Raw genomic sequence first — 72,089 nt, forward strand, 5'->3', positions numbered from 1 at the left:
CGCAGGGATGTGACACAGACCCCGCACATGGGGAACGGCAGTGGGATTCAAACTGGCAGCCCTGATGGTGTTCACTGCCAGCATCTCCCACTGAGCCAGCCAGCTTGAAATGCAATATTTATGAGCATAAGCATTTACATAAATACCGCACTGATCAAAGGTCTGGGCAAACAAAGGCTGTTCCCTTTTCATCAAAGGAGCATCAATCTGCTGGCCTCATCTTTACTGTTAGTGACACCGAAACCAAAAATAAAGTCGTGTTATCATTTAAAACACTAAAGCAGGCAGTGGTGTGTTCGGCGTGTATCCGCCGCACGTCGCCAGGTGTGATCGGAAAGACACTTTATTTAAGGTCCTCGCAAAAGAGGAAGATGCTCATTGTGTGAAGGGATTTCAGTAATATGCAGTACTGCCCTTCTCTGATTGGCTGAGGGCTGAGTCAGGGTCATCGTTGTCCTGATTGGTCCCGCCTCCCGCTGTCACTCATACGCCACACAGAAAGAAATCAGCACAGATCCCGTATCGCTACAGCAAAGATCTGCAGACTCAAATTCCACTGAGATGTTTTTTTCTTTTTTCTATTCGTATAAATGCAACCAAAGTGCAAAATAGTAGAATTTCACTGGAAACCCCAACTCTCAGAAGTGGCCTAGGAATATGGTCTGGAATTGCATCTAGAAGTTTCCAGAACTTCTGGAACACCTGAAGCACTATGCAGATCCACTTTACAGGCTATTAGCCATATCATGATATAACATGTTTATTTTTAATGCAGACAGGTGTGTGCAATCATTGAGTCGACCTGACCGATCACACAGTATGTTCTCTTAATGCAGAGATACATTTGAAAGAACATCGTCTTCATCTGGGATTGAAACTCTGTGAGTGCTTCACTCAATAAGGAAATAAGGAGCTTGAGTCAAGTTGATACCCATGCAGATAGAGTGCTGGTGGTTTGTAATCTTTTAAAAAACTGGAAAATTATGACTATGAAATGTAGTATCTTCAATCAGCCCTGACCTTCCAGATTCTTCTTCCTGCGTGTGAAAATGATGCAGAGCGATCACCTCTGTCTGAGGCTCACCACTATTTTAGTGCAATCCTTCTGAACCAGCTCCTTTTCTGCACTTGGGGGGTGGGGTCAAGTAGCAAACCGACTCCTCCGGGGGGGAATGGGTAAGGTTGTATAACCAGCTTACTAACCCACCAAAATAAATCCTAATGAATAATAATAACAATTCATGCAGAGAAGCTGGTCTTTATGACAGGAGTAAAGCTATTCATTGCAGGATTTACTGAGTAAGTGCTGAGTTATTTCCAGTGTCTAAAATGCTGTAATCTTGCCTGATGCTTTGATAAATTAAAACCCAATAATAAACAAAATCCCTCCCGTCTGTAACAGGAGTCCCCAGATTCTATCAACAACAGCAACACAAAGTCAAGGTCCACTCTCCCATGATGGCAAATTTTGGGGAGGGGCCCTGCCAATACAGTAAACCAAGTTGGGTGGGGACAGTTGGTCTATAATATCACTTTGAGAATTTGACAAACTGGCAAAAAGGAAAGAGGCGATCAGATTTTCAGTAAAATAATGTTCCTCTCAAAATAGTAGGATAATTGTAATGCAGTAACTGCGAGAATTAGTAGAGTGGCAGCTTCCTTTGTTGACGCGGCTCAGCCCTGACATCAGCTAGGAGAGGGGCAGTATTGCTTAGCATACTTAGGGCATGTCAGGCTGTTTTCAGAGCCCCGAAAGGGCAGCACCTCACCATGAACTCATCATGGTGATCTGAGAGCAGTGCCACAAGTGGTCCATGCCTTTCCATCCTGAAATCCCCCCCCCCATGCTTTGGACAAGTGGGCCAAAATAAACAGGAGGACCCTGGGTTTCAGCATGTGCACTGAACACATTACTGCAGGGAGGAAGGATTCCAACGTCTATTTCTAAGTGAAATGTTTAGTATTTTAGTCCGCTAATCTCATTCTCTTAGACACGAACTTTTCCATACTCTGACTGTCAGCTAAAGTGAGAAGATCGCTAGTTCTCATTCTGACTCAATGCCAAAGTTCTGTACCTGTATTTATTACTTTATTACCTTTGCACTGAAAGACCAACAAAAACAACATTTCAGCTCAGTGTATGATTCCATCCATCATATATCCGAAGCAAACAATAAAAGATATCTTGGCTTTTGATTAGCTTGGAACACAACACCCCCTGCTGGAATATTAATTATTGCTCCAAATGGTGCCAGAGAACACTACATCCCCTGCTGGAGTATTTACTGATGCTCCACATGGTGTATGAGATCCCTACACCTCCTTCTAAAGTATTAATTGTTACTCCACATAATCCAAGAGAACACTACATGCCCTGCTGGAGTATTAATAGTCACTCTACACTATATCCACACTACATCTCCTGCTGGAGTATTATTAATGATTACTTCACCTGGTGCAAGAGCATTTTACACAAGCTGAGCAGTCTTATTCTGTGTTAGTGTTGCAAACAGAAGTGACATTCACTTGACAATTCATCACAACAAAGTGTTTATATAACAAAGTGTATATATTGCAGTTACTATAATTTTAATATTCCATTTACTGTCTATCCATTTTATGCCTGCAAATACTCTGATGTGCTTGGTCTATGAAAATGGTTTGCATCCCATATCTCAATAAACAAACATAACTTAAGATAATCATTAAATTGCGATATGTTTTTAACTGCTATCAAATATAATAGATTATATTATGTGCCCTCAAACACAACATATATGTAAGTATGATTAATGTAGCCTAATATAAGGAGTGCCTATTTTAAATCATTCACTGTGGATGCTGATTAATAACATGACCCAAATCGTGATGAGCCAACCAGAGCCTGGCGTTTAGAAGGAGATCAGCCAATGAGAGAAGATCCCCACCCGCACCTTATAGTACATAAACTCTTAATTACCAGAAACCATTTTAACAGTGCAAAGCAAAATGTTAAAAATTAGGAAACTCTACTAACTTGACACACTTGCCGCTGTATGTACAAGATTTTTAATCAATGAAACTTAACTTTAGCTTAAAAGGTTGAAATCATATGGGAGAGGCTCATATGGAAATGAATGGGGGGGGGAGAATTTCAGCCGGTGAATCATGTTCAGTGTGGAAATGGGATCTACTTGTTAATGATGTCTGAGCGACTGCTTCATCGCCGGCGATATCCTGTCACTGCTTATCAGCACTGGTCCAGTTTTGGAAACACCCAGAAGTGTGTCTCTTTAAGTGGCTGAGTCGGTTTAGCGTTTCACTGGAGAGGTCTTTGCTGGAGCTGCTCACTGGCACAGAACTTATGTACCTAAAACAAAATGATAGCTTAAAAGGAGACTTTAGGTGACGTATTTTTCCACATCAAACGCGACAGTTTAGCTAGAATTCCAGCCCACAATATGTAGCTCTTTTAATTGATAATTAAACTAGTTTATACGGCAAACAAAAGAATTCACACTCATAGAAGTGTTCTTAAATGTGAAATATCTTAAATGTTTTTTATTCCCAAGTCTCTTCCCGGCACAAACGTCACACTGGCAACATTCCGAAGCAGCTGAATGGTGACTGGTGACCTCGCGCGATCGGCCCGCTCACACACCTGCTGCTGTTGCTGATGTGTTAAAGGGGCCGCGTTATTAGTCCTCTGTGATGCTCGACAGTGGGTAGGATTCTCAGGGTCAAGGCTGCGCCTCCTGTTACACTTATTCCAACTGATTTATAGCTGTCATTCATACACGTTGCAGTTCAGAGCTTTGCTTATGGGCGAAATTCAATTTCCTCAAAATACGTTCATGTCAGTTTGAGATATCTTCATATATTTCGGAGTATTGTTTCAGGGTTAGATCCTGCATGATCCACCTTCACTAGTTGATTATTGAGTACAGGGTCACGGTAAGCTGGAACATGTCCCAGAATGCACTGGGCAAGGGGCATGAAGTATCTGGATTTTATTTACAGATATATCTGAATCATTTACACATAACATGAGGTACAAACCTTCATAAACAAATTCTGTTTGTTGGCCACCGAGCAGCTGGAGAACAGTGGTCTCTGCTCAGTAAATGTCAAGCAGTGGTATTATACTCTAATTGCACCAGGATTGGTTCCCCTGGTAACAGGCCTGAGAGTCTTTTCCTGCCCTGCACTCATGAGCAGGGCGCCTTGTAAAGGGTCACAGGACCCTTCGTGTCGGACGTTTGACGTATTTTTCATAGCAGGGTCATGACCTGATAAAGCTTCTTAAAGCTTGTGGGTAACAGGGCCTCTCTAGCTGGGATTTAAGGAGAGAGAGGTACATTTTAAAGCACACTTAGACTCCCATCAAGATTAAATAATGCCTGTGATTAGACAGGAACTTCCCATGCGAAGGGTATTGAGGACTCTGCCCTGGACTTGGTGTATATTAATGGTTTCCTTTTAATCACTGACCTTAATGACATCTGATTTTCCAGTAAGGTGAGCTCACATAGCGTGACACCGATTTGCGTTTCGTTTGCGGTCCACTCCGGGCGAGACCGCAGTGGTATGAGGCGGCCTGCCCACTGCCTGCTGGTGATGTCATCAATCTGCTCAAAACCGGCACCGCAAATGTACTGCCGTGCTCTGCTACGGGTGCGGAGGAGAAAAACCACAGAGCTCAAGTTGCGACAAGTTTTTATTTTGCACGGAAGTCCGTCTCCAAGAACACGACAGAAGTTCTCTGGGCTTTGCGGGGTTCGAGGCTTGCGGTTTGCAGCTTGGCTCGACAGTGTCTCTGAGGTGCCGTCCGTGCGTCGGGCTCAGCGGCAAACCCCTGAAATGAGGCCGCGGACCGCCTCCGGCGTCCAGAAGGTGGTGATGTTCCATTGATGGCATCAGAAACCGGACACATCAAAACCACGTGGTGTGAATGTCACATTTATCCATTAAGAACAAGTTAGCATTATAGTCAAATGCAGCTGTGCACATCTTAAAAAAGACCAGCTAGTACCAGATTCTCGATTGTGCTCTGTAAAAATGCTTACAAATTGTATATAATCTATATATAAACAATCCCAGCATGCTTTGCTTTGTTGCTTTTTCCAAAAACATCCCTATGCTGTGTTAAAACCCCCTAACCTTACTATGCATTTTTGTGTTCAGACTGGAGGGGAGTGATATGTATGTCATGAAGTGAAATACGGGGTCAGACTCTGCATTGCCCCTGCAGTCACAGGGTCTGTCACCAGTTAGCAGTTAAAACATACATGCAGGACACCCTGACCACAGACACCTGCACACCTTCCCCAGCACCGACACATAGCACTTTACAGCAACCACACGCCATTCAAGCATGCACATTATTAGTTAAATTAAACCACATCGAAGCTACTTGCTTTTCCCCTGCTAGACCCTCATCATATCACCGGACATGCGTGCGCACATGCATCCTCCTCGTAAAGTAATCACGAGACGAAATGCTTCAGTAACACAGAGACACACGCTGCCACGGCGCTTACAGCGAAGAGGGACGTTACTAATGATTATGAACAGCCAGTCTGCTTGCAAACTTTAAACTTTAAGACACATCCCTTCATCTTAAGCATTCTTCTCCATTGTTTTTTTTCTTTTTTCGAGGTAAACAGCAGGACGGTTAAGGACTCTAAAGGCATCAGTTGCTCATCTCCAGTGCCGCTACCTGAATGTCTTGGGCAGAGGGATGCAGCAGAACGCGCTGTGTTTCCCGCCTCGCGGACATGCGCGTGAGCGCCACTCCTGAGCCAGCAAGCTACCTGGCTCCGGCGGCCCCCCGCCTCGTCAAAAGGGGCAAACAACTCTCTCTCTCTCTCAAAAAAAAAAAACCCAAAAACATAAGAATTCTCATGCACGATATGCGATGCTTATGTTACGACATCACAGCATAGTTTATTAGCATTAGTATTCTCAAAATTAATAAATAGGATAAGACTTTGTCAGCATTCAGTCTCGTCGTGTGCCGGCTGCATCCTGAATTGTCTGCTGAAGCTCCCTGTAAGCTCCTTAAGCGAGGCTCCACACACTCTGCGTAATATGATATTTCTAAATAAAGGAAATTAAATGTAATTCCTATGACAGTTATAATAACAACTAGAAACCCTTTAGTGTCAAAATATATCCCTCTTTTTTTAAAAAAATAAAACATATTGCACTTTTATTACAATCAGAATATGATTGGTTGTTATGGTGTTATGATACCAAAAAGGCTGAGGATTCAAAACTTCAACGTGAACTTGTAATGCTCCGAGAAAATGTTTAGATGTGTGTACAGTTGATAATCCAAACGTAGGGGAAAAAAAACAGCAAACAAAGAATAAAAATAGTAAAGTAGTGTACCATGCAAAGGGTGTGGCGAATCTGGGGCACGTTAGGGCGAGCTGGAGATGGAATAAGGCGGAACCGAGGGCTGTGGGGGGTGACGTGGTTTTCCTCAGCGGGAGAGGTGGGAGCTCCCCCCCACCTGCCCAATGCACGGTCATCTCAACAAATTCCTCTGGCAGGTGCAGCCCCACGTCTCCCCGCTAGAATGTCACATGGCAAAATAGTAAGGCAGCTGTCAGCCTCCGTCAGCTAAAAGTGCATTGCTGGATATTTCCAGGTAAGTCTCTCTCTCTCTCTCTCTCTCTGTTGCTGGAACGGGCCCTGTGCACTTCACACTGTTCACGGCTTCAATCAGCAGATTTCTGTGGGTTATTTTTGTTGTTGTTGATTTTAAATCAGGTAATTTTTTTATTTTTTTTTTTAATCAACACGGCCACTTGCTACACTTTTCACAGGACCCAAACTAGCCACAGATCACGGGCAAGGAGCTGGCCAGCCGCCGCCTGAATGCTCCACATCTCATCTTACTCCTGTGTTCCTCGCCAATTCCAGTCTTTCTTTGACCGTGTCTGAGGCTGACTGCCGCCATTTTGTTTCTTTAGGTGCAGAGCTTCAGGCCGCTTGCTGCTAGCTGTCATGACTCCACTGAAGGGCGAAAAAAGTTCAAAGGTTAAGTAATTATGTAGAGTCACAGTATATTAAGGCAGATGGAGGCATTTTTTTGTGTAAAAACTGCTAAAGGTTTCATACGGATATTTAAATTGTCGATAGGTGCTGCTCTGAGCAGCCATGCAGATAAAACTTACCCAGGATGCAACTTTGTCATGTCAGGAAGTGGACAAAAATAATTGCTAGGCCAATATTCAACAGCATTACAAGGGCAACCAAAATTGAGTTTGGTCCCTGCAGATACAAAAAAAAAAAACACACAAAATACAAACAGTTCAGCACGATGTTCTATTTCTAAAACTCGGCATGGAAACTTAACAGAGTATTTCTTCTGTCTGTCTGTCTATCTAATCACGTAAAATGGACCTTACTGAGTAGGCACCAGCACCCTCTAACAAATGGCTTCAGATGCACTTATTACTAACATTAATAATGGTTCTTCATGACTTTACCACAGTACAAACACAGACAACATGACCTCTAGTATTATTAATGCACCAGATACCTTTATCAAATGTCATGTACAATTGACAAAATTGTGTCTGTCCTTGAAATAATAGGGGGTTAGGGGCTTTGCTCAAGGGCCCAGTCGTGACATCACTTTGCCAACCTGGTTCCCATCTAAGACCCACATCCCTGCCTACTGGGCTAGGCACGTCATTCTATAAATCTGATAACACCTATTGGACTTTTAACTCTATATCTAATCCATTATCTACCTTACCTTATCCCTTACACAACCCATCTGTTTCAAATGTCTTGTCTAATTGCACTGTCGATTTGGGGAACTAATTGATTTGGGGAACAGTTCCTGTCATCTTGATGTTTTTTGTGCTGATGAAGTTTACATTCGTCGACGCTCCTACCCAGAGTGACATGCATTATGAGAATGCAGGCTCAGCGAGTCCCTAAAACACCTGCAAAGTTTAGGACCTCGTCGAGACACTCAGTGGTGAATCAGCAGCCCTGTTCTGCAGGTCAGAACTCATCTGCTTGGTCCACATGTTGTGTCGCCATCAGGTGACATAAAAAAGGAAGTGTTCTAGCTGGGATCTATGCCTACATGTCCTATAGCACTGAACCCCGATTCTGGATTTGCAACCCTGACTCTTATTGGCCGTTTCCTTACTCAGGGTCACATGGTAATGCATGTGACAGGTAAGGTCACTGCCTTGATAATGAGGCAAAGGGCACTTATCAAGCTGGCATCATAAAAGAGGTTAAGGAACCCTGGAGGAACCCGCTTAGATGAGCGTTGAAGAAGCCCCAACACAGCACTCACCATCTCCTCCTCCTCCTCCACGTCACTGCTGATCTCCATACTGCCTTTCTTCATTTCTACAAGACTCTTTGGCTTGAGAGATTCCTGTTTCCTGAGTTTCGCCTCAGGCACGCTTTCTTTGGAAGCCGGCAATGCCAGGATGGGTTTAGAGGCCGGCAGCCCGAACTGCTTCGGGGCCTGAGACACCTGCAGATCTTCCCGTGGCTCTTCCAGGGGCAGCGTCACCTCGGCCATCACGTGGTAGCTATGGTACTGCGAGGGCACCTGCCCGTTGCCGGGACTCACTGAGTTGGCTGTTGGCTCGTCCTTCTTGGGGGGTTTTTGGGGAATGGCCTCCTGCCTGAACGACGTCCGGGAGGCGGCCCTGGGGGGGCCGGCGGGGGGATTTGGGCCGAAGGAGTACGTCTCGTCTCTGCTCGGTTGTCTGCCCAAGCTGCTGTTGACTTGGGGCGGCTTCTTCTTGGTGGTGTGAGGCGAGGGGGCTGGGGAGGCCTCAGGGCTGTGGGCAGGGGAGTGAGTCGGGGTCGTGCCCTTCCGGTAGAAATGGGGGCTCCCCGAGGGACACTTCTCCTTCTTCTCCTCAGTGACCTCCTTGATCTCCATGGGGTCGGCAAACCGCTGTTTGATGTAATCGGGGCCTGGAGAGACACAGTGAATGAAGAGACTCATTGTAGACAGTGCTTATCATGTAAGTTAATGTTAATCCAGTTTAACAAATGAATTTGCAGCGACTGAACTGCTGATTGAACAAAGCTGGAATGGTGATATAACACAAGAAATGTGCCACGTGGTAGAATGTGACATTTTTCGTGAAATAACTTTAAAATTTCATATTGCGTGTTGTGTTTGTATTTCCATGCAATATATTAAATGTGGCAAGAGTTCAAATGAATTGTGATTTACTTTTCAGACACCTGGCATGATAGCTGACAAATATGCCCCTTAAAATCCAACAAGAACCTCATTACAGTCACCATTCACACACTTCTAACCCACAGTAATCCACGGCAGTTATGTAACTTGTTTCATTTTTTTTCCCTCTATTTTTATCTTTCCACACTAAAAACATTCAAGTAACGCAAAAATCTATGAATTTGGACTCAAAAGCTGTCAGTAGACAGCTTATGCAGAGCTGGAGATGACGGGGGACAGAGGCGCATGCTATCGGAGTGCGGAGTTGCGGATTAGAGACTCGGCTGCTGTCAGCGGCCACTGCTGTAGCAAGAGGCGGCTTTTTTGCTCGCTTACCTCGCAGTCTTACCGGGCGTGTACCTCTCTGAATGTCGCCTATTGCCACTCTAAATATAGCTCCTCCTTTCACCCTTAAAATAAACAGAATGCAATGCAATGCAAGATCTGACTTCTGCCTGAAATCTCAGCCTTAGTGTCACCAGGCCAACAGTCACCGCTGTTAAGCGGCAGACTTCCTCTTCCTACTGTCGGCGTGGACGTGAGAGATTAACAAGACAGCGATACAGATTTTCAATACCAAAAGTTCTGGAACCGTCCTTGACCTTCGCTTAAAGTGTGGATAGAACATGGCATTCTTCAGTCTCGGGTAATTAATTCTGAGCACTACATGCCCAGGTCAAGAAGTCACAAAGCGTTCAGTACACAGAGTGCAGCTTTCGCAGGCTGCGTCTGACTCCATGTCCTGTCCGTACCACATGCCTAATCCCTCGCAATGCGACTGCTGCTAGGAATGAAAAATTCCCTGAGGAAGGAGAGCAACAAATGGAGGCCACTTCAAAGGGGGGACAACTGGATTTTAATATCCGAAAGGCTTAAAGCGTCTGCTGATTATAACTGCATGCTATAACTCAATAAGTGCTCGTGCATCATGGGAAGTTTGTATGAAGTTTGGTATGTGTTTATGTGATGACTCCTGGGGATGCTTCCAAGCATTTTCCGGATTCTTCTCTGAGGAGAGGAGGCGAATTCTGCGTCCACCTGGTAAAGCAGGTTTTTTTTAAAGCTGCATGTGAATTTGCGCCTTAAGTCACTTATCATCTGTGAAAATCATCTTGGTTTTTACACATGAACAGTACACTGGTTCATGTGCCTGCCCACATTCATATTTTTACTATTAGCTACAAAATTATTAAAGGTAAAACATTATGTCACATTAAAAACAACATTTTAACTACATGCTTAGGGAGCTTCTCAATTTTTTTTTCTATTCCTTATTGCATTTATGTATCTGAGGGATCAGCAGGTCACATATACTTTCAGCTTACATCCTAGGAGCTGTGCAATTAATCGAATTTGAATCACGATTACAATTATGGCTTCCCAAGATTATGAAAAAATGATAATCGAGAAAAACGATATTTGTTTGCATCTCATATTGAAACGATGCCCTACTTTATCTTGCGCAATAAATCCAGAACAAATTTTTCAGCGGTGCGCTTTGCCCCTCCCAAAACGCTGTTAGCGAATTCCCTGCAGCACAGCAGGCATAACACTTTCACGGCCGAAAAGTACCTTAATTTGTAGAATATGTTTCAAAGCCGTGTCTGCACCACAAGGCAACAAGACCAGTTTATTTAACCACTTACAGTAAAGCTTAATCATAAAGTGGTCTATTACCAAACAGTATGTGAACAAAAAGCAACTCATTCTGCAACGCAGTTGTCCGTTAAGTTATCCTCTATAATGCAACCACGTATCTGCCAAGTTCTCAAAAACACCGAGATATAACGGACGCCATGACATATTATTTATTTAGCACAGCTGGAAATATTGTCTCGTGCCATCGTGCATCACTGAAGCCTGATCCTGTAAACAAATTAGTTTTTCTTGCTAAAAATCTTTAATTTGCACTTTTTATATCTGTGGACTAAGCGGTGGACTTTAATATGTATAGCTGGGAATAAAAATCAAGTTTAGTGTTTTTACACCTCAGAGAACAGTTCAATTCAGTATAATTAATTTATTCATTTAAAAAATACATACAAGTTCAACATATGTTATATCATTAAAATTATAATTTTGTTTCAATTCAATTTCAATGTAAGTGCATAAGTTTCATTATTAAGATTCAATAAATACAATGTTTCTGCAGTCAAGAGTAATTGTGGGAAATAATCGTGGTAGATAATCATGATGTCAATATTGGTCAAAATCATCGTGATTATGATTATTATCATAATCCAGCAGCTCTGGTGCAGGATACACATCAACTGGCAAACTTTTAGGTAGCAAACCATCTGCTGGACTGTGTGAGTTAGACGAAATAAAATCAGTAGGGCCCAGAGTAATCGATCTATTGACACCCGAAGATCTGACTTCCCCCACGGTGAGAAGAATTCTTACGCATATCACTGGTCTAGGTGCCACCAGACCGCTGAGAACAGGAGTAATGACCTGAGTGAATTGCCTTCGTCCAAAGTGGAAGAGTAATCCGTATATATAGGGTTACCAATAAGATAGAAATTGATTCCAGCTGACCCAATATTACCAATCCAATAAATGTCCAGTGCAAAGAATGGCTTTCATAACACAGTCTCCAGACAATACACAGTCCATCCATCCATCCATCCATCCATCCATCCATCCATCCATCCATCCATCCATCCATCCATCCATCCATCTTTTAGCAGGATCAGGGGGCCTGGAGCCTATCCCAGGCAGAATAGAGTACAAAGCAGAGTTACACCCCGGAGAAGATGTCAGAACACAGACTCCAGTGCCCTGTGCCAGACTAGCATCCTGTCCAACATACCCCATGCCTCGTGCCTGATGATGGACTGACAGGGTTCCCTGTCAGGGTGTTCCCAGCCTTGTGTCCTGTGGTAGGCTGGCAAATTGACCAAGGAATCCCCTGCCTGGTGCCCTGTCCTTCCTCTAAACGGCTCCAGGCTCAGTGTGACCTTTTTCTGGATGAATGGTTATGGAAGAATGGAGGATGGATGGATGGATGGATGGATGGATCAGTATTACTTCCTCATGCTGCCCTTCACTAATGACACAAAGAGCCACAGACAGAAAAAGTCCTAATCTGTTCCTATGGTGATTAAAGAAACTCTTATTTTTGTTTAAATATTTTTGCGATACCTTTTTTGGTTAAAAGCCGTTTCTCTAAATGTAGAATATGACTTAATTCATTAACGTCAAAAATCAGCCACTGGAGACAAACTACCCCATTACACACTTTGCAAATCATCTACACTATGAGGTTCTTCATCCATCTCGAACTGAACTCGGATCCAAGTGCAGTGTATTTATATCCCGCTGTAATCATCATCAATCATCTAGTCTTTTGGTACAAATGGGGTGGGCCCGTGCTCCTGCCTATCTGGGGTCTGTCGTCCAAATAAATTTGTACGTTTTCCCCCTGAAGAGGTCAAACTGTGCCTTTCCCACTGACATGGGGCCCGATCCGTAGCACGAGGGACATCTTACGTAATGAGGAAACGGCATCTCCAAGGCAGGTGGGTGCAAGGCGGGTGGTGGGCCGGACACATCCACGCATCTCACAGATTAGGTTAAGACACTCACTCAGTCTGTCACAGAATCCCACATATTCAGACACTATGTGGAGGGAAGCATAAACGTCTTTCAGTGCTTATGTGTTGGGACATCCAGCGATGTTCAGCAAATAATGTTCTAACGGAGTCAACTTACTGGACACCACATTGCAGTGCTTACCTGAGTGCAAAGCAGAGGTGTATCTACACCAGGCTTACCCAATGCCAGCCCCAACACAGTTACTCATTCCCCTGCTCGAACACACATATTTCAGCCAATTACCCAGTCTAGTACGTGTGCTTGTACCGAAAACTCTGCAAACTGTGCTGCAAACTGACCCTCCGTAACCTGAACTGGGTAACCCTGGTCTATAGAAACAAAAAACTGTGACATATATGATGTTTCCCTCCAGAACCACAGTGCAAACACACCTGGGTATGGAACCAGGTCAGCAGATGGTCAATTATGATCAAAACCCTGACCAGCAGCTCCACGATGGAGGGACATTAAACCCACTGCTGTCCTGGCCACTGCAACAAGGACCAGGCATTTCACAGTGTAGACTGAACTTCAGTTCCACACAAAAGCCACACTTCCTGTGCACCATTGTCTTCACTTCAAATACAACAGTACCTTGATAAAGTCTCATACCACATCAAGTCTGGAAGGGGTCACTGTCCTCTTTAATTCATCCATCTATTTTCTGAAACCACTTGTCCTATTCGGGTCTGCAGCCTATCCTGGACACACCAGGCACAAAGCAGGGAACAATCCAGGATGGGGCACCGACTCATCAAAGGGCACATTCACACAAGCATACCTTGGTATCTCCAAGTAGCTTCATTACGTCTTTGTAGGGAGAACCGAAGTAGGCAGAGGACACCTCATAATAACACAAGGAGAACATGCAACTCCACACACACAGACCCCTGAGAGAGACCTGAACCCAGGCCCCAGAGGTGAGAGGCAACAATGCCAACCACTGCAGCAAAATGCAGTTCAAGTCCTACTTAACAAATAAAGTTTATGATCGATGATGCAATAACATTCATGCACAACATGTCTGAATAAAAAACATCTTTGCGCTTTTGCTGGCGAAGCGACTGGAAGATGGTCACACACAGGGTGAAGAATAATGTCTAATCCTTTCTGGAAGGAGGAGGCCAAACCGGGGGAACTGGAAGTGACAGACACGAGCCTGGTGGGGGGGCGGGGGGGTACACACTCTCCTATAAGGCGCAGTGCCTCTGGGCCTGCATTAGCTCCGAGGTTCATTCCAAACAGTGCGGGACAGGCTGGCCATAATGCTGCATAGACGCAGTGGCGTTATGGATGCTGTTTAGCTGAACTGTGCAGGTTCCCTCCCCACGGTTACACAGAACATCGCCTTAAATGGACGGGCAGCACAGACGCAAAGTGACGGCATTCCAGCTTACAGCTCATACCCCGTCAGAGCTGAGACAGAAGCTGCTGTTTACTCACCGCTGCCGGCATGTATTTTATAAACGACCGCTGCCTACAGAGGCAGCCGGCATCAAAAAGGCCGACTTCACACATCTTTTTAAAATCCCTGCCATTTTGTTAGTTATCCGTCTCTAAACCTATATTTAGCTGCACGAGAACAGCAATGATACATCTAAGGGCCGTGATGCAGCAGAGAGGCTGATGTGGTGATAGGGCCATGAAAGGCACCTCGACGGGGGACAGCGTATCCACTGAGGACAGCGGAACGCGCCGGAACAGCAGAGGAGAGGACAGAATGGAACAGAACACGCCGCGAGAGGCGTCGCCGCGGATGCAGGCTCTCCGAAAGGCGCGTCCCGGATGGCGAGCCGCTCTGACTCAGCCTGCCATCCATCCTCATTTCACTGCATAATCTCTCACAGAACCTCTGCATGTATAAATTAATATCTGCACGTATAAATTAAGAATAAGCCCCTGTAATACTGCCTGGAGAAAGTTTTGGAGCTAATGGCAATCACAGTAGACAATGTTTACAATTTGCATCATTATAAATGTTCACATATTTATACACATTTGTGAAGGCTGCGCTGAATAATATACAAATTCAGATCCGAAGACTAATGTCCACTGTCTACAGATCATCCTGCCAGTTGTCTCTTCATTTTAATTTTTCAAGATGCTGAGGTTTTTGGTACAGCACACTCACATAACCACTACATGACATGCAACTACTGCTGTTAATTATTAGGTGACACGATGCCCCACATCTCCAGGGTCACGGGTTCAAATTCCACCGCAGCTCTTCGTGTGTGTGGAGTTTGCATGTTCTCCCTGCCTTGCCATGTGCTCTCCTCCAAGTATTCTAGTTTCCTTACAGAATCTAAAGACATGGGGTGTTACTCAATTCCAAGAACGCGAAGATCGTAGTTGTGTTCTTGGCAAGAGTGTACTTGCTAACTTGCCTCCCCAGAACAAGCTTGGGACGCGATGAATCATGGGATTGATCTCGTTAACGAGGATGCAACCGAAGCATCCTTGATATTTGGACCGGCGTCAAATATGAATGCATTCCTTCTATGAATGCACTGTGCATTATGAAGTTGCACTGAATACTCAATAAATGCATAATGAATGCAATATGAAGCTGCAGTTAATGTAAAGCGTTACCAATAATTCATACTGGCTCCTTATTAGCACTCGCATCTAGTTCAGTTCCTTGATTCTGGCTTTAGGAGCTGTTAACGAAACTGCATCTATATCCGTCAAGTGAGAAGTCTCACTGTAGATGTGTCTTATGCAAGGTTCATTGATTGTTGCTGCAAGTTACCCATCCACATCCAATCAACAGAATCCCTCTCAACCTTCATTAAACACCTCAAGCCCCATCTGTCCAGGGAGCCCCTCATCTAGCCCTTTGACCACTGAGCTGCTCTGTCTTCAGCTCTGCTCCCTTAGCTGGTCCCTTGTGTATCCAGCATCCTTTTAATTTTACAGCTTCCTTTGATCACAATAGCTGTCTTATAAGGTTTGGTAATACTTTACTTAAAGCTGTCATCATAATGCATTATAGATGCCTTCATAATGCAGTATCATGCATTCATAAAGTGTTACAAACATGGCTATAAATATTTATAAAAAGGCATAATACATTACAGCCATGTGTATGATGCGTTATGAATGCTCTATGAAGGGCTCATCTACAATGCACTATAGATACCTTTATAATGCATTATAATGCTTTGTTCTGCATTATAAAGGTATCTATAGTCATCTATTATAGAGGAGAGCATCACACGGCAGACGTAATACATAATACTCATGGCTATAATGTCTTATGCCATTTCATAAATAGTTATAGCCATGTTTATAATACTTTATGAATTATGGCTCCTTGTCTCCCAATGAATTATGTAATTCATAATGCATTATGAAGGTATCTATAGTGTATTATACATGACGGCTTTAAGTGCCACGTAAGGTTCTTGATGTTTGTAGCATATTGAGTAGCTCCTGCTCCAATACTAACTTACACTGGAAGCTCAGCTCGGTCCCACTTTTGCCCAGTTGACTCCTTGACAGCTTGCGTGATACTTTGGAGAAAAGCGTCTATTAAATAAATAAATGTAAATGTAACAGCAACACCTGCTCTTTAAAAAGAATTATCATCATGCTTTGCCTAATGCCATTCAGCATGAAGTACCATTCGGATTTCAGAAATTCTAACCTGGACAAGGAAGATCGCCAGAGGAAGTGGCCCCCAAACCTCGGTGCTCATGGAAAGTGACATGTGGGCTGTAATAGGCGGAGAGCATTACCTCATTTTTCCATAACACAATCAAGCAGCATGGTCCGTCCTCGGGTGCGCGCATGAAACGAGTGCTGGGGGATGGCTCTCATTGACATTGTATTACTCACATGCTATTTTACCGCCGTTTGGCGGAGCTCCATGCGCAGCCAGCACATAGCGCTAAAAATACCGCCACACGCAACAGCCCGTTGCAAACCCGAGGGTTAAACTGTGTTAAAGAACGTCACCCCTACACCACATTTCTTAAAGCTTCTTGCGGGTCAGTCACTGCCACAACAAGAGAAACTAAATTTAATTCCCGCAGTAAATGCAAAAGACTGAGCAAACTGTGTTATACTGGCTTCCAGGATTTTTAGGAACTGAAATACTTTGCTAGCATGACATGCTGTTTGAGGTTTAAAATTATAAATTATGAATCTTCTTAATTAATAAAATATTACCCTCTACAGGGAGCTTCTGCATGGAACGGCTATAGGATTCTTTAGTTATTCTCCTGTAGCCTGGTTTCCGGCTTCATTGGCAGGGGGAGGCTTTCGTCTGCCCCTAACCTGGTTCTGCTTCCCTCACCCCCCTGGGCTCAGCTAGACAGCCCTCTTTTCTTCCGGAGCTTTCCAGCACAGGCCGGGAGATAGAGTCGGGGGCTCCTGTGATGTCTGTGGCCGTCTGACGCTGTGCGGGATGTTTACGCACCGAGACGAGAGAACAGAGGCGGCACACAGACTCGGTACCCGCGAGCGACGGCCGTCCATTTGGGACAAGGGAGCCCCACCTTCAGTACAAAATGCACACAGTCGCATTTGTACAGAGACAAAGGACAAGGGAGCTTTCATTTCCCCTTACTGACGGCCTCTGGCTTGGCTGTGTCGCCTGTCAGTGACTAATTCAGGGCAGCTTAATGGTCAATATCAATAAGCTTCTCCTTATCTCCCATCTGAGATACCAGCTCGTGGCACTGGTGCCGTGTATCACAGCCCCACAGAATTATGCTCCTCATGACAACCACAGCCTGGAGCAGAATGCCTTGCGGAGATAATCACCAGCCGTGAAAGCTTAGGAGTCCGGAAGGCTGTTTATCATGACAGGTTCTGTACACCTTGTGCGTGGAGTACACTTTTCTTGCATTGGAATTCCCAGAGGAATTTTGGGAATTACACTGTAATTGGGAGTTTCCACGTTGGTTCATTTTTCACATTGAATGAATTTACAGACTCCTATTACGAAAGACCTCATGGACACTCCAGAGTCCCACCCATCTAGATGAAACTCATCTAGATCAATCTCTGCCATGCGCTCCGATACCACAGTCCAGATAATGCCATGGTATGGGTAATGGGGCCGGCAGGAGTTTGTGTGATTGTGGGTCCCCTTGCTTTTCGGAGTTACCGGTCAGTGTGGGTTACCTGGTTGGCGGAAGCCTGGCGACAGCTCCCTGGCCACGGCCCTGGCGATGTCAGAGTCCTGGCGGGCAGACAGGGCAGCCTGATCGGCAGCTTCCGCCTTAGCCCTGGCATGGGAGGTCCTGGACAGAGGAGATAACAGGCCGTCAGAGCTGGAGGTGTGGGGATGGGTCGACACTTTGGGGCACCATCCCTACAAATGTACAGACACTGGGTGACGGTGGCGGGGTCAACACCTCCAGACGAACGTACTCCTTTGTCACAAATAGACTACAATACGGTTCTTGGGAAGCCAGGCTGCTGACAAATAGTTTGTGTTTCTTCTACAGACGAAAACAATCTGTGCAGCTGAAGACTGATGCATGGAAGTGCCTGGGCGGCTGATGTCATTCACCAAGAAAGCAGTACTTCCGTGACGACCCAGAACACCTGATACCATCTGGAACCCAGTTTCTAGGGTTCCGCCGTATAAAAAGACAACGGAGGACAATTTAAACCTGTTGTAGATGATGTGATAAGTGGCTCTGGGCGCCATGAACTCCCCACCCCCACATGGATCCAGGGCTCATTTATGTGGGTGAACTTGAGAAGTTCAAACACGCTTGAACAACGATTTGAGTGGCCAGAGCTCTGACTGGGGGGGGGCGGTTCAGGTTGCAGCAAGGCCCCCACTGCTCTGCGGGAAAAAGCAGAAAGATGTCACCAAAAGGGCACGGGTGACACCAGACCAGCGGGGTACTGAACCTTACAAGGCCGGCGGGATGGACGCGGTTCAAGGCCAGCAGCTGGACCAGAACCCCATTCCAAACAAACACAAAGGTTTGCCCCTGACCATAGTTACCATGCTTGCTGAGAGGGCAGCAATGGAGTCTCTATGTACTGGGATCTAAAGTTATACTGTAATTCAGTAACACTAAATAAAATGGATACCGTACAGTTGTTGGAACCGGGCTCCCCAGTTGGCTGGTACAGCAGCCCATCGCAGTTTAGGAACGTGTTACATGAATAGGGCGTAACGCAGGGTGTGTCTGGCCCGGCGATGGGCAGACCCTTTGGAATTATGAGACAGGACTGTTCTGATCCGGATTAGGGACACAGCTGCCAAATAAAAGTGCCCCCCACCCCAACCTGAAGGACACAGCAGTTTAAAGTTAAACTCAGCCTCACAAAGAGGACTACGGTACGGAAAGGCACTGCGGGAGAAGCTCAGGCTTTTAGGACGGGACCCGAGGAGTGACCCATGTCATAAATCCCCTGAAAGCCCCGCAGGCTGGGGGGGGGGGGACTTTCCAAACCACCACTACCGTGTTGGCTGGAAGCGCAAAGTACGTTTGAAGTGGCAGGCAGGATTTCCTCTTAAAAAGTGCATTTAGCCAGAATGTGTTATGCAAAGAGGAAAGGAAAATTCATAAGTGGGTAAATAAATGAATACGCGAGCAGGCTGGGGATTATTCTGGATAAATTCCGGAGATACTGCAACAGGACAGATAGGCTCTGTGAAGACTTACATGGCTGTGATTACACCGCGGGCTCTGTTTAATGCGAAAACGCATTTTCAGCATGCAGGGCTGCCCTGGGTTGTCCTCATCGTTTCGCCCCCCCCCCCCTCCCAAACTGGTCCAAATGGTTTCAGACAAACGTGGCATCTGTCTCATTGACACAACACAGATGCACTAGAACGTTGAAAATGTAAGAGTCCAAATATGTCAAATGTTGGTCAGGCTCCTTCCTTCAGATGAACCGCACCAAGGACAAAGGGAGCAGTTTTCCCGGACAGTGGATGTGACTGGGGGGGGGCACAGCTGTCTATTTATAATATAGTAATGGATGTCTGTGCTGAATGCTAACCCCGTGAGGAAGTGATCTAGACTGGGGGGGGAGTGGGCATAGCCGGGTGGGATAGAGGGTGTGGCTCGGCGCTGGGCACAGCACCTGTCGATGGAAGTCCACCAAAAGCAGCCAGCCTCACGGATCCAGGCCATCGACTGCCGGCTCCCATTCCTGCTGATCGCAGTGGGCTGGGGGGGGGGGGGGGGGGGGGGGGTGCGTGGAGAGCTGGGGACGCACTGAAACACTCTCACACACACAGATCAGGCACCAGAAGATGATCCCAGGAGTAAGAGATGTGCTGAGTGTAACTTTAAAAAGTTGCCCGTGAAGAGTTTCCTGGAGCGGAATCAGTCCTGAGTGTGCCCCCCCCACCAAGTCTGAATTTCAAATCCCCCAGTCCCCCCCCCAGGCATGTGCACTGTGTCACCCCCTTCGGATGAAAGCTCTGTGGACCCCCTCGCCCTCTCCACTGGCCTATTTGAAGGATCTTTTTCATATTTGCCGACAGTCGCTGGTAAATTGGCCCCCACATCCACCCCAGGAAATGAGGTCAACCGGAGACACGTTTCGCGCAAAACGTCGGACCATCGCAGTCATGGGCTGGGCCCAGATGGCCCAAACTCTGGGCATCCAACAACCTCTAAAGCCATCAACTTAAGCGAGTTCCCCAAGAACTAAACAAAGGATGTCGTTTTGCTGTTTGACTAATTGTAATTCTTTGACTGTTTCATCCACTCGGCTGTCAGTAATTTATTTTTTCACTGACTACCTCAAGAACTGTTTACACTCATACCTTTCCGCTGCTAATTTGTATTTGTATTTGATTTGTATGATTCCTACCATTTGTGCTGTATTGTTCACCATTGGCAACGCTACCTTAATATTATTACCATTTGCACAACTGCCTCTTAAACTGCTGTCATTTGTGCAACTGACTATATATTCATTGTTACCATTTGCACTTTGTACCATCTGCACTTGTCGATATGTCTCTGGCCTTGTCAGTTTGTCCTTTGTCCTGTTACGTCCTATTTTTTTGTATTTAATGTTCATAATTTTGGGGGGTGGCATGGTGGTGCAGTGGTAAGTACTGTTGCCTCACACCGCTGGGACCCAGGTTCAAGTCTCCGCCTGGGTCACATGTGTGTGGAGTTTGCATGTTCTCCCCATGTCGTCATGAGGTTTCCTCTGGATACTCCGGTTTCCCCCCCCCCCAGTCCAAAGACATGCTGAGGCTAATTGGAGTTGCTAAATTGCCCATAGGAGTGCATGTGTGAATGAATGGTGTGTGAGTGTGAGCTGCGATGGGCTGGCCCCCCCATCCTGGGTTGTTCTCTGCTTCCAGTATAGGCTCCAGACCCCCCGCGACCCAGTAGGATGAGCGGTTTGGAAAATGGATGGATGGATGGATGGATGGATGGATGGATGGATGGATGGATGGATGGATGTTCATAATTTTGTAATTGGAGGCTACGCACACCAGTGAGCGAGGAATAGCATTTCGGTACAATGTGAATTGACAATAAAATATCTTTGACTTTTTGCAAGTCAGAGTACGTCACAATTCAGGACAAATTTCTGCGGGTAAGAGCGGCGACCCTCCAAGAATGACAAGCCGAGCCTTTGTGAAACCAGGGCAGTTCTGCCCCTGGAAAACGAAGGCGGCACATAACTCACGGCTCCTGTACCAGCACGAGGCCCTGCTCCTCTGACAGCCTGACCGCCATCTCTGTGGTGTCCATGCTGAACTGAATTGACTTGCGAGGGTGCAGCGCATATACAAACATCACACGTTTACAGACAGGAACTGCCAGGTCATAATGGCACGACGATGACCGGGAGAAACACGCTATTTATGGGTCAGAAGTTACCAGTCTGCAATCAAAATGTCAATTTCCACATTATCATGAAGAGCCATAAAACGCCTCTGCCTGAAGCAGAATTATGCTGCCACACAGATTTACATTGTGTGTTTGGAAAAGTGATATGGAGCACAGAAAACTGAGACGATGAATCATCAGTGGTAAGATATTACTGCCACAAACTATATTATTTAGATTTAAATAACCATTGCTCTTGTACTTCGAATAGAGACGACCTTGTCACAATGAAGGAAATAAGTACCTAGTTAATGACCGAAAGGATCAGAACCATCACAACAAGACAAAATAATGGCAGTTACTCATGCGTCTATGTGAAGTGGAAAAGACAATAAACGCTGATGAAATTTGTGAAGGTAAAGCCACAGATTATATACGAAATAAACCAACAAGCAATTGATTTCCCTGATTTTCCCTTTCAATGAAATTCACCCTGAGCAGAAACGTTTCAGAAGTTTCAACAATGAGAAACGGAATCAAATACATACTCATTGCGTGAGTCTGTGAGGGGGCAATCGGCTGGTAACACCCCCCCCAGCGTGGATGAGAGCCCATTGGTCCTTAAATACTGTGTGAAATTCCCTGGCCACGCCTCCTGTCTGAGCCTGGGGGGGTTTACCCTGAGTCTCATCCAACTCCCTCCCTCATTACCTCACTTCAAAAGACTGTTCACGCTAATTAACATTACACAGACTTCTCTGAAATACATGCATGCTTTCTAATTGAATCAAATTAAAAAATTATGAAGCCATGCCTTTTCTTTCACCGCGCACACATGCATTTCTGAAAGGCAGAAATCCCCCCCAGCCTACTGATATTAAATAATAAATACATTTAATGTAACATACGGAGCTTTCAGCAAATCCACAATTTTGATCATTTGCTTAATCTGCTTGGAAAAGCAGGTCAGGCTGATGCTGCATGCACACCCCCACTGCGAGCTGATGCGTCAGACGCCAAAGCCGTGATACTCGCATGGAAACAGGCTGCATAAAGCTGCACATCTACAACGCAATGAGGAAAAGTAGGGCAGAAGCCATCCGAGGGAAATCAGAGCAGACAGGTAAAATCAGGGCAGACAGGTGGAATCAGAACAGACAGGTGAAATCATAACAGACAGGAGAAATCAAGATATAAAGATGAATTCAGAACAGACAGGTGAAATCAGAACAGACAGGAGAAATCAAGATATAAAGGTGAATTCAGAACAGATAGGTGAAATCATAACAGAAAGGTGAAATCAGAACAGATGAAATTAGGATGGACAGATGAAATCAGAAGACAGGTGAAATCGGAAGAGACAGGAGAAATCAAGATATAAAGGTGAATTCAGAACAGCCAGGTGAAATCATAACAGAAAGGTGAAATCAGAACAGATGAAATTATAATGGACAGATGAAATCAGAAGACAGGTGAAATCAGAACAGACAGGACAAATCAAGATATAAAGGTGAATTCAGAACAGACAGGTGAAATCAGAACAGAAAAGTGAAATTTGGAGTGAAGGAATAAGGACATTCAGGTGAAATCAGAAGAGGCAGGTGGAATCAGAACTGACAGGTGATAGGATTCCAGTGAAAACATGGCTAAATTATTTCAGAATAAAATGCTCTAAGCTCAGAGATACAGATTCTGCCTTAAACCACCTATGTCTATTAGACTAAACAGCATTTCAGTTTTTCTATTATACCATGGAGTAAAACATAAAAATAACACCTTTCTGCAGACTGCATTGGATTTTGGTGCTTTTCTCATTAATAGACACCCTGAAACAGCGTGTGCGGATGTTTCCTGCTGGTGTTTTATACCTGTATTCCTGTGATTTTGAACATCACCTCCTGTGTATCAGGCCACCCGTCTCTAATCCAATCACTGGGGGTTGCTGGTCTAGGGGGGAGGCCTACGTCTATTTGTGTCCCAAACGTGTCCCATGGCCAGACTGACAGACACGTTGCACCAAACCCCCTGCCTGCTAACACTGAATAAAAGCCTAAATGAACCATTTTAGAATCAGTGTCACTCCTGGCCAGAACCTTTATAAATGTGTCACGTGCTTGCGGATGCTTCCACGACCTCAGCGTTTCACTGTGGGCTCCCATGCCGCTTCTGCCCGTGTGACCCCAAAGAGGTACTTTACTCCCACAGAGCGGCTGAGTCCTTCACCAGCCCGGCCATCTGTGGACATCAGGGCATAAACGAGGACAGGCAGAGAGGTTCTGGCCCCTCCGGAGGCAGACTGTGCTAGGTGGCGGTTTGCCAAACACCACGCTTCAGGTGACCGTTTGGCCAGGTGGCTAGTCAGGTGTCCATCTGAGCTGGCAGCAGGTCAGGTGACCATTTCGCCAGACAGCTAGTCAGGTGACCATTTCGCCAAACAGTTAGTCAGGTGACCATTTCGCCAGACAGTTAGTCAGGTGACCATTTCGCCAGAAAGTTAGTCAGGTGACCATTTCACCAGACAGTTAGTCAGGTGACCATTTCGCCAGGCAGCTAGTCAGGTGACCATTTCGCCAGACAGTTAGTCAGGTGACCATTTCGCCAGGCAGCTAGTCAGGTGACCATTTCGCCAGGCAGATAGTCAGGTGACCATTTCGCCAGGCAGATAGTCAGGTGACCATTTCGCCAGGCAGCTAGTCAGGTGACCATTTCGCCAGGCAGATAGTCAGGTGACCATTTCGCCAGGCAGCTAGTCAGGTGACCATTTCGCCAGGCAGATAGTCAGGTGACCATTTCGCCAGGCAGCTAGTCAGGTGACCATTTCGCCAGGCAGATAGTCAGGTGACCATTTCGCCAGGCAGCTAGTCAGGTGACCATTTCGCCAGGCAGATAGTCAGGTGACCATTTGGCCAGGTGGCTTCCTGGATAGCAGGTGGCCGAATTCTCTACAGAGATGGAGCTGAGGGGTCACCTTTGCGACACTGAGCCGGCGGTAAAGGGGGTGAGGGCGGCCATCATTTTCACATGAAATCACAAAGCAGAGGTAGGGCCTGAGGTTCTGTCAGGTGCTGTCCGGATGGAGGTGCTGTCCAGTTAAAGGACATCACATATGCTCGGGGTGTTTTAAGCCTTGACAAGAGGTTATGTTCATAAGCATGCTCTGAGGTGGTGTTGCCTTTGATCATGACATATTGTTACCATTAGCACCATGATGTAGAACAGTCAAGGACACCTCAGTAAACTATTCATTAACCATCAGCTATCATTCAATTTAATGGAACAACATAAATAAATGTGTGTGAAGCTTAGTTGTTCATATTCTGTCCCCATTCAGGCTGTCTCCTGCCCTCCCAAATTGCCATCCTGTCCAGGGTGTCCCCTGCCTCGTGCCCTGTGATAGACTGGCATCCTGTCCAGGGTGTCGCCTGTCTCATGTCCTGTGATAGGCTGGCATCCTGTCCAGGGTGTCCCCTGCCTCGTGCCCTGTGATAGGCTGGCATCCTGTCCAGGGTGTCCCCTGCCACGTGTCCTGTGATAGACTGGCATCCTGTCCAGGGTGTCCCCTGCCTCGTGCCCTGTGACAGACTGGCATCCTGTCCAGGGTGTCGCCTGTCTCATGTCCTGTGATGGACTGTCATCCTGTCCAGAGTGTCCCCTGCCCTGTGCCCTGTAATGGATTGGCATCCTGGCTGGGGTCTTCCCTGCCTCATGCCCTGTGCTTTCCTGGTGTAGCCTCTAGACACACTCTAACCCTGTGTTTGATAACCTCTTTGTTAATAAATTACCACATGCTTAGAAAATTGTCCCATAATAATTATAATTTTCAGTTGTGCTACATTTCTATTCCCCACTGAGAGTTGCATTTAAAGCATATTTATGGGCTTGAAGTTAACAAGCAAAATAACTCAATATGGTCCTTAAAAGCGATAAAAAAAAAGCGATTACATAGTTACACATGCCTCTGTTTTAAAAACAGACGCCATCAACTCATTCCCACCTGACATTTGGAGCAGTGTGGCAGTGAGTATGTGGTTAAAGTGTATTTCTGGCCTGTGACGAGTCGAGATCATGGGCATAAAGACCCTCTGTAATGGCGAGGTTCAATCAACAGTTATACTGGCGATCTGGAGTCACTCTCTCAACATTCATCAGCTGGCTTGGGCCGTTGGTTTAACATCTGCCTTTTTAATCTTATTTAAATAATAACAGTTGCGATACCCCCCTCATTACAGTACCCTACCCACCCATTACGACAGCCCCCCATTATGAAACCCACTGTCAATGCAATACCCCCCCCCCATTACGATACGCTCCTCCCCCAGTTAAATATCCCCCTAGTCATAAACCCCCCCAGTTATAATACCACCCCCACTTATGATAACACCCCCCCCCCCGGTTATAATACCCTCCCCGTTATGATACTCCCCCAGTTATAATAACACCACCCCAGTTATGATACTCCCCCAGTTATAATAACACCACCCCAGTTATGATACTCCCACAGTTATAATAACACCACCCCAGTTATGATACTCCCACAGTTATAATAACACCACCCCAGTTATGATACTCCCACAGTTATAATAACACCACCCCAGTTATGATACTCCCACAGTTATAATAACACCACCCCAGTTATGATACTCCCACAGTTATAATAACACCACCCCAGTTATGATACTCCCACAGTTATAATAACACCACCCCAGTTATGATACTCCCACAGTTATAATAACACCACCCCAGTTATGATACTCCCCCAGTTATAATAACACCACCCCAGTTATGATACTCCCACAGTTATAATAACACCACCCCAGTTATGATACTCCCACAGTTATAATAACACCACCCCAGTTATGATACTCCCACAGTTATAATAACACCACCCCAGTTATGATACTCCCACAGTTATAATAACACCACCCCAGTTATGATACTCCCCCAGTTATAATAACACCACCCCAGTTATGATACTCCCACAGTTATAATAACACCACCCCAGTTATGATACTCCCACAGTTATAATAACACCACCCCAGTTATGATACTCCCACAGTTATAATAACACCACCCCAGTTATGATACTCCCACAGTTATAATAACACCACCCCAGTTATGATACTCCCACAGTTATAATAACACCACCCCAGTTATGATACTCCCCCAGTTATAATAACACCACCCCAGTTATGATACTCCCACAGTTATAATAACACCACCCCAGTTATGATACTCCCACAGTTATAATAACACCACCCCAGTTATGATACTCCCACAGTTATAATAACACCACCCCAGTTATGATACTCCCCCAGTTATAATAACACCACCCCAGTTATGATACTCCCACAGTTATAATAACACCACCCCAGTTATGATACTCCCACAGTTATAATAACACCACCCCAGTTATGATACTCCCACAGTTATAATAACACCACCCCAGTTATGATACTCCCACAGTTATAATAACACCACCCCAGTTATGATACTCCCACAGTTATAATAACACCACCCCAGTTATGATACTCCCCCAGTTATAATAACACCACCCCAGTTATGATACTCCCACAGTTATAATAACACCACCCCAGTTATGATACTCCCACAGTTATAATAACACCACCCCAGTTATGATACTCCCCCAGTTATAATAACACCACCCCAGTTATGATACTCCCACAGTTATAATAACACCACCCCAGTTATGATACTCCCACAGTTATAATAACACCACCCCAGTTATGATACTCCCCCAGTTATAATAACACCACCCCAGTTATGATACTCCCACAGTTATAATAACACCACCCCAGTTATGATACTCCCCCAGTTATAATAACACCACCCCAGTTATGATACTCCCACAGTTATAATAACACCACCCCAGTTATGATACTCCCCCAGTTATAATAACACCACCCCAGTTATGATACTCCCACAGTTATAATAACACCACCCCAGTTATGATACTCCCCCAGTTATAATAACACCACCCCAGTTATGATACTCCCACAGTTATAATAACACCACCCCAGTTATGATACTCCCCCAGTTATAATAACACCACCCCAGTTATGATACTCCCACAGTTATAATAACACCACCCCAGTTATGATACTCCCACAGTTATAATAACACCACCCCAGTTATGATACTCCCCCAGTTATAATAACACCACCCCAGTTATGATACTCCCACAGTTATAATAACACCACCCCAGTTATGATACTCCCACAGTTATAATAACACCACCCCAGTTATGATACTCCCACAGTTATAATAACACCACCCCAGTTATGATACTCCCCCAGTTATAATAACACCACCCCAGTTATGATACTCCCACAGTTATAATAACACCACCCCAGTTATGATACTCCCCCAGTTATAATAACACCACCCCAGTTATGATACTCCCACAGTTTTAATACAACCTCCCCCCCAGTTACAATACCCTCTCCATTTGAAGACTATTCTCTCCTTTATATGAGTGACTCCGGTACAGCAGACACCTCAGACAGATCCAGCGCTGGCCTCATGACCAGACAGACATGCTCTTCCCTGGCCTCCTGGTCCCTGCCAGCCCCCCACACATGCACATATGGACGTCCTGCTCATTTACACTTCCTTCACTTAGCGGCGGCTTTTCTTCCAGGAGTCACTTCTAAGTTGACGATTCACTCAAGACGACTGTAAATAAGTAACATGCACAGAGAGAAATCCACGCTCAAGAATGACCGTGTTACAGAAACACGACTGGAGAAAAACGTTTGAAATCCGTTACCTTAAAAACTGTTGACAAGAGGATTTCAGGCATGAAATAAACCTTATGGGGAAAATTTTACTGTATGTCAAGCTTTTCCTTATATTTAACTCCTTTTATATTTTAAACCAACAGAACAGTCATTTGAATATTCCCCAGTGAAAGATGATTAAGAGCATGGTATCTCTGTAGGTTGTAAATGTCAGTGGTCATTTGTACTTGCCCTTTCCTCATGGATAATTAAACTCTGACATGAAATGAGGCATCGGCGTGACCCTTAACCCCCGTGCCGCATGAGCGCTGTGGACGAACGGATCTGTACTGAAGCGATTCGTATCTCCGCTGTGACATTCGGCTTTCCTTGTGGCCGGTGAATTCAGGCCTTCTGATAGGCTGGGATTCGAAAGTGGACAGGAAGTCAGAGACTCCGCATGCCGAGGCCTGTGCGTCCTGCCTGGCCTCGACTGGGGGGAGGGGCCGCTGTATCAGCTGTCGGTGGGCTGTGTTCCTGTGCGCTGCAGATAAGCCGCCTGCGGGCCTCACCTTAAATGGTCAGCGCTCAGTGGCGGCACGTGCGCCCCCCTCCACTCCCCAGCCCGGGCAGAGCACAGGGCGGGGCCTCTCACAGTCGTCTCTGCCTCCAGTGAATAACTTCAAAGGCACGGCTGGGCTTACTGGGGCCTGTCTCTCCCTCTCTGGGCTCTTGGACGCTTCCATTTCTAATGACAAGCAGATCTGAAGCTATCTTACCACGGCTGCCACTGAAAGGCATGTTTGAGGATCTGTGTCAACCCTGTGACAAGGGGCACCTTCTTCACACAAACCAAAGGACACTGGTGTCCGTACTTTGACGGGGTTCTGCTTCGGGCTGCATTAATATGAGTGATATACTCACCTACAGAACCAAAAAAGGAGCCCAAACACACAGAGACAGAACCAAAAACCGGATCCCTGCATCAGTGCAACTCCAGACAAATGCAGTGTATTTAGCAGACTACAAAAACAAATGACTTCCTTTAATATCAACTCCGTTACAAATGAAGCTGTTTCAGTGACCACATGAATCAGCACTTCCTGTGTAATGTTGCCCCCTCCCCAGTGACATAATAGTAGATTTTACACCCTTTCATGAATTACTGCAAAAAAACTGGATTAAAACGCTCTCTCCCACTGGAAGTGCCGGCATTTTCCGGAATATCCAAGGTAGTCGTGGCGCTTTACTACCACACAGATGATGTTATGCTGACATTGTTTATAGATCCTGGTTTCAGGCCAGCTGCCCTGTTGCCTTAACTAGACTGTGAGCTTTGGGAAAAGGACTCTGGCGGTTTTGGGTGCTGATACAATATGTACACGCCCTGAATGTGAGGAGCGGCGTGGCCGTGTTTGGGGGTGGGGGCTCAAGGATCTGTCTGGTTATCTCTGAGCCCAGGTTTTTTCAAACTTGTCAACTCCCCCTCCCCCCCCCCCGCATAGCTCAGAGCTGTTTCCCTGTAAGGGGTGGGGGGGGGGGCGCTGTTCTCCCTGTATTACCGTTCGGTAATGATACCATCACTATTGGAACCTGCAGTATCACTGTGCTGTTCGTGACACACCTCTGCTCCCTGTCTATACCACAGCCTGCATTGCGGCCCATTTGCCGGAAATGGTGCAGGATTCCTGGTTCCAGACGGGTTCTGGTACAATTATGAATGGGAACGAAGAAGATGACTCATGTCTGGTTTTAGGTGCAGGGTGACGACACACCTGCAGGGGGCGCTAATGATCCCGCACTCTAATTACAACCATGGAAACAAGCTCTATTGACTGGCTTCACTGGGGCTTTGGACAGACAAATCACAGCAGATCCACTGATTGAGGTCTGAACTAATACAGACCAGTCTTCCCAGTTTTCATCCAGCAGCGATACTCTGTTAGAAATACAGGCATATCCAGGACCCAAAAAGCAGGAAATAATGCTAGTATATTCCATACCCCCTGTGCTAAAAAACACAAACTTATACTGCTTAGAGAGGAATTCCCCAATACCTAATACAGTAAGTCATGATAATCTTAGGTAGGATGTGAATATTTAGAAGAATATAGTTCATTCAATTCCAATGGGGTTCACCTACTAAGAGTTATTCTCTCATGATGCTCAGACGTGGTTGGGGTGGGGGGGAACTCACGCTCCTCAGTGTCACTCCAAAGGCCTTCATTATTGCACCCCCCCCCCCCCCCCAGCAAGGACTCTGAGGGAGGAAGCCGGTTTTACAAGCACTAATTGCCTCAGATGTGTAATTACAGTGTAACATTGGATTCTGATATCCGGTAAAAAAAATTCCAAACTGTGAACAGGCAAATATGCAATTAATGGTTCAGTTAAATGTTGGAATTAAAACAAAATTATTGTCTTTATACATACATTTGGTATCTGCCTGGATGACTTGCCTATTGATACACCAATAATCCTTTAATTATTACTCCTGAAGTAATTCTGCTTCAAAACACAGCTGCAGGTTTGTGGACCCTATCCGCCTCTGTTTCAGTCGGCTTCCAGTGACAACGTTGTTTTAAAAAACAGATCCTGGCTTCGCGAGTTTCCTCAGAACAATGCTGTCACTATTTTAGGAAGCCACCTACCTTAACTCGGGACTTAAAATTAGAAGGTGTTCATCAATTCTTCTCCATAAGGTATCGCAGGCAGAAATATCTCCATCTCCTTTTATGGGGGTCTATTGATTTAATTTGTGGAGGCTTCGGCTCAGGGAATGGAATAGATGATGTGAACCTCCAGGCCAAATTTAACACTAGTGCAGCAGAAACCGTGAGTCAGATGGGATTGCCGGCTGTACTAGAGCTGAACTCTGTAGGTGAGGCACTGCATCCTGATGGCACTATCAGGACTGGAGTTAAATATCTGTCCTACAGATCACCCCCGATGTTGACTGTATCTCGGTGACACTTACTGCAGTATTCGCGCTCAGTACGGTCTTGTGGGGGAAGGGTAGGTACCACGTACTCTTCTAATTAATGCCTGTATGACTAGGGATCGTGGGAATTAACAGGGTAGAGAATTCCTACAAATCACACCGCCGAGCTTCGCAAGCAACCAACAATGCTGACATGTTACTGAAGGGAGCCCGTGCTGCTCACATGATTGAGGACAGCCGCTAATGTGACTCGTGACTGAGGATATTTGGTCCCACTGTCACATGACTGAGGACGGCCTGCAATGCTGACACATAACTGAGGACGGCCAGTGCCACTAACATGTGACTGAGCACAGCTGGAAATGTGATACGTCACTAAGGACAGCGACAGTGCTGACACATGACTGAGGACAGCCGGTGCCACTGTCACATGACTGAGGACAGCCGGTGCCACTGTCACATGACTGAGGACAGCCGGTGCCACTGTCACATGACTGAGGACAGCCGGCGCCACTGTCACATGACTGAGGACAGCCTGCAATGCTGACACATAACTGAGGACGGCCAGTGCCACTAACATGTGACTGAGGACAGCTGGAAATGTGACACGTCACTAAGGACAGCGACAGTGCTGACACATGACTGAGGACAGCCGGCGCCACTGTCACATGACTGAGGAGAGTCAGTGCCACTAACACTATCTAACACATCACTGAGGGCAGCTGGAAATGTGATAGATGACTGAGGACAGCCAGCAACTGAGGACGTCCGGTGCCTCCGACATGTGACTGGGGACAGCTGGCAGTGTTGACATGTGAATGAGGACGACCTGTGCCAACATCATGCCACTCAGGACCCGCCAAGTCCCAGAGCACCTACCTTGAGGAGGCGATCTCCACCTTGGTTCTGGCAATGGCTGCTGCCCTCTGTGCCCCTTCCACGGCCCGGTCCACCTTGCCTTTGGTTTTGGGATTCTTCAGCGGGATGAGCTGCTTCCTCACGCCGCGCACTAACACATTGTTTTTGTACTTCCCCTCCTCCTTGGTGCCGTCCGGAAAGGTGGTGCAGCCGTAGCCATGGCGCCGGTTGTTGATCCACTCGCCCTCGTACCTCATGCCGTTGGAGCGCTCGCTGACGCCGAAGCCGTTGCGCTTGTCGTTCTTCCACTCACCCATGTAGGACTCGGTGGTGGTGGCGTCCACGTGATCCTCCTGGGGGTAGTAATCGTCGGGCAGGTCGCCGTCACCCAGGCTGATGGTGGAGTTAGCGTCGCTGGAGCTGATGCGGCTCATGGTGGCGTCGCTGCGCGCCGAGCTGCGCTTGCTCGATATCGACGTTCTGGAGTCGGACTTGCGCAGCTGCCGCAGGCTGCCGAAGAGCGAGCCGCGCCGGAAGAGACCCCTCCTCTTACCCGTCACCACCTCGCTGTCGCTGTGGAAGTTCAGGACGAAGCCCCCCCGGCTGCCGGCGGGGGTGTCAGCCGGGGCGGTGTCGTGCAGGACGGTGCCGTTACTCTGTTCACTGCGCAGGGAGGCCAGCGAGGTGCGGAGGGGCGAGCGGATGACGGTGGCCATGCCGTACGGCACGCTTTGCCGCACGCCGTAGCCGTGCCGCATGCCGCCCATCCACTGGCCCTGGTAGGTGCCTGTCAAAGGGACATTGAGAGGACAACTTTATTAAACACGCACGCAGGTATCTCCCTCGATTTACTGCTCATGCGCCCTGTCAGTACAGTACAGTATAGTGCCGCATAGTACAATATAGATCAGTATAGTGCAGCATAGTACAATATAGTGCCAAGTAGTACAATATAGATCAGTATAGTGCAGCATAGTACAATATAGTACAGTATAGTGCAGCATAGTACAATATAGTGCCGCATAGTATAATATAGATCAGTATAGTGCAGCATAGTACAAAGTAGTACAGTATAGTGCTGCATAGTACAATATAGTACAGTATAGTGCAGCATAGTATGATATAGTGCAGCATAGTACAATATAGATCAGTATAGTGCAGCATAGTACAATATAGATCAGTATAGTGCAGCATAGTACAATATAGTGCCGCATAGTACCATATAGATCAGTATAGTGCAGCATAGTACAATATACTGCCACATAGTACAATATAGTGCAGCATAGTACAATATAGTGCCACATAGTACAATATAGATCAGTATAGTGCAGCATAGTACAATATAGTGCCACATAGTACAATATAGCACAGTATAGTACAGTATAGTACAAAGTAGTGCCACATAGTACAATATAATGCAGTATAGTACCGCATAGTACAATATAGTATAGTGCAGCATAGTACAATATAGTGCAGCATAGTACAATATAGTGCAGCATGGCACATATAGTACAGTATAGTGCCGCATAGTACAATATAGATCAGTATAGTGCAGCATAGTACAATATAGTACAATTTAGAGCTGTATAGTACAATATAGCACAGTATAGTGTCACATAGTACAATATAGTATAGTATAGTGCAGCATAGTACATATAATACAGTATAGCGCAGCATGGTACAATATAGTACAATATAGTGCAGCATAGTACAATATAGTACAGTATAGTGTTGGATAGTACAGTATAGTGCAGCATAGTACAGCTCTGTACTCTTACTGAACATCCATCTCTGGCAACGATAGGAGAGTGTAACTAATATACTCTCCCTGCAGGTGTATCTCTGTAACCTACAAGACTTAATCAACCAGAACATCACACAACCTAAATAAAGCTCTTCCACACAAAGTATTTCATAGAATATAGAGGGTTTTATATTGTTTTTACATTATACAAGCTGAGCTAAAATCCGAAAGCTCCTTCTTACGGAATCACTTCGCCTGATACCATTTGGTGTTACTTTCTTTAGGACACTGACTCACACAGTCAGATTTTAACTGCTCAGACCGTCAGAGTCCTGGCAATGCGTAGCCTCTCAGTGGTCCTTACTGCAAATCCAGCGTCTGCTAATCACAGCCAGTAACAAGAACCGGTGACCCCAGAAAGCCGAGCTTCTGCGCCTTTACTTGCACTTTTAGTCAAAAGTAATGCTGCAGCCTAAGTGTGTTTGAACCACAAACACGAAACAGGACAGGATACTGATATACGACGCGATAGATGGTGAAAGTGAAGGCAAAGGAACCCACTGCACTCACTTTCTGCATGATCAGTGCACTCCAGCCCACACCTAACAGCTTTCTCTCATGCATAAGTGTTAAATAGAAGTTAGATATCAAATCTGACTGACCAGTTAAACCTGTACCACTTTACGATAAGACTCCCTTTTGCGACTTTTACATGAAAATAAGTCATTAGTTAAAAAACAAAAGCTGTTATATCTTGTATATAACTGTATTCTGATGGTTTACAAAGTGTTACAATGTAACTAATAACCTGATTATAATCCAATGTAAAGTGGTCCCCTTAGGCAAGATTAAACCAAATGATTATGAACATATATCATTTTCGACATAGCAATGTTTTTAAATGTTTTTAAAATGACTAAATAGAGAAATTGCTTTTTCAGTAAAACTTCTTACTAAAGATCACCAGATTCAGTGAAAATTTTCATTATATCACCCCCCCCCCCCCCCCCCCCCCAAAAAAAAAAAAAAAATATCCTGAATATGGAGAGAAAAGCCTGTGACCGTCAACAAGAAACTCTGCTGATTGGGCTATGCTGTATGTTACCTAATGCCCAGGAGCGCATCACAAGGTGGCCAGGCTCTGCCGTTCACTGGCGGGAGCCTTCCAGTGGCACTGTACAATGCTTGACTGAGGAAAAGATCCTTGACATCTTCAACGCTCTCAGTAAATTACTGAGGAAACTCTACACCTCACTCTATACAAAGACATACAGAATGCTTTATGTGGCTGTGCAGTGATGCTATTATACAGACCTAACTGGGCTTTATGAAGGTACAGATTTCTCCAACTGTGTTACAGTGTGAGCTGTAACAGAAGTGAATGTGGGGACAAGCTTCAATTCCACATCTAGGCAAGATGAATGAGGCTAGATTCACCATGGTTACCCCACACAGAAGTCCCAGTGGAGTTCATGGTCACATTAAAGTATCCAGTGATGAAGAAGTAAGACGATCGATATCTATCTCAATCAGCTGGGCTTAAAGTGGGACCCATCCAGGGTCAAGTGACATAACGGTGGGAACAAGCACTGGACAGTCATGGAGGGATGGAGGACACAGTCATGCTAGAATGCGTTATGTGGCTGTGCAGTGATACAGCTGTGTGGACCTTCCATGTCCAATCCATGTTCCGGCAAAGATCAGTAATATCAGAAATGATAATACACACCTGCTTGCAGACGTGTCTCTGAATGTAAATATTCTGTCAATCAAACTGGTTCTTTAAATGAATGTTAAAAATGAGTACTCGTCCTTAATAAATGAAATATATGACATATGTGATTTAAATAAAATATATGGCGTGATTTATTGACGGCTTATGGACTGTGGTTAAGGGTTTGTTACGTCCCTGTCAGGACTGGCGACGAAAGATGTTGACCTATATCAGGTTTTACTGATCTGCTACAATGACACAAATGACAGCAATGTTCAAGTCAGTGCACACATGAAATCACTACAGAGCCGTTAGATTACCTGTCTGTGTAATCAGTGCAGTGGTTCCCAGTTATGCTACTGGACCATGAATGCTATCATCAAAGACGGGGAGGGATGTTTTTAGACCAGTGTTTCTCAAGTGAGTCCTTGGGGGCCCCCAGACAATCCACATTTTTGCTTCATCCCAGCTCTGAACACAACTAAACCAAACAAAAACGTGGATTGTCTGATGAACCTCTAGCATTGGACTGACAAACATTGTTTTAGATCATTTATTCTCAGCTCTCTGAAAGCAGATAAACTGGTTTTCATCTAAGAGCACAAATAGACACTTTTTTCCCCACCTTTTTCACAGAATTTCAACTATCTCTTCCGAAATCGAGGTTCTTATCTCTTTAATACAAAGAAACGAGCCACAGTGTCACAGCTGTGTGGTTATACAATGGTCGTTTACAGTGCTGCGTTACACCAATGATGGTGCACCATCAGAAGAGTTTATCTAGATGTAAATAAAAAATAAATATGTATGTATAACAATCCTTGTGTGACGTACATAAACCCACGTAGAATTCCAGATATTTTGTTTCTTAGAATATACGTATTTATTTCAAAAAACAGGCAGTAAAATTAATATTAAGACTCGGGACTATGCCGGTAGAAAACTCCGATTTCCTCCTTTGAACTCAATCCTCCGCTTGTAATATACACCTTAGAGTTTAGTAAACGCACCAAAATAAAAGATCCCTATTCCACTAAAGAAAGGATGGAAAGATGACGCCTTTCCCCTAAACTGCGCTGGTCACAGCGGCTCTGGTTACACGTGTAACTATTATTAACCATCCCTGACCTGCAGGACCCATCGCCGGGCGTCGGTACCCGGTACACAGATCTCCTTTCCGCAATCACGGTCACATTAAGCATCCGGGACCGATTGGCTCTTAAAACTTCCCGGGTCTGATCAGGGCAGATCCGACCGACAACAGCGTCCGCTTTAAACCGCTCACACATCACTGGAAATGGATGCAGTTTCTAAGCACGTTCCTCTGTTTCCCAGCGGCTATACAGCGCATATAGCTCCTAACACCCCGTTTAGTGTGGTTAACGCTTGGCCGCCTAATGACAGCATCTGCAGATGCATAATATAAATGCAGCATTTAAAATGCATCGCGAAATGCCAGGAAAGCCGAGTGCGCACCGCCAAGGGGCGCTTTCCCCGGAGACTGACTTACCCCCGTCCGCATAGGTTTCCACGCCGTATCCATCCTGCAGCCCGTTACTCCACGTCCCGTCGTATCTGGCAGGCGTCGCGTGGCTCAGACGGACCCCGTAGCGACCCTTAAAGCCGTGCGTCCACTCTCCACGGTAGGTCCACTTCCCCTTGGTCTCCACACCGAGCCCATGGCGCTTGCCCTGCGACCAGTAGCCCCTGGTAGGTGTTCCCGCTGGGCCAGGTGTAGACCCCCACTACCTCGAAGCCGTGGGACCAGGAGCCGGAGTACTCCCCCTGACCCTTGGGTCCCGTGCAGATGCCGTGTCCGTGGGCTTTGCCGTCATCCCATCCACCACAGTACGTGCCTCCATCGTCGAAGTCGAATCGGCCACCCGTCATTCAGGAGGACTGATGTAGCGGATCGGGGGCAAAAAGATGTCAGGGAGGTCGAAAGTGGAGTCTGGTGGCTCTGGAAAACAGCGGGGGTCCTTCAGCGGCGTTATTTTCTCATGCATCTATGCAATGACAGTATGCATGTTTCCGCGTGTGCATACGCGTGTACGCGTGTGTGTGTGCGCCTGTGCATGCGCCACTACGCGTGTGCATGTGAATGGGAACGGTGGTTATGAACGGTTACCAGAGGCGCGCGCCGCTCCTGCAGCCGGTCGCTGTTTTTTTTGCTGCCCCCCTCGTACTGGCTGCAGAGGAAGCGACAGAGACGCGGAGTCTCCTAAACCGAGGGGGGGGGGGGGCGGCAGCGCCGGCTCGTGACGTCAGTGCAATCGCGCCTCCCATACGAGTGTCAATCTCATATACCCGCACCACTAAGCTGGGGGCTTTCTGTATATCGTTAATGTTTCATGTTATTCGTGGCGTTAATATATATTTGAATACACATATTTGGCAAATTAAAAGCCAAACTTGGCAGGCAATTTAAGCTGCTTAATTATAGGACTGTCAGAGCTATAGACTGATTTGTCTCCCAACTCATCGGGTTTGCCCCTGAAGTGGCAGGTAATGATGATGAGTTAAGCCCTGGCTTCGCCCCGGCTTCACCTCGGAGTCATCGCCTCACATCAAGCATACCAGCAAGGAGGACTAATCACCAGGGACGGATTACGGACCGGGCCAGTGGGGCCGCTGCCCAGGGGCCCTTGGGGTGCAGGGGGCCCATGGGGGCCCTAGCCCAAAACAATTTGCAACGCTTATCAACAATGTATTTTCGTTTGTCTATTTTAGAGGGCCTACATTCTTTGATCCTCTGCCTACAAGGGCCCCTGACCCTATAGGGAGGGCGTTTGGCTGCCAAGGGCCCTTGAATTGTGGTGGGGGGGGTGGTTCGCAAAACGCGAACGTTTTTCCCAGGGGCCACACAACCCATAATCTGTCCCTGCTAATCACGCGTGACCTTTTATATTTTAAGCATATCAATCTCTCATTCATTTCATCACCGAATACATTTAATATAAGTGGCTATACATACAAAACATTACACATACCTGCACAGGTGGTCTTAGCATACAGGCCTGTAGGCCTGCAGTTGTAGCTGTATGACCGGCAAAATTTGGTAAATCTGGTAAATGTCCAGAACAGAGAGATACACAGTACCAGTGAAAAGACTGAATACATTTATGGAAACTTCATTTGTAAAAGTTTATTATTATTATTATTATTATTATTATAATTATATTATTATATTAATAATAATAATAATAATAATAATAATAACTGATACTTTTACTGATCCGAGCATCAAAATTGTACCTTTTAAGGTACAGAAATGGACTCTAAGGATGAATTCTGTACCATTGATGGTATATTAATGCTGTTTGTACCTTGGGGAGTCAATTTTTGTATCTTAAAAGGTACAGAATTGTAAGGTACAGTCCCAGTGACAAGCAAAGGTATAAACTGGTACCATTTTTCTGAGAGTGAACTGGTACGAACACCATTAATATACCTCCAATGGTACAAAAATGTTCCTTCAAGTCTATTTCTCTAGCTTAAATTAGACTAAAAGGTACATTTACCTACAACTAGGATGCAATCAGGAGGGCCTTGAGGGTACAGCGCATTGACTAGTAACAAATTGGTACTCTTCTACTGACAAGCCCATGCACAGTTAATTTTGACTTCAATCATGTATCGTAAAACATTTGACTCACAATACGGATATATATATTTACAGGGAGTGGACAAAATAAGTTCAGTAACATTGGTAGCCTGGTACTGGGGATACCATACAAACGCCACGCGAGGGGTATTGGCGTACGGTCTGTATCCTAAACCAACTCAAAGCGCAATTTTAGGGTTAGAGTGACCTCTACTGGTCAGCGTCGGAAATACTCAATCTTGCGCTAATTATTATATGTACTTTCTTGCTGTTTTCGATGTGTATTTTCCTGAATGATCTGTCCATGTAATAGGTCAGAGAAACGACTGCATTACTACATGTGGGGAAAAAGTCATCCCGATCATTTGCCCTGGATATAAACTCGTTATGGACCTTAACTGATTTGAGCGCAAGTCCGTGCCTGAAAAGCGCTCCTTGTCTCTTTAAAATATCATCCCCATACGCCCTGGTCCTGCAGCTCCACCCAAGAAGCGACAACATGGCGTCGGGCAGCATCGCGGAGGTCGGCGCTGAGAAGCTGGAGGATGCGGCACCGCTGCTGGGATGCGCGTCCGACAAAGAGCCCAGATTAGTGCTGTACCACTGGACGCAGTCCTTCAGCTCCCAGAAGGTGAAAAACGCCTTTCCGCACCTCCTCTGTCTGGACAGGGTTTGAGGAAGTCATCGTGAGCTTTCGGGAGACGAAGCATCATGTTGGGATTAAGTGCGTGATCACCGTTAACAAATAACCATCCAAGGGTTTCATTAAGCTCGTGTTGCTGTTATTGATATTGTGAGGCACCAGTATTACCCAGTGAACCTTCTTGTCATCATCAACCATCATTATTATTATTATTATTATTATTATTATTATTATTATTATTATTATTATTATTATTATTATTATCAGTAGTAGTATTCGTAATAAGAAAAATGCAATAGCAAAAGCTAAATAATTAATTGTAGAATATAATGCGGCTATTCTGTCACAGGTCACGGCTGGCTTTGCTTACTTGCTAGCGGGCTGTTAACAGTAACGGACATTTACATCACCGAAAACGCATTTAGTGTCACTGTCCTTATGGGGGACCAAGCAGTCAGGATCGTTGTTCCTGTAACGTTTGCCAGCAGAGCAAGGGTTCAGCCTTGTCCCGCTTCAGTGTGGCTGGAGTCGCATTTCTGGGTTTTTGAGGTGATGGGGGGGGGGGTGCAGCTGGATGCAGCGTCTGCATCAGGATAATTTTTACACTCCTAAGTGTAAAACATTTAGAGTTGTTTAGAGTGTTACACAGGAACAAAGGGTTGAAAACGCACTGAAACTAACACAGGCTAGCAAAAGTGAACGTATTGGGGGTACCCTCCTTGACAGCAGAAATGTAAAAACTCTGATTGTCGAATTATAATATACTGAGGAAAAAATGTTTATTACAGCCTCATTTCCATATTCGGGATGCGTATACAATGTGAATAAAAACAATGATTTGCAAATCGTATCCACCCATATTTAATTTCAAATATAACAAAGACAACATATCAAATGTTGAAACTGCAAAATGTATTGTTTTATAACAAATATATTCTCAATTTGAATTTCGTGCCAGGGAAATGTTTCCAAAAAGTTGGGAGAGGGGCATGTTTACCACCGTGTTGCGTCACCTCTTCACTCTGTAAACGTTTGGCAACTGAGGAGACCAGTTGTTGGAGTTTTGAAGGTGAAATGTCCCATTCTTGCTTGATATAGGAATTCAACTGCTCAACAGTTCTGTCATGGATCAGGTGCAGTGTTTTGGAGATCTTTTTGCCCATGTGATGCACACAGAGGAACAGACACATTTTATTTATATGTTAAATGATGTTGAAGTGATGAACACTGTCCTGGGTCTGGGGTTCAAGTCTCAGTATGTCTGCAGTTTGCATGTTCTCCCTGGGCCCTGCAGGTTCTCCGGTTTCATCCCATAATCCGAGACATGCAGTCAGGTGAGCTGCCTTCTCTGCAGTGCTTGCGTGTTTGCTCGCTGATGGCCTGGTATCTGTCCGAGGTGTTCTCCTGGCACTCTGGAGAAAGTGGGATAGGCTCCAGGCAACATTTCCCTGCTACCCTTCACTGGATCAGTGACTGGAATACTGGAAGAATTACAGCTGGTGCCCAGTCAAGGATTTCATACCAACCGAGATATAAAAAGATACAGTACCAGTCAAAAGTATGAACGCATCTACCCACATAAAGGTTTATTTTACGAGAGAGAGTTTTGTAGTCATATGTACAGAAAACAAACCTTCACTGTACAGTGAAATTCTTACTTTGGACATCCTCCTTTCACCACAGAAAAGAGGGCGTCCTGATGATGTGCTGTGTGTTTTGAGTCCGGCTGAGACCCTCACTGATGTGTACGCCGAGGAGTTTTTCCACCTCCACCTCCGCCTTGCCTATGTGCAGTGATGTGTGCAGCTCCCCCCTCCTCCTTCGGTCAACGGTCATCTCCGTGGTTTTATCTCTATTGAGGGAGATATTGTTTTCATGACACCTGTGCACCAGATCTGCCACCTTTCTCCTGTCGGCACCAGTGATCAGTTCCAGAACTGCTATATCTTCCGTGAACTTGCAGGTGTTGCTTTGATAGGCCACGCAATCGTGAGTGTAAAGCATGTACAGAAGTGGGCTCAGCACACAGTTCTGGGGGGGGGGGTTCCTGTGCTTACAGTTCTTATTTGTACTATTCTCTATATTTTAGGATAATTATAAAGCCATGAGGGCTGTGCAGTGGTGCAGTGGTTAGCACTGTGGTCTCACGCCACTGGAAACCAGGGTTTACTCTGGTGTTTCCCCCATAATCTAAGCTTAAGTGAGTGGGAGTTATTGCCCTTAGGCATGCGTGTGCCCTGTGATGGGTTTTTCCCTGCCTTGTACCCATAGACTCTGCACTCCTTGTGACCCTGATTAGGACAGTTACAGATAATGGATGAATAAAGACATCAAAGCTATAAAATAGCATACATGGAATTCTGCGCTGACCAAAAAAAACATTAAACAAATATATATATATATATATACATTCAGGGGGGTGCAGGGTCTATGGGTTGGGACTGAGAAGACTGACGCTTCAATCCTGTGATCGGCAGTGTGATGCCACCCCCTACTGCTCCAGGGACTGGCCGACCATACTGTCTCCCCTATAGCAGTTCCCTGAGGTGGCCTCCTGAGATGCTTTTCCAGCATTTATGCTGAGTTCTCATTGGCTGCTTCTCCTTCACTCTCTGGTCAGACTCCTCCAAAACCATTTCTGGTTTAGGTCAGGTGGCCAGGTGGCCAGGTCATGTGATGTGACACCGCATCGCTCTGCTTCGTAGGTCGGCTTGGCGCGTCCAAATTCTTGACTGGCACTGTAGTGTTGCCGTCCGCGCTGACTTTCGTAACCTCCAGCCCATTCTGTGTGCTCTCGCTTCCCCTTCTTCTTCAGGTGCGGCTTGCCATTGCCGAGAAGGGCCTGAAATGTGAGGAGTATGACGTCAGCCTTCCCCTGAGCGAGCACAACGAACCCTGGTTCATGAAGCTGAACCCGGCCGGCGAGGTGCCCGTCCTGGTGCACGGCGACCGGGTCCTCTGCGACCCCACCAGATCATGGATTACCTGGAGGAGCACTTCACAGATGGTGCGTCCGCAAATGCCTTCCGCCTGCCTTACTTTGCTGACGTGTAGCAAACGGCTGCTACTTATTTTCTTCTCGAACTTCACTTCCTCAGTCGCGGCCACACGCGGGAGCTCGTGTTTCATGCGGTTCTTTCATTCGTCACACATTTAATTTATTCATTATTATTTCTTTTTCTTTTTGTGGCGTCCTTTTCTCACGCCAGCTTATCAAATTGCAAATTCCTGTCGTATGATTTCAAGACAGTGAAAGCCAAAGGTATGCTCGCCGAGACGCTAATGCATTGTTCACCGCACAGAGGGCATGTCACATGACGAGTGACACCATCGCTGCTCATGTGCTGGTTCCCAGCTGGGTTTCACAGTCCCTGTCAATTATATCGTGAAGCACAGTGCTTTATCTGGATGGTATCTTACTGCTTAAGGCTTGATGATTTGGGCACTTTTGGGCACAAGTGCTTGTCTGGATGGCTGCTATTCTTATAGCCCGAATCCAGCTTCTGACCTGTGGAAATTACGCATGACCGTATTTCACAGGTTCACCAAAGCCGACGGTGTTCTGAAGTACGCCCTCTTCAGGTCCAATAGCAACAGTAATTTTCTTCTTTTTAATGTTTAATTTGAGAATATTCTTTTATTTATTAGTTTACTTAAATAGAATAAATTTTCACAGCTGCCAGTGAGGTGATCAGGAGGAATCTTTTCAGGACCAGGTCCTGCTGGGTCCATGACAGCGTAATGCCTCACCTCCCAGCGTGCGCTAACTTTTCCTTTACTCGTCCCCCAGAAAACACGCCTCGCCTCATGCCAGCAGAGGGCAGTATGTTCCTTCCCAGGGTACAGCACTATCGGGAGCTTCTGGACTCCTTGCAGATGGACGCATACACGCACGGCTGCATTCTGCACCCGGAGATCACGGTGGACTCCCACATCCCCGCTTACGCTTCCGCCAGGATACGCGGTGAGCTGCACCCCTCTGCATCCCCTCCACCCTGAGCTGGACAAAGTCAGTCTGCCATAATGCAGCAAAAGGGAATTCAAGCCTAAGGGAATTCGACAACCACAGCACAAACTGGAGATAAGGCCCTTTTAAGAAGAGTTGAATAGGAAACCGTTATCTGAGCAATAATATCCTTGACCACTAGGGGGCTGTGTGTGGGCTCAGTGGGCTATGATGCTTAACTCCAAATCACCTTAACCCATACTGCTAAATAAAATTTCTAAAATGAGTAATAGCTGTGACGTGCACCCAGGCTCCTATGCTGACGTCAATGCCGCCGATGGGATGTCGAGTGACAGTGGTCATTTGTGCTGAGCCTCTATAACACCTGTCCCCGCCTGCAGCACAGATTGGAAATACGGAGTCCGAGCTGAAGAAGCTGGCGGCGGAGAATCCAGAACTCCAGGACGCCTACATTGCCAAGCAGAGGCGCCTGAAGGTAAGCAAGCCCCACTGCATGGTCTCGGCACCGTGACAGCTGATTGGCTGGCCACGGGGAACCAGTGAGGAATGCAAGTCAGAGAGCGTACGCACACAGTCAAAACAAAAATTGCAGGAAAGAGAACTTCCGACGGACTTGGCAAGCGGTGATGTCATAGGGAAAGAGCCACACGTTGCATTAGACGCTTTTATCCAAAGCGACGTCCATTTTGAGGAAGCCGGGTCAGAGTGTCCCTGGAGGAACTGGGGGTACAGCGCAACAGTGACATCACTCTCACACATGCGAGGGTTTATTAACTGATCACAGATCAGTGAAGAAGGCCGAGGAATCCATGACCCGCTTTTGGGTAAAACCTAAAAGAGCTGACCTACCGAAAAATAGTGTCTGTTTATTTCTTTCATTTCTTTGACTTCCTTTTCCCATGTTTTTATATTATTCTGTATAAATGATGCAGGGATGTATTACAACACACCCATGTGAAGTGCCTTGGGGTGACTCTTGTGAAAGGTGCTATATAGAAATAAACCGAATTGAATTGATTCCAGTCCAAGCTGCTGGAGCACGACAATATGAAGTACCTGAAGAAGATCCTGGATGAACTGGAAAACATCATGGACCAAGTGGAGACGGAGCTTCAGAGGAGAAGTGAGGAGACCCCAGGTAGGAGTGGAGCGGTGAGCGAAACGTAAAACAATGTTAAAAAAAAAAAAACACGCCTGTTTGCTGCTGCTGAGAGACTGTGTGCATCAGACTTGTTCTCTGTTTCACCCCCCACCCCCACGTGTGAAGAAAGAGGAGGGAAAGCAGGCCTGGCTCTGCGGTGACTTCTTCAGCATGGCCGACGTGTGCCTCGCTGTCACGCTGCATCGCCTCAAGTTTCTGGGTCTTTGCCGTCGCTACTGGGGCAACGGGACCCGGCCCAACATGGAGGCGTATTACGAGCGCGTCCTCGCCCGCCCCGCCTTCCGCAGGGTCCTTGGGAATGTCAACAACATCCTAATCTCCGCGGTGCTGCCTGCAGCATTCCGAGTGGCCAGGAAAAGGGCGCCGTCCTTCATCGGCATCGCTCTGCTGGCTGGGGTTTTGGGGGGGGGGCGGCTACCTCGCCTTCTCTTCCTCAGAAAGCGATTCTCAGTTTCACGCTGAAGATCCAGCAGCACTTCCCTCGTTCAAGTTACTTTTGCCCGTCGCTGATGTGTAAATGCATTACCGTGACATATAACTGCGCTTTCAATTGTTTCACTTTCTGTCGCATTTTTCAAAGACCAAATGCAGAACTTTCTAGATGACTTGCGGGACTGAGAGCCACAGGAGCCGTTGCCTAGCAGAAGGGAGATTCCAAATGACGAATTGGATCCAGCTTCTGACCTGTGGAAATTACGCGTGACCGTATTTCACAGGTTCACCAAAGCCGAACGTGTCTGCTCTGTGTTTAAGTAGAAGTGCTCCGGATAATGTACTGTCAGCATAAGCATCGTATAGACATGTATGAACAGTCGTGAAAAAACCATTGCGATCAGCAATTTGGCGCATGTCTGCCGGAGCAACTGAGCACTGAACGTTCAGGTCAGAGGAGTGTGACGGTATCGTGTACATAGCAGCTGATTAACTGCAGGATGGTCATGGAATACGTCCAGTTTAAACTGCTTCTTAGATAGAAGGAAACTAAAACAAAGAGGGAAAATCTGGCTTCGCAGTTAATTGGCAAATCACTCCTGCGCTGTTCTGAATGCAGGACAATCAGCTGTACTGGCTGAAACCGAGCAACCGCTAGCAAGGTGAAACAGATTAAAAATAATAAAATAACGTAATCATATGGTGAATAAGAACCAGGGCTTCAGTTTAAGCACTGAAAAGTAGATTTAGGTCATTTTATGCAGAAATCCTGATTGTTCTGCAAGTAGGGATGCACCTCAATGCTAAATTGACCAGCCGAGTTATAGTAACATTTGTCTATATTGTGATTAAATTTTACTTATAAACTTTAATAAAGGAAGAAGTGAATTATTATCTGTCAGTTTTGCTTTGAATAAATGCAGGCATTTTTTTTCTAGTATGAGACAGAAGCACCACTTGCAGTAGCCTCTAGGGGGCAGTATATAACCATTATAAAGGGAACAAGCTCCTTGCGTTGGGCTGCGGGAATCACTGATGTAGTGGGACAGAGCTTTAGATCAGCGGTCAGCAGCCCTGCAGAGCTTAGGTACAGCCCTCATTTAACAGACCTGATACAGAGAAATAAACATTAGTGGTGACCACTGGTTTAGATGTGGTTTAGTCGTGTTTAAGCAACTGATGACAGCAACACCTCACTAAAATGTTGAAATAAACATCTCGTCAAGCCGCACGAAATTTCAGGCGGCTGCTCTGATTGTCCCGACATGCTGATGTTTGGTTGTAACAGGTGCATCCAAATTATTTGCATAACATTTTAAATAATCCTGATTGATCATAGGTGGCTTTGGGGGCTCGTCTCATTAGGCCACACCCCCTACTGGGGGGTAGAGTGAGACACACACCGGGGGGGGGGGGGGGGGGGGGGGGGGGGGGTATGATGGTTCTGAGGTCCATATTTTCAGACTTGAAAGCAAAAATATGACAGTTTGCAAGGAGACACCCGCCGATCTGACATTCCCAGAAATCCAGCTTTAGTTCAGATTGTTTTATTTTTACCTGTGAAGAGCCAGAAATAAAATAAAATAATAAACAATAAAATAAAATGCTGCAGGAATCGGAGTGTGCTTATGTTCACAAGCGTGCCCACCCCCATGTGAGATGGCTGCTAACTCCTCTGGCTGTGCACCAGAAGAGCACTATAGATACTTGGTACCAAAGGAGAAGAGAGGACAACGAGAAGAAGTGCTTCAGAGTGGCCAATAGACAAAAACACTAAAGGTCCTCAGGAACAGTCAGCACCTCTCGTTTATTGCAGGACAGACGGGAATTAACGCAGATTCCTGTAATCTTCGCGAGTTGTGTGATTGTGAGGATTGCATGAATCCTTAACCGTACTGACAGGTGCAGATGGATGTTGAGTTATAGCTGCCCAGGAGCAAGGCCTTCTGCTTCAGGACTCAGCTTCTCTGTTAGCATGGGAGGGGATGCCGCGATCTGTAGCTGCAGCGAATCATGCTCGTAATGTTCTTACCAAGCTGGTGACGTGCACGGTCTGAGGAAAGCGGAGGCACACCGTGGGATCCTTCACGTTTGATTTTGATTGGAGGGGCGGCTATGTTTCTAAGACGGCTGGCATGGTGTCGCCCAGTAAGCCGTGTTGTGTAACAGCTAAAGTTACAGGAAGTGCACGACCCAGGTCAGCTCCAAAAAGAAAATGCTCAGTAGGTGTTTTTCAAACGGTCATGTTCAGCTCTTCACAGCTTCCCACTGGAACAAAGAAACATACAGGTTTATTGGATCGTTCTCACAAGTTCTGAGAAAGAATACGGCCCTTTCTGGAAAATGACTGTCACTGGCTTTGGGTGTTTTTTTGTAGGGTTAGGGTTTGCTGACGCGGTTGCCGGGCTTTGGGCTGTTGACACGGCCATTGAAAAGGCCCCCTGTGAGTTTGCACATCGCAGATTTATGATCAAACGCTGAACCTTCATCTGTCTCAGTGGGTTTTGTCAGAATGTTTGAACAAGCTCTACATCTACACAGAAGGCCGTGGACCATAAATTCATCCTTAATTTCACAGTTGCAGTACAGTACAGTATACAGTGCCCTTAATGAACAATTTAGAAATTTCATGTGGCAAGATCTATGAGGAACAAGAAACAAAACTGGGATTTTACCACTGGAAACCCCAAAGTGTATTAGATGTTCCCCACTGTGCTTAACGTTTGCAGAATACACATTGTCATGAATCGCGGGGCACGGACCAGGGAAGCAAGAGAAAGACACGAAGGATCGGGGAACGAGGGATTTAATAGGGGAACGGAGAGGCGTACGAGGCGGAATCATGACACTGCAATGACAGGACTGGGGAAAGACTAACTGGGAGGCACTTAAATACACAAACCTCAATCAGACAGAACTAGGAACAGCTGTATGCCACCACGTAAATTATGCATTATAAATGCTTTATGAAGCTCCCATGTATACTGTAATGCACTATAAATACCTTTATAATGCATTACAATGGAGCAGCCTCTGCTCCCCTTAATCACTGGAACCCCTCTCCCCATTTGCCTTCCATGCAACCCTGAAGAGGTATGTCAGCCACATCACCTAAACGCCATCCAGTGCTCATCTTTAAAAGGCAGCAGTGCATGATCTACAGTGGATTGCTATTACAATGGCACGTTTGCCTGGCAAGCTAGATCGCTTTTCGCTTGAGGAAACGGACAATGATGTCAGAAGATGAGGGAAAACAGAAGCTCACTGCTGAATGAGACTAGCGGCTGGTACTTAACAGCACAGATCCCCCAGGCTCCTAGGCTGGGTCCCAGTAACCCTATTCAATGCAGGGTACACTAGTCTTTTTTGATACCTTTCATTGGGGGTCTTTGTCGGGTTGTAGTTCTCCTGTCTTGTCCCCACACACCTGCTCACCAGGGAGGTCCTACCAGGAGCTCAATCTCCAGGTGACTTTATAACAAACCCCTCCACCACGCTCAAGTTACAACCCTCAGAGGGGTGTCCTGGCCTGTGCAAATTCCATCTTTATTTTGTTACGAGTTTATTTAGGTATTTATTATTAGGTATTTATTATTACAATCTTCCTTATTTTGGTTTTTGGCACCGTGTTCTGGCACTGTTCCCCTATAAAGAGAAACCCAAACGCCAATAAACCACCGGCTCAGAGTCCCATCCCTGTCACGTGACTCTACAGAGCCACGACATACTCATAGGCACAGGAAATCATGACGTTATTCAGTCCTACCTGGAGAGACGGCCAGGGAAAATCAAGCATGCACAGTTGGAGATTCTTGGCCTACGGAGGCTGTTTCCAGCAGCTCTGGAGTAATGGACTCAGTGGTTTAGCATGGAACGGTGGTGCTGCATGGCAGATGAATTCAGAGCTGCAGTGAAGCAGTGTCTGATCCACCTCACGGAGACAGAGACCCTGCTGAGGCAGGTGGCCTGCCAGAGGTTCATGTCACATTAAGAGGAGCATCTGGACGGTGCACTAGGCAGCATCCACAACTGGATTTTCCCATAAACCTACCAGCATTTTATTTTCCAATCTTACATACCTCTGCTAAGCTGATGTTGAATACCATCATTCCTGCTGTCTTTGTAAGGTGGCTCCAATATAACTGATGAGCACACACACATTTGCGCACAGAAACATGCACGCGCACACACACACACACACACACACACATGATAATGGCAGCCTACACATGGGGTGGTGAACCCGTAGTCCGGCTGATGCCAGTCGTCGAGACACGGTGTTGGATGACACAAGGTGTTGTAGAGAGACTAATACCTGTGTCTGGATGGTAGGCACTGATGTCATGTGGTTCTGTAATGCTTGTGATACGACGATCCTGCCTTGGTGTGGTCTGTCCAGGCCGGCCGGAATCCTCACGACGTGTGTGGGTGCCCTCAAGTGCCCATTGCTTCCTGTATGTCACAATCTCTGTATGTATCCAGTACTTTAACGTATGACACATACGAAAATTGGAGACAACTTTGTCAAAATATGCACTCACAATTAATCTAAATTTTTTGTCTAAAATGTACTTATTTATTTATCCTACAGAAGGAGAGCAAAACTAGAGTAAACAGTTTAAAAATTCAATGGATGACGAAAGAGTTTACTTATAGATCCTTTCTCCACCCGAAAGCTTCCCTGTAATCATATATTGTTTATAGATGATATCTAGCGCGTCACATGAAACTCTCAACCAATGACATTAACATTTGGCTTTAACCACTCAGAAAAATAGAAAGCCTGTGAGAAGACCAAATGTTCAGCTGGAGAGAGCCCAGCTCCCCTGCGCGTAAGAGGCACATGATTACAGACGTAAGGCACTGACACAGACCTCTCGCTCAGACCTGGAAATTGCGCTTAGTCAAAATCAAAGCCAAGCACAAGGCTGTGGAACCGTAAACTAGGATAAGGAGAACAATTCAGCTGTAGAAGAGGTTGCATGTGTCTGTGAAGATCTCTCTAACTTATAACCTACCTGTAACGACACATGTTTAATCACATAGTATGTCAGATCACCAATAATCACCAAAAAGCATAACTGATGGAGTCATCAGCTTATTCATATGAAGGTTCCACTGCATAAGAGGAAAGTGGCCGATCACAGCATGTAGCTAATTTGATATAATCAGCTGAATCTTGGTGGACTTGTGCGAGCCTCAGGAAAGAGGTTCAGACCAGAATTTTTGTTCTCTGTTTGTGACCCATTTAAACCCTGAATAAAAACGTGATTCTTTTTCTTAATCGCCTTGAGGGTCACAGGTCACAGATCATGTTACAAAAGTGGGAGACAGATACATGACAGTTATATTTTTGCTTAATAAACACATGCTATCAATTATACCTCTTATTCAATAAATTGCCAAGATTATCTGCTGAATACAATTACTTATTTCTAAAGTGTGCTTTAAAATCTCTACACAACTGTTAATTGGTAGCAGTTTAGCACTTTAGGTAGATTGTACCTCTTCTTGCTGTGTATTATCTAAAGACTGTGATGGAGTAGCATTTTGGCCAGAGTGTCCAGTCTGATGTCCTGTGCTTCCTGCTGGTTAAATTAATTCAACTCGTGGGATTTCAACTTTCACTCATACCTCAATATACCCAAGAAATGCAGGTGCAGAATTCAACGCAATTTAATCTTCGAAAATCTACTCCTGTGATGCTGGAATACACCTGGAGCACTGAAAAACCCAAATGTCATACAGTCTAATTTGTCCAACCCTAAAGGGCAGGTAAGAAGCAGTCTTTGACATATGCTGGCCTAGTTATCGAGCTATGATGCTTGACTGGAAAGAAAACCTGGCATTAGTCAAGGCATCCGAAGGCTTTTCTGCAGAGGACAGGAGGCAGGCTAATGTTGCAGTGGCAATAATTAGCAGAGGGGTGAATAATGGCGAGGGATTTGCCCGCAGATATCAGTGACGCTTAAAGGTTAGAACTCATTTTCGATATAGTTAGATTTATCAGCACAACGACTTTAATAAGCTGATTAGTTTGACATGGATACTTGGTCCTTGTAGAGTGAAACTGTTCTGCATCTAATCTTGATTCTGAGGAGATCTGAGGACCAGGTGTTCACAGATGCCATGTCACTTCTATACCATTGACTCCTTTGTACTTCAGAAACCATCTCCTCACCTCTCCCTAGTAATTTCACACTGAGGAAGAGCAGCAGCCAAATGGCTTGATAAACCAGTCATGTACGGCTACTTAATCTCATTTTAGGGCATCCAACATTGCTTGGGTTAAAGCCTGGCCAACCTGGAGAAAATGCTGTCAACACCACCATGATTAAGCCGACCACAGCCACTGTACAACTTCATAATTTCTGACCTTATAAAAAGGTTGTTAAATCCCCCCCCCCCCCCCCGAAAAACATGAGTGCCAAAAGGTGTCAAACTCAATGTCACGCAATAGATCTTTGGACTTTGGTCAGCTCTGCTTGGATAAGCACCAAATTTTGAGCCATATGGTTGAACACCATCCTGACCCAAAAAAGGATTCATACATCTACACTGAACCTACCCAGACACTCTCAGCTCTAATGAGGGTGAAACCCTGGTAACAATCAGATGCACAGCTATATCTCATTTTAAAATATTTTAAAATACCTAAAAGTGAAAATACTTTTGATGTGCTATTTCTTGGAGTGTGAATATCCATGATTTGATCTGCAGTGCATATACAGTGTCTGAGCTCATCTTTTTGACAATGTGATTTATTGTCGGGTCCTTGGGACTGTTCGACTCTGTAGTAGTTTCTCCTTTCACCCACTTTTCAAACATCCATATACCTCCATATATGGTAAAGAGCGATTAGCCTTTAATTCCCCTTCTGTGTTTTGAATTAAGATGAGAACAAGCTGTGTTCTTCCTAAGCAGCCATCAGGTTCAGAAATGCTCTTCAGCTTTCCAGCTCTAACATCAGGAGAAGAAAAACAGAATTGCAATTAATGCAGCACCGTGTAACTGAGGGAGCTGGGTAGCTAGTAGCTGCTAACAGCAGCTCTGATTATGAGGTTGGTGTTGGAGGAGAATGATGTTCCAAAGACTGCAGAATAGAAATAATAAAATCATAAAATAATAATGGGATGGAAATTAACTGTTGATCTTCACACTAAGTTACCAAATTGCCCATAGGTGTGCATGTGTGTGTGAATGGTGTGTGAGTATGCCCTGCTATTGTCAGGATCAGTCCCGCGTGTTTTGTACCTGCTTGGCCAGCAGGTGTTGCTGGCCATCCTGTTCCCTGCTCTGTCTTTTAGCCACTTAGTCCCTAGTGTTTTTACCTGTACTTATGGCTGCTACAGTATGTGGCTTAACCTGCTAGATGGTTGACCCCTGATTCTCTACTCCCCTTTTGTTGTGGGTTCAAGGGTAGCCAAAGGTCAGTCTCAACTAGTTTTTTTTTTGTTGTTGAACATTTCTTTTTTATGTTCTCCTGGTTAATAAAGTGCATATAGATCCCTGATATAGTTTTATTATGCTGCTTTAATTCTACTCTTGTATTTATGTCCTTAATGTTAGCCCTCAGTGTTTAAGGTTTCTTAATTTCCGTTGTCTCGGATCCTCTCGATTGATCCTAATTGTTTTTCTTGCCTACATCGTGCTGTAACAGTGATGGATTAATGCCCCATTCTCGGTTGTTCCCTGCCTTACACCTTTAGCTTCTGATAGGCTGCGGACGCTTTACGACCCTGAATAGGATTATCAGTTTTGGAAAATGGGTGGATAGATGGATTTTAACACTATTCCCGTATTTGGATTAAAGGCTCAAAGATATTTGTTCTCAAACCACTGAGCCAAAGCAGAGGCTGAACACCTGAGCTTGGAGGTGCACGGACACAGTGCACCACCTTCGACCAGCATGCTTCTCGACATGTAGGTGCTTTTGTTTACTTTTCAATGGCCAGCAGTACTACGTTGGTTTCAGGCTTGTGACTGAATGTACTCTCCTGTACTTTGAAATGAAGGAATCAAGACAAGACTATCAGGTATTGTAATCCATAGACTACATCTATGTAGAGCCAACCCCCCCCCCCCCCCCCCCGGATGTCCAGCAGAACCACCTGATAGAATATCTTGCTGGGATGTTCATCTTCTGTGTGTTTCTCTGTGCGTCTTCCACCATTGGACGATGGACATAACGTTCATAGATCATTCCCCTAGGATGGCCAATGTGGCATGTGGTGCAGTATGTCACGGGTCTGGTGCAGGTACTTAGACTTTCAGCCGGAGACGTCTACAGTTTGAGAGATGGCCATCATGCCGAGCTTGTACAGGAAGGCAGGTCTGAAATGGGATGTCCGGCCCCACTGTGAACCTACAGGGAACAATGGTGGGCATTATTACCTTCAGTGAGCTCTTAATCATCAGAACAACAAGCCTGTGTTCACTCAAGGAGACCGAGCCAACTTGAACAAACTATCGAAAATAATTAAATATATCGAATAGCGATGAACTGGCATTTTACTGCTAAATTATGGGCTAAATGTAAAACCCCAACTGTTACTCTGCAACAGCTGGCTAATTGCTGGGGAATAAATGATATTTAAATAGAATTTGTAAAAGAACAGAATACCAAAAAATTCAAAAGTCCATCTATCCATTTTTCATACCCACTTGTATTATGTAGGGTCTCAGGACTCCATGGAAAATGCCGGAAGCTACCGGAATAAGTCAAGGAGTAACCCAGGACAGGGTGCAAACTGATCGCAGGGCAACATTCCGAAAGTGTCACAAAAAAAGGATGGTTTGCTATGCACATACAGTAAGTCAAAGCACAGACATGGATGAGAGGATGTTTCAGGTTTGATTCCATCAGTCTGATTATATCACATTAGATTCTATTTCATGCTATGAGGTATCTGGTCCTGCTTCTGTGAATGATAAAGCACATGTACAGTTTATTTGGTTTTTCTGCAAAATCAGTTCTGAACTGTAATCCAGCAAATGTTTCTAACCTTTTCAAGCTCACACATGTCATCAAACATTTTCTGTGTGATACTGAAAGCAGACGGGACAAAATCTCCTTGGCGACATCGTGCAGCTCTGTGTGTTTATCGCTGTTTTATGTTGGAACGGCTGAGCTTGCATATGGCAAAAAAACGCACGGATTCAGAAAATGTAAACGCAAAAACAGCCGTCGAGTGAAGCTTCTCCTTGCTTCTGTGCTGGTCTGTGGGGACAGCCTTCTCATTCAGGAGAAAGCTCTCAGTAGTTACAGATAAATAGGGTGTGGCTCTAGCGAGCAATAGAATTGGGGGGGGAGCAGGTGTGATGTTTATGCACTCCCCTTGTTACTGTAAGACCGGGACACTGAAAATGAGACATCTAATCAGAATTACACAGGGTGCATTGTGTCACCTTGTTTCTCTAATATTGAATGTGAATGCGAACGTGGAGCATAACTGCATTTATAGACAGTGTACAGAAATATTTGTATCAGTATTAGGATTCAGGATAGGTTTAGGATTGCTTGTTAGAGCTAATGTTTAAAGGCTACTGTCACGACTCTGGTACGTAGGGCAGAGAAACAGGAGCAAGAGTTCAACAGGTCAGGGTGAATACGGGATTTATTAAGGGGACGGAACACTCAGGAGCACGAAACCACAAACAGTTGCGACGTCAATGACTGGACTAGGGAAACAGACTCTGACACGGACGGAAACACACCACAATAATAAACAGGACTTGGAACAGCTGGGAACACGGGGATTCCACACGAGGTAGAGAGGGGGACGTGGACCACGGGAGGGTCAGGGCACACGGGGCATGATAGTTACAGCTGGGGTTGGGGGTAGGGCTAAGCTAAGGAATAGGGTTAATGCTGTCATTTGGGCTAAGGTTGACCAGGAGACATTCAAAGCATTACATGGGTTGAAATGTGAATTGTATGATTTTTCGGCATTGAAATTCACTTATTATTAAGGTGACCAGATAATTAATCCATGTCAGAGAGGACACTGAGCTAGGGCAGGATTTGTAAAGTACTATTGGACATTAAAGGACCTGGATTTCACTTAAGCACTTGCTGTGTGCTGATTGGCCAGTTTCCTATAACCATGCACGTATCACCAGTGTTCATGTGAAACATTTAGCTGTTCAGGTTAACAAGATTATGGCTGACATTTAATATATATAAGTTTATTCTGTAATTAAACCCAGTCTGTCTAACCACTTAAACGTTCTTCAAAGTTTTAGTGTGAACCAGAGTAATTCTTTACAGGAAGAACGAGGCCGACTCACTTACCCACAGCAGCACTTGGGCATGAGACCAAAATAATTACCAGTAAAGTATGGAGCCATTCGGGGGAGAGACGATTCCCACAGATCTGCTCCTTATCAGCCTAATGCATGCTTGGGTAAACATAACGTTAGCAGCGCTAACCTGCAAAATGACATCATCCGCTTTAGCCGCATGCGGTGATTTCATCTGCGGGGACAACGGCTGTTACGTCAGATATGATTGTTTAAGCTGAAATGGCATTTGGCCCAAACTTTACCCTGCGTTCAAGTCCAAAACAAACTCAATCTGTGTCTGCAAAACTGTTCCTCAGTTCAGTTCTAGCAGCACCTTCATTGAAAAAGCCAGTTTTTATTTAGCAGCATGGTACTGGGACTTCATGCTACATGCCATTTATGGGCTGATTCCTGAAAAGCAGCTATGGGAAGAACATGACTCATCTGATGAAGCAGAGTAATAAATCGCAGATGATGAAATCATTCTTCTGCTCAGTTACGGTAACAAAAGAGTTTCCAAAAAGACAATCAGAGTTTGTTTCTGAGCTTGAGTCAGGCCTGCCAATGTGTAAACCTGCAGGCTATGGTTCACGGTATGAACCTGGACTGTGTTGCCCTCTGACCATGTAGGAGCCCCCAGCGGCCAAACGCAAATTGCGAAGTAAAAAAGGGTGGAGCTCACATCAGCATTTGGCTGCTGGAAATCTGCCTGCAGGCCAACCTCCTGCAACTTATGAGATGCCCGCAGATGATCGAGCCCCTTCTCCAACTGGTGTTCTGCTCTCCAGACCAGCGCTGGATGGTCTGCATAGGGCTGTGAACATGAGCGCTGGTTGACTTGGCTCAGAACTTTAACCTCGGGTGTTGCGGTTGTTTAAACCGTACCCATAGCACTCCAGTTTCATCACGCTGAAGTGCTTGGGTGACTGTAGCTATGAAAATGCTGGAAAACGGCAGCGGCTGGATTCGATTTATCATCCCTGGCCAATCCAGTTAATTAAAAATGAAACAAACGCCAACTTTCTACAGTGGAATACAGTCAGTTTGCTCCAAAAACACAAGAATCTAACCATAAGTAGAAGTGATGTCTTGCACAAGTCCGGCTTTGACTACTCCCCTGATATCTCCGTTCTTGGGTGCTTATTTCCATTTAGGTATTTCAACAATTTAAATTATAGGTAACACTTTATTTCAAGCAGCTGTGTATAAGGAAAGATCTGCCTCATAGGTGTGAATTAAAGCAGACTGTGCAGAGCAGTCCCTGTTATGAAGGCTGCAGGGAGGTCTAGCAGGATCAGGACACTTGAGTGGAATACAGATCTTGTGGCTCACCCAAGATTACCCAGAACAGCGACGAGTGCAGTCTCAGTCAAGTGTCCAGGACTGGAACCAAATTGAAGAGGGTGCTGGAGGTTATAATGTTATGCCTCTGCTCTGTGTGTGGTGATTGCATGTTCTCCCTGTCTTCTTCAGCTTTCTTCTGGGTTCCTTTGGCAGTCCCAAGGCAAAAACTTAGGCAGATTGGCATCCTGTCCTTGGTGTGTCCATGCTTGTGTTCTATGCCGCTCCAGGTTCCCCTGTGACTCTGGCCAGCTCAAGCAGCTAGAAGATGTATATATAGACAGATGGATGTCATACATTCATTCATCTTCAAGCTGCTTACCTGCTACAGGGATGTTATGCATCTCCTGGGATTTTATTTTTGAATTTACTTAATTTATGCAGTCCTCCATTTTAATACAGATTTAATCCGGATTTTAACATACTATGTTATCCATTATGTTGAATGGATGGCTAAACAGCATGTGTTTTGTGATCTTGATTCCCAAAAAAGGAAAAGCACAGGAAAGTCATGAAGGAATCCCAGACCTGAACTCACTTTCCTGCACGTGAAATATTGACTGTTCGCCATTTTAAAAAATAACTTGCATGTTAACGATGCACTCAAATTACTAATTTGCAGCAGTAATGCGCATTTATAGGTCTGGCATTTTCGTTCAATAACTGATTGCTTTCATCACGATTTGCCTGGAGACCTTATTCTCTCGTGTAAAGCCTACGTCTGAATGATGTTCTGGATAATGAGACCAAATCTGTATAGAGCAGGGTGAGTCTTAGGCTCTGCACATGATTGATGAGGAAGACCTTGTATGGAGATCCTGGACTGCAGCTCAGGGCCCATTGAAGGGAGATCATGGAGAAGAAGAATTTATATAAAGGAGGTAGCCTTGTGCCCCTGGAAACTATAGTCCTATTCTGTGGCATTTGCATGTTTACCCCTCATTGGGTACTCAAGTTTCCCCCCAAAGTCCAAAAACATGCTAAAGTCAATTGGAGATACAGGTATAGTGCATAGGTGTGTGTGTATTAGGTTTGTATTACATTGTGGGGGACCAAATGTAAAATGAATTAAGTTTGGTTTTTCTCTGAAAAACAAAACTGTGATGACGTCAATGGGATTAAATCAAGTGAAGCATTACGTCCGAGCTCTTTGTCTTTGCTGTGAGGTGAAATCAACAGTGCATCAGTGGACTGGCCATTTGCAGTGCTGCCTCACTGCAGATGACAGCAAATAATGGGACGGCAGGTGGAAGGTCTGTGCGGTGCAGTCAGAGTCACTGTATGACAGGCCAGATAAAACAGAGCAAAACCGCAAACACGCCATTTGAATCAAGCCGCTTACACAGTCATGGAGCAAATGTAACCTGACCTTAGAGAAACGGCACTGTGGCTTGTGTGTGTGTCTGCGCGCGTGTGTGCATGTGTGTGTTTAATGATGTCTCTTCAGTTTCACCCGCCGAATAGCACGATCCGGCTATCCAGTTACACCACCAACTACCCCTGCCACCCCCACCAAGGTAAATAGGTAGAAGATAGATGGATTATTTACATTATTCCTTATTGGTTATTTCCTGTCACTGTATGACTAGTTTTGAAATACGCAGTGCAGTCCATTGGTAAGTCATAGTTATATTACATGTCTTGAAATATATAACACATTGTTTTTATACAGAAATAAGAATACCCCATCTCTACAATTCTTCTATGTTTTCTGATGTGAATTCCTTTGTTTGTGGTTAATCCCCACATGCCATATTCAGCTGACCTTACACTTAACAATCCCCCTACACCTGCCTTGAAGCCGTTATGGTAGACCTTCACAGTAGACCTTCACAGGAGCCCTTCACAGGAGACCTTCACAGTAGACCTCTGAGTCAACATCACCCTCTTCTCTACCACAGTTCATGTACATAAATGGGCAGGTTTATTTAACAGCCTCCTTCCTTCCATGGCAGAACATGAAACCCGCTGATGTTCTTTGGAAACATTTCTTCTGATACTTCTGCTTACTCACAGCGTTGTCTGAGAAAGCACTCTGGGATCCTGCAGCGTCTCTAAAACAGGGCCCATCTTTTATCATTGTTTCTAGCCTCCTCTCTCCCTGATTCAGCTGCATCACGATCACGTGTACAATAAGGGCAGGGGTGGACTAACTTCTCTGGGGGTCCAGAAACGAGAGGGAATGAAAAACATTGCAAATCAATAACGTTAATTAAAGTGCAGGATGTCAGTGGTAATTACCAATCAGGGCAGGGGCAGGACTGCTTTCAGTCTGCTGATCGGTATCACACTAGCGGATCGAAATTTAAGAAATTTAACTGTTCCCTCTTTCGCTGTGTTCCTGGGCTGTAGCCTAGGTTGGCCTATACTCTGCTCCTGAAGTTTATTGTTGAATTTTTGCAATTTTTCATGTAGTTGTATGCTTTGTCTACCATTCTAGTGGTAGAGTTAGTCCTGTATCCTTGCGCTGTTTCCTTTTTCTGTTAGGCTGCTTTGTGCCGCCCGGGTAGAGAGTGAAACAACTGGTAGAATCCAGTGTGAAAAGTTGGGTAGCGCAAAGTCTCCAACAGGAATAGTCCGGCTGTCAGCGAAATGCAAATAACAGAACATTTCTTCTATAACTTAAATGATCATTTATCTTATATTCCCAAACGTAACTTGTGGAAATTCTAGTTTTCGGGGCCCATGTAGCTACCTACCCTTGCCTTACAGTAAGTCCGCCCCTGAATAAGGGTAGCTGTGTCCCAGCAACAGCATCCGGACTGGGTGGCGAGGTTCTTGCATCTGGTTTTTAAAGTCTCTCTATTCTTTGTTTCACTGGCACCACAGAAGGCACTGGTTTCCAGTGAGATTTCACACTGTGTGGTGAAGACCATGAAATAGGAAAAATAAAGGCTTTACCAGCATTACATTACAATGTTTTTAAGATAAAGTTCAAATGAACCGAAAGAAAGACATTTATGTTGCAAAACTGCAAAGATAACTTCGGTATGGAACAACAATGAAATATAGTTATAATGTTTCTCTGGAACTATTCTTGCGATCCCACACATGTTCATTATAACTTTGAAGTATTGAATGATGTGAGAAGTGCTTTTTATAGACATTTTTTTTGCGGTGGAACAGAATACTCTTTGGTCAAAATAGACAAGATCTCAGGGCAGGTGGACACAAAATTTTCCCAGTTTTTCCATTCCAAGAAACCATTTAAGAAATTTTGTATGAAACCAATAAAAAATGGAAATCAAGACACCGTATATATTCAAAGCCAATAATATATTATTTGTGAACACAGTCCTTAAAAACTGTATTATATAATATAGCATTGAATAACTATAGTGAGCCAATAGGAGGCAGATAAATGGCAGGGGGGAGGGGCTTGGCTATAGTCGTCAGTTTCAATGGTGAGTGATTAGCAGTCTGGGCCTACTGGTAAGCCGATCATTTATTAACAAGTGCCTTGTCTAGGTTATTGAGAGGGTCATCTGAGCAGGAGGAAGTCTTCATAGCTTGATCTTCAGTGATTTTTTTCAGTGTAGCTTTCACAGAGAGCCTCTGTGTCTTGTGGGGGAGTCTCTTTGATTAGCAAAGCCTTAATGTTCATTTTAATCCTATTGTACAGATGCCAAAACAGGGCCACAGTTCTAATGAGCAGCAACAGGCAATTTGAGGATCTGGAGGAGTGAGTGAGGTCCTACTGGATGGCGCGACTAGGATCCGCGTCCTTAGCAAATCACAAGAGGCATTTTTCGCTTATTTAATCGGGTCGTGCTGTAGGCGGAGCTGCCATTGAAGGTACAGGACGAACAGATCTCTGAATGCTTAATAAATAGCGTTGCACAGGGTATATTTTTTGTTCATTTGTTTATGCTGATTAAATCTTTTTAAAAACAGGATATTTAATGCTTTTTTTAACAGAGGAACAGCCCATCTTAAGCTCGACAGCATGGTCTACGTATCTCACTGATCACATGACCTGTCACTGCAGACTGGATGAAGTCATCCTTATGTCTTCGGTCAGATATGGGTAACTGGTGTCTATGCCGTTCTGGTGGTCCGAGCTGTCGACTCTTGCTTGGAGCACCTGGCTTTCATTCAGCCTCTGTTTGTGTGCAGTAGGCAGGCCCTGTGATCTGTGATCGCACTGTCCATCCTGGCATGTTCCTGCGCTCTGCCTCAGGAGCCCGATCCCTTTCATCAGGAGACTAACTGCTAAGTGACACGCAGAGCGGTTTTCCTGTGGGAATTTCTCGATAGGCCGCTTAGGGGTCCTTGGAAGTTGCTTGTTTCAATAGCCTGCTTTCATTTCGACTGCTGCTTGGCCTTGAGTCTAAACCTGAGAAACCATTGTGTGACTTAGTTGTATTCTCAAAACGGACAGTAGGGGGCATATCTGGAAATACAGAGTGTGAACTCAAAAACATGAACCTACTGATATGGGTGGAGCATCATATAAATCAAGGCAACAGCAAAAGAAAATATTAAAAATAGAATAACATAGAACAGGTTGGGGGTGGAAAGAAGTTACTCAAGGAGCTGCTTCAAACTGTGAGCTATAAGCTATTTCGCTGTTTTTAGTTTGAACTTCAGGCACCATTAGCTGGCCAATGTTCTATGATATCCACCAAATTTGTATGTATGTCTAGCAGTCAATCTTTTCCTCTTTGTTTCACGCCTTTGTTTAAATGAAGGAAGTTTAGCTGCTTCCAGTTGCTTCGGTTCTCCACAGGCAGCTAGTGAGACCGTAGGCATTTGGTGGAAGAGCTACAAAGATCTGGGTGCTGTCTGCATAGTTTTCATGGGCAACCTCACTGTCTTGCAGAATTAGACCAAGTGGAAGCATATAGAGGTTGAGTGAAAGACCAAAAACTGACCCCTGAACAGTGCATTCAAAATCATAATGCCAAAAGTGATAAAAGGACCATTGCCTTTTAAGTAGGGGCAGTGCATGACTCAGCGGGTTACATGCTGTGTCTGTCATTGGAAGGTTGTCGGGGTGAATCCCATGCACTGCAGAGTGATGTCACCACTGGGCCCCTAAGCGAGGCCCTTAACACCAGTTTCTCCCAGGATTGTGGGATCCTGCTTCTCAAAACAATGTGGCACCTCAGATAAGAGTGAATAAATATGATGAATACTTTAGCAGAGCAAGAGACAGAAGTTACACTCTTTTGTTAATAAATGCTCAGTGGCTGACTGAGTGTGAGGGATCAGTAACTTTTCAACAACAGCAGAATAGGTGCAGGTGCTGTTTATATTCACATTAATGACTTAAAATCAAGGGCGGATCTATCGATTCAGATTAAATTAAATTAAATTAATTAAATTAATAGATTAAGTCAGATTAATAAAATAAATATTGTTTAACACTTTTAAAAGTGTAGTTTTCTTTAATTACAGTTGAATGTGAATTGTTTTGTCTCTGGAATTATTATTATTGTTAATATTGTTATTATTAATTGCATTTTGCGCTATCATTGACTCATCTTTTTTTAAATCCACATCTGGTGGAAGATTCCCTGCAGGAGGACATTGCAGTGCTGGTTGTATTATTGCTGCGGTTAAAATATTGTAAATATCTAAGGTTGTTTAAGGAAACGTGCAGTAATGAGATTCATTCAGCTGCACTTTTCCTGTATTCACCAGTGGTTTAAATATCTTAAAAATCCTGAATAGCTTCAACCAATTCCGAGCTGTAGGTAGTAAGTTTGCCTCTGTAGACATTCCTTCCTGTGAATACCCAGAAGGATTATGCTATTGTATCACACGCCATCTTCCTTTACCCCAAATGCACCCACCCAAGGGAAACCTGAAGAGATTCAGGGGCGATAGGTTAAAAATCAAAGCAATGTCCGAGCCTAGCAATTTAGCTCAGCACAGGAATGATGACGGACAGCATAAACGGACTTGTTCATAAGGCACCGGTGGTTTGAGGGTCAGAGAATATCCCAGAAACCTGCCTAGGAACCTTCATGCATCATAACACAATAAAAGCAACTGTAAAAGTCACTGTAAAATGTGGACGGGTGTTTCACTAAAGAAGCGGACCTGGCTCCGCCCACATCACGAGGAGGAGGGCCACCTGATGCTGATTGGCTGTTCCTGAAAATCCAGCACCAGGGACAGATATACTGAAAAGTTCACTTGACAAGAATGAACTGTACTTTTGTACTCTAAAACCAGTTAAGTAAAATATCCAACTGTATAAAATAGGTAGCAGTGTCGCCCAGGAATTCAAAATAATCATGCATTAAAGTCATGCAGTTAATTAACTCAATGAAATGATAAATTTAGCATCTCAATGTGTGTGTTGTAGCTAATCTCTTGGTGCAGAGCATGAACTCGATGTGTGATTTAATAAAACAAACACTTAAAGGTTAATACGTACATAGCGATTGGTTAAAATTTTAATAATATTGTTATAAACATGAAAAGATTTAAAGGTAGGAAGAGATGATAGTTTAATGAATACAGTATGAATATAATAACATGACCCTTTCCTTAAGGCCATGTTTTTAGTATGTTATAAGCATATTCATAATGCATTATAATGTGTTCATAACGCATTATGAGCATGGTTATAAATATTTATAAAACATATTGTAGTCATGTGTATTATGCATTATGACAACCGTAAGAAGCTCTCATCTATAATGCACTACAGATAAAATGCAGATAGGTGTTTATAAATGAGTAAAAACAGGGCTTTAAGTAAAATGTCACCCATAGGACTAAATCAGTTCACGCCAACCTTTTTATTAACAGCAAACTAATGGTAGTATGTAATCAGAACCCAGCTGGCAAACATGTAAACTGTAAGAAATTAGTGTAAGGTAATATTTGGTATTTTCTCTACAAAAATGTCATTTGGTAAGAATATGATTCTTCATTTTAAGTAAAGATTAAGGTTTCATTTCTCTTCCTCTGTTTCCTGGTTATAGCTGGAAGTGAAGTGAACTGACTCTGAACACAAAGGGCTCTTTTTCTCTGCCTTATGTAGCTTGGGCACAATCCAGCGGCTTTAAAGGATTATACCTTTTCTGCATGAGTTTTCAGGAACTGTACCTGATTAAAGGAAGTTCAAAGGGGTCCAGGCGAATAGGAAAACTTCCCTTAGCTGTAAGACGGCTTCTACACGTCACCAAAGCACTATTAAGGTTTCAGTAAACATCGCTGAAGCTGCTTCACACTTCAAGCTCGGGTTCAATTCTTGGCTAATGTGAGTGCCGCAAAGCAGATGTCACCCGCAGGTGCTACGGGAACAACGTGACTGTATTGGTTCACCCACTTGATCTGACCATGGTTTTTTCTCATGTGCTACAGTGAGATGGTGCAAGGTTGCAGTTTTCATGGACTGGAAAGTTTACGAGCCCAGTATCCACTGCCTTCCAGAGGGTGGATTTAATATGACAACCTGGGAAGGTGAAGAAAAATCTTTGCCTAATTCCATCCTTTTCTCCCGAACTATGCAGTGCAGTATGGTATCTGTGCTGTGCAGTACAGTATTTGTGCAGTGCAGTGGTATATCTACAGTATGCAGTGCAGTATAGTATCTGCAGGCTACCTTTGTTCCTGGAAACTCTTCAGAAGACACCATACCATATGTTGAAATAATTTTAGTGGTTTAGAAGCCAGAGAATTTATGTTTATGCTTTTGCGTGCAGTCTGGAAGGAGTGGTTGTGCCTTATTAATGCAGGAATGAAATTATTACCAAATGCATGTGAAATATTAGCAGAATGGTAGCAGAGCAGTTCATTTGTACCCTGACCTCCCGACAAAACCAGTGAAACACATGCTTTGCAAAGCCTCTAAAAATCCAACCTGGACTATTTCTTTGTCAGCCTTGGGTCGTAACATGACTCGCACTGTCCAGCTGTTCCTGCAGGCCGTTGCCATAGACCTTCCCAATATCTAGCGGAGGAATTTTAACGATACCCCCATGAGACTGTAGGAAAACATGGGGCAGCCAGTGGGGTACAGGCCGCCAAGCTGAACCATGCCGACCCAGAGGTATCTGTGGAGATGTGGTTAAATCTCCCTCATCCCTGCGCTAAACAAGCCCAGCTTTACCAAAAAAAAAATAAGCTGGACCCCAGCTGGCAGTAATTCATGCATTACAAAAGTGAAAAATAAGCCCATGCCCCAGTGCTCCGTCACACCAACATGAACCCGACAGCCCCCTCAGCTGTCCCCAGCTACCCCAGCTGAAAGGAAGTCTTGGAAGGCTTGCTCTCACCCCGCTAAGTGACATTTTGCTGTCTCAGACTGCGGATGCATATCAGCTGTTTAAAGTAACCGCAGGGGGAACGACAACAACAGCCTGTGGTTCCTTCGAACATAGAGGATTCTGGGAGGTTCTGCTCTCCTCACTGCCTGCTAAATGACGGCATGCAGATTAGGACCCCCAGTGGAGTTTACCACCACTCAAACCGTGCAATTGCTTGGGACCCCTGAGGTTTGGGGGCCTGCTGTTGGCAACAAGCAATCGCTGCACTAAATAATAAGCAAATGCATTCCTTATTTAGGAGACCCTGAAGCAGCTTGTCTTTCCTTCCAGCTTAACTACGATCTTCTGACTCTGCTAGCCAAGGTTAATGATATATGCAACCGTGAAACGTTCATACCCCGAAGCGACTCTTTGAGCGGGGCCCCAGAGAGGACCCCCAGCCGAATCCTCGGAAGTTCAGTGTTATTTGTGTGAAAGGTTGTGTCAAACCTGTATTTATTGTTACATAGGACTACATTAAAATGGTGTAACAGAAACCCAATTAACAACACAGGATGAAACGGCATGAAAGGAGGCCACCAAACTTGTGCCTTATAATGATAAGACTGAGAGTTTGCGAGCGTCGCTGACAGACCCATTTTCAGCACACAATGGCAGGGTTATGCCAGGACAGGGGAGAAAGGCTACAAGTGTGGCCCTGGTAAAGAACATCAACAACCCTGATGCGAAGGGAAAAGCATGAATAAGCAGAGGAATGCAGTCAGGAGTTTGGATGTGTGAGGGCACACTTGCACTCTCAGATTCACAAACGCTCATGCCCTCACACTCATGCTGTCACACATTCACACTCACTCTCACATACTCACTCTCACATTCTTACACTCTCACACCTCACATTATCACACTCTCACCTGCTCACTCTTTCATTGGCTCCAACTCTCACACGGTCGCACTCTCGCATTCACAGTCTCACACACTGTCACGCTCTTTCACATACTCAAACTCCCACATGCTCAAACCCTCATTTGCGTACTCACACGCTCACAGTCTCACAAATTCTCATGCACACACTCTTACACGTTCATGCTCTTTCATACTTTCACGTTCTCAAACGTTCACTCTCACACACTCACACTCTTACCAACTCACACCCTTACATTTCCACACCGTCATGCTTTCAGGGGTTTACCTTTTTTCAGTGTGCCCATATGTACTCCAGCATTTGTTCACGGCCTGTTTACTCACTAGTATGTCCTATGAATTCTAATGATGGAGATGCAGTATGCAGTCCTTGGTCTTCCCTGGGAAAACGGAAAGGGTTAAACGTGTGGAAAGTGCACAGGTCTCAGATTCCCAGTGGCTCTCTGTCTTCTCCAGATGCCAATTTCAAACAGGTCATTGTTCCTCAGTCCCTGAGTGCGGCTTTCATCCAGCCTCCTGCAATGACAGCGGCACACACAAGCGGGATGACAGACAAACGGTCGGCCGTCTTCTCCATCCATCATCCCCCCTTTCACCACAGATGTGGGGGGTGTCGCATAACTGCGGCTCGGACCCCTTTGTGCCCCCCCCCCCCCCCCCCCCTGCCAGGGGATGTGGCCTGGACAACGGCCCGGCAGAAGCATCTGTATTGAGAACCAAAAATAAACGAATTAACTTGCAATGCCATAAAAAAAAGTAGTACAATGCATCTTGTTTTACAGCGTCACACGAGGAGGAAAATGCAACAGGACTCTGGTGACAGGAAGATGCCAGGAAGATGATTACAGAAGGTGTCAGCCTGTTCTCACTGTGACAGCATCTACCACTCGTTCTTGTAAATGTCAAACACGTTTTAAAATTGCATAATGGCAATCGAGGGGGTTAAAATGAGCAAACTGGGGTGCATAAAAAAGGGGAAACAGTAATTCGCTGATAGCTCACTGTTGCCCCCTGCCCCATCGGCCCTGTGATTGGTTCCTGGTCATCGGCTAGTGCTTTCTGCATTTGCTACGAGATCACCATCTTCACCAGCTTAGCTGCCCTGATCGTTTGCCAGGTTGTTTGAATCAGTCTCCGTTCGTACCTGTCCACACCTTGGCAATGCTCAAGCCCTGTGACTCTGTGTGTTCATCTAATGGTTGATGCTCTTAAGGAAAGGTATAGGAGCAGAGGTCTCACTTTCATTCTGCTAAATAAAGGCCCGATTAACACTGCTGCATGGTTGCTGACTTGGGGAAGATCGAGCATGGGCTGTGTGATCAAGGATGATGCATAGACATGATCTTCATCATGGACAACTGAAGCGGCACCTTGAGTGGCTCCCTCTACTGTCACCCTGATGGCATTGCACACAGACACATATACTGACCTTTAGCAGGAGATTCTATGGGACGACACCCAACATACGGTAAGATAAGATCTAACTTCATCGATGCCTGTTAGCAGTTACGTAAGAGAGAATTTGATATTGGGTTAGGGTCGCAGCCTAATAAATAAGAGTTTTATTTGTGGGGGAACAAACTAAATAGTAGGGGTACTTTTTTTTATTCGGTTGCCTACAGCAGCGGTTGTCAGTAGGGGGCGCATTTTCAGGTGTCTTACTGCATCGCTGCAGCTGGCATGCTGGGGCCCCCAAACAGTCTCAGTGGAGGGTCCCTTGGGATTGTGCTAAGTTTCACATGTTATGTTTTGTTATTGTGAACGAACATGTCCAAAATGAAACGTTAAAAACCGAAGAATAATCCCCGCAGTGCGACTCTCCTCTATCTGGAGACCCTCCCAGCCAGGATTTGTTGCGAAAATGATCACTCGGCACCAGGGGGAACAACAGTGACGCACACAGAAAGCTCCAAGACACTGAAAGGTTTTTGTGACTGTGAGAACAGGCTCTTATTTCAGAATCAACCCAAGATTTAATCCACATCCTTCCAAAACTTTGAGGAAAACTACTAGATTTTATGCAAAAAAAATTTTTGTCTGCTTGCAAAACTCATAACTACGGGATGCAGTTTTAATGATGAAAAATGTATGTAAAAAAAACCTACTACCTCGACCAGGTGGTGGAACCACCAAGAGTCCCGGAACATGGGACTGAAGTCTGCAGAGATGTACCCATAGTGTAAACAGTCTGTTTCATATAACGTCAACATCGTGGTGATACCTACAGTACTCACAGCCAATATCTCACCGTGCCTGCAGTAAATGCCATCTATGGTAGAAGATGAACTGTCATGTCAAGATGGTTTTATATTCGCAGGAAAAGTCATAAAACTTTATTACTGATCTTGCCTGACTGAGAATGAAATATCTGCACATTTACATTCCTTCGCGACAGAAAACGCACAATAGGGAGAATAGGGGTGGGTTAAGCAGGAGGGGCTTTATTGACAGGTGCCCTTTGATGAAGCCTCCAGTAAGTCCCTTGGATGGATGGATGTATTTTTCAGGGGCGGCATATGACGTTTTCGCAAACTCTTATTGTCTGGAATTTCTGTTAAGGAAAATCGATCATCCCGTAATTGGGAGGTGTAACATATCATCTTACGGGGAAAGAGTGAGTTTTTCACTCCCAGTTGTCCTGCAAAAGCAGTTTCGTAAAATGAAAACGGGTCAGAGTCATGAAATGTGATGCTTGTACGCCGGGGCTCCGACGAGATGCGATTCTCATGTGAGCAGGTCACTTGTCCCTAAGATCACCGTCACTGGCCGAATTAAAATCCAAATTCATCTATGTCCACCTGTCCTTTTTCTCTTGTTTAGGTTACAGTGGGAGTTGGGGGGGGGGGGGGGGGGGGGGGAATCAAGACCGAAAAGTTCCCAGATGCGACGGTTCAAATTACACATTCGTCATAACTGCAAAATATGTGGAAAACTGCAAACTGTACAGATCAAATCCCATGTTTGCCCAGTGAAACTAAATTGACATTGCAGCTGATATGATGACAAAACTGGTGCAAAATGAAGTTACATCCAGCTAAAGTCGTAATGAAAAGAACAGTCTGTTTTTCCCATTCTGTCTGCACTGTAGTGTCTTTAGCTACAATCACCCTTTGAATATGGGTTGAGTATTAACTATTTAAGCAACTACAATTCCTGATTAACCATTTTTTTTGCAAAATGACTTGTTTGCTGGAGAATTTTGCGGCTCAGCATGAAACATCACCAGTCATGATGCCTCACTTCACGAAATATATGTACCTTTGTCTTGTCTTTCAAATTTTTTTTATCTGGTATATTCACGGCAGTGTACATGAATATCAACAACAGTAACTGAACGGTCACACCCGTCACCCCCCCCGCATTCGTATGGGACATCATACCTATGCAGCTACAGGAACATTGTGTGTCGCTGTTATGTACAACGGTCATTAATGTTATCCTTTTTGTTTTGACATTAATTTGCATGTGTGACATGATACAAACCAAATAAACGTCTGCATTCACGCTTACCCAGGAAGTTCCTGAGATACCAGAAGCATTCAGATCTGACCCCAGATCAGTTTGGTGACGCCTTGGTCCCCTGCTCTTCCTGTGACTTTCCACCTCTCATGATCACCTGCAATCCCTGGCATGTGAACATTCCCCCAAACTGTATAAGTGGGTATTAGCAATGGATGAAGGACTGGCTTCCATGATATGCCACTGATGTTAATGGAAGCCTGAAATTCACATGCTTTATGGTTCGTGAGACAATTACTGATATTGAGTAAAATCTCATATTACATCATTAATATTCTAATATAATAATTCTAATCCAGATACAGGTTGGCAGATGATTTGTTAATTTGCAAAGGTGAGTAAATGAATCTGGCTTTTCTTCTTCTGAACTTTATTTTAGCGAGAACAACAGTTTAACCTGCGAGGGAAGCGTACCGGCTGGGAATGACAGGAATGTTGTTTCTAGGCTTGACAGTGAGGTCTTTCACCCTGTTTTACGTCATTACCACCCACAGCTTCGGCCGCACATGTGCTGCTAATGCCAATGTGTGTAGCAGCTTACCTCCAAAAGACAGGGGTCACTGCATGGGGACGCTTTACACCGAGGGGCTTAATTTTCCCGGGCGGCTGACCACCAGCATCCCTGAGAAAAGAGAGAGAAGAACATGCATGTTATTACATCATTAATTATTACATCATGCTGCTTACCACTGGAAAACCACAAATGGGCGCAGAGTGTTACAGGTTAATCGTTTACACATACGGAAATTCCGAGATTTATTTAACACTGCAGCATTTCAGCTGAATAAAATTGCGGCGCGTAAACTGAACGTTTAAACATCCCTGAAGCAGAAACGTTGTCAGGCTGCTATTATCTATAAGGTGGTTTTAGGTATGTCCAGGTAGTTTGCAGTGTGAGATGCATCCAGTTTTTCCCTGGATAGAATGCGGTTCTGGAGAAATCCAGCAGGCAAAAGGAGCAGCAGTGAATGGAGAACGGCATCGCCACACTATCAGCTGGCGAAAGATGTTACAATCAGAACAGAACCTCAGAAGGAACGTCTTCCAAGTTGAGCATAGATCTTTCTGAAATGATTAATTTTATGCATGGCGGAATTCTCAATTAGGCGTGAGCTGTCAGGGTGATGTACAGCTGGCGCAGATATCGTCCAAGTGCAGGTTTTGCCTCCTTTTGCTGCCAGTAAAAATAAAGGACGTGCCCAGTGACTTAATGCCAGTGAGGCGGAGGGTAAGAGAGAGCGGTGCTATTCTCTTTATGTTGCTTAACTTGCTGAAATCAGCTTAAATAGATCTTGTATCTCTTTTGGCTTCTCATATCCCCCAGATATAAGATTTTTCTGTTGTTGTGATAAATTGCTCATGCAATTGCTCCTCTTCTATATAAAGACGTCAGAGATGGTAAAACTGGGTTTGGAAAATGGCTTTCCCCGAGACACGCACCTTTTGCTTTTATTTAATTTCCAGGCCATGAGTTAAGTGGTGCTGAATCCTGGTTCTGGCAGGACCCGGAGCCGGCTGCTCTGCGATCCGGTTCAGCTCTTAATTCAGCTTGACTGTTCCTACCCTGATCTACTAATGCAGTGGTTCTCAAAGTTGGTCCTCGGGCCCCACTGCCCTGCTTGTTTTCCTGCTATCCCTGCTTGTTTTCCTGCCATCACTGCCCCACACACAAGTCCCAGCTGTCTTGCAGCTTCTGATTGGGTGAACACACCTGATCCAGGTAATCAGCAGTGTGTGGGGCAGGGATAGCTGGAAAACAAGCAGGACAGTGGGTCCCGAGGACCGAGTTTGAGAACCTCTGTATTAATGAAAGGGCTAACACTGCGCTCTCATTTTAAAATGCTTTTTTGAGTTGATGTAATGTTTGAAACACTGATTGATGCTCCTGAATCAGATTCCTATTCAATATACTTTTTTTTTTACTTGTACATGAGTTTAGCAATGAAGTTCATGAAGACAACACGTGATTCTGCTTTTCTTGAAGGACTGGAGCGTGTGGCTGCTGTGAACGCATTCTGACACAGGCGTTCTCCAGTTGGTTGCCATATCAGAGCTTCTAACTTTAGTCATCTGGCTAGTGTGAGATTTTCAGTTTGAAACTAATCTGGACACACATGCACACGCATTTGCATGTATGCAACAGTTTTATTACCCTATACACAGTTTTTAGGGTTTGCAAACTACTCCTATGCTTTTGATTGAGCTAATTTTAGGTTTATAGTGGAATAATATAGATTTGCTGTAAGATTTCTTGCATGAGCGTGAGAGTCTGAAAGCGTGAGGCTCACGCCAGATGCGTGAGAGCTGGCAACCCTGCAACTTCAGAAAACGTCTGGACCTGATTCTTCGGACAACGTCCAGAGTTTATGCGTGAAAACTGCTGTAGCGTGTGTGTGT

General features: G+C 45.1%; 2 protein-coding genes across 2 annotated transcripts; one reads left to right on the forward strand and one right to left on the reverse strand.

The window, feature by feature from the left end:
* Positions 1-4,678: 4,678 nt before the first annotated feature.
* On the reverse strand, positions 4,679-37,802 carry jph1a (junctophilin 1a). The gene is given in 8 exon segments (XM_048976930.1): positions 4,679-7,002; positions 7,164-7,260; positions 8,309-8,946; positions 17,951-18,069; positions 32,155-32,920; positions 37,102-37,297; positions 37,299-37,551; positions 37,720-37,802. Coding segments are annotated over 6 exon segments (1,983 nt in total). The 5' UTR covers positions 37,482-37,551; positions 37,720-37,802; the 3' UTR covers positions 4,679-7,002; positions 7,164-7,179.
* Positions 37,803-39,404: 1,602 nt separating this feature from the next.
* Positions 39,405-46,287, forward strand: gdap1 (ganglioside induced differentiation associated protein 1). The gene is given in 7 exon segments (XM_048976934.1): positions 39,405-39,826; positions 42,654-42,804; positions 42,807-42,845; positions 43,629-43,802; positions 44,186-44,280; positions 44,829-44,943; positions 45,077-46,287. Coding segments are annotated over 7 exon segments (1,059 nt in total). The 5' UTR covers positions 39,405-39,694; the 3' UTR covers positions 45,430-46,287.
* Positions 46,288-72,089: the final 25,802 nt, after the last annotated feature.

Source organism: Brienomyrus brachyistius, chromosome 15 (assembly GCF_023856365.1).
Source record: "Brienomyrus brachyistius isolate T26 chromosome 15, BBRACH_0.4, whole genome shotgun sequence".
NCBI lineage: Eukaryota > Metazoa > Chordata > Actinopteri > Osteoglossiformes > Mormyridae > Brienomyrus > Brienomyrus brachyistius.